Here is a 72,089-nt window from a genome sequence, read left to right as displayed (position 1 = left end):
ATGGACTGAATTGGATAAGCTTTGACTACTGCTGGATTTCAGAATTATACCATTGCTGCATCTGTTCAGCAGGTGTGGTGTAGTTCATCCATATGCTGCATATGCCCACACTGTTACTCATTACAGACCTCCCTCCCTTCACAAGGTACTGATTGATTTGGTCAAAATGCTATTTAAATGAAAGCAACATCTGCTTTGTTCTCAGATTCAGAATTTTTGTTTGTTTGTTTGTTTAGGTTTTCTTTTTTATTATTTGTTTTCTTCAGTCTTATGGAAATAGTTCAAAATTGTAAGATGATCAATATATTAGTTTTGAAAACCAGAACTGTTTCATCTTAAAAGGCAGCTTAAATCCAAAACCTTCCTCCAAATACTTTTCAGCAAATGAACAAAGTAGCTGTTAAAGTATTTTCCCTATATGTACAAAATGAAACCAGAAACTCTTTGTCTGCCTCATCCATTCCTGTGTCTCTTTTAATTTCCATCTGTGTTTTTTGTGGCTGAGCAATGATGACCAGTTTCACAATAATATCATCTTTTACTGCTTGAAATTTTCCTACAATAAACAATATGTATTATTTGTAAGTTGGCCATTGTTTAAGAGACTGTACAGTATATTGGTAGTAAAACTAAATTGCATTTTACTATTGAAACAACTTGTAGAATGTACAGCATAATAAAATGTCTTGTTCTTAATAGAAAATGAATTAAAGACAGTCTTCTGTGTGTGGTTTCTGTTTGTTTTAAGAATAAAATATGTCGTAGGTTCTTTGTTTCTGATTGTCTCTGTTTGCTTTTTTTCCTCCCCTCCACCTGTAATATGTTTATTTATTTTTTATTTATTTATTTATTTTATTTTGCAGTCATGAGTGAGCAATACTGTCAAACAGGTGCAAGTGCTGAAGTGTTGTACCTCTCATTTTTGATCTTTTGTTCCCCTTGTAGAGCCATTCTTTTTAGTGATGGTTTGGAACCTATATTTGGATATCTTCTACTAATCAGGATTAATGCCTGTAAGAGAAAAGTTGTAAAAAAGATCATCAAAGATGCTTGAACTACCTTTCCTTATATTTGCTTTGCACTTTACACTTTTAGAATCTTAAAAACTTTTGGAATAAATGTAGTCTTGTTCTTCAACAAACCTAAGTTATTGTCTTTTAAAGGCATTATAAACAATAATAATCCAGACTGTGGAGTTTCACATATAGTTTGTGCTTCTATCTTGCCTGGACCACATTCTACATCAGAAATTCAGCTGTTGTTACACATCAGCATCTACCTTGTTCCCACAATAAAATATCTGCATTTTTCCCCAAAATTTGAATGGATGGCGTATTAAGTCATAAAGGAGTGACTTCTTTCCCTATCTTGTCTATCTCAGTCCAGCAAGAGTCTTGTTCTTGATGATTACTTTGCTTTTCAACTTAAAATCCATTCCCCACAGTTTGAATTCTCCCAAGCTGGTCTCTGGAGGAACATGAGTAAATTATAAGAGAAAATTGAATATATGAAGTAGTTTGTATCAGACAGTTTCAGTTGAATGTAAACCAGTCTTCCTTTTGTATTGGAATCTGGATTGTGTATTTCTCATTGTCCTCCCTCAGGTAGGGGATAAATCCATAGAGCTTTTAATTCTAAAGGCCTTTGAATAGGCACTTCTGAGGGACTACTTAATTCATACTTGGTATTGCAAATAGTGATATTTCATTTGATACTGGTTTAAAAATCAATATTATCCCCATGCAAACAAGTCTATACTTTATATAAAAATTCTGCTTCTATCAGGCTTTGTATTGTTGTCTTTGAATGATTTTGACAGCTCCCACAGTGGTTAGAACAAACTGCAAGTGGGATTTCAATATTTTGTTAAACTTTGTAGTGAAGTAAATTATTTGTGTTAGTTATTATTTTAGTCACCTAGAATATTTAATAGTGAGTAACATCTGAGGCCAGAATGGATGACTAGAATAATTAATATGGCTTATAATATGTAACAGGTCACTGTTTTAAATCTATTTACCAATTTACTGAGCTTAAAAAATCTGACTTAGAGTAAAGAACATGGTCTTAAAAAATCTGAATTTATTCTAGGGACAGAAACTAGGAGGTACCAATGTACCACTGAATCATGAGGTCTTATAGTGTGTTTTGTAAGCAATTTTGTAGCTGATCATACTTTATGTTGTAGAGGAAAAAATTAAAATAAGATGTAAGAGAGACTGTAAGGTAATTTCAGCACTGTGGAATGACAATGTAATTTCCCAGTCTCTATACAATATTCTCTTTTTACACATTCAGGGATCATATATGACCTCTTTTTATAATGGAAGTATCTAATTTGCTTTTGTTGTGGTGTATCTGTGACAACTTAGTGCTTTGCACAGACTAAGTTGTATGTTTCTGTGTCCTGGTTTCAGCTGGGATAAAGTTAATTTTCTTTCTAGTAGCTGCTGTAGTGTTAAGTTTGGGGTTCAGTATGAGAAGAACATTGATAACACACTGATGTTTTCAGTTGTTGCCAAGTAGTGTTTAGACTAAAACAAGGGTTTTTCAGCTTCTGATGCCCAGCCAGCAAGAAGGCTGGAGGGGCACAAGAAGTTGGGAGGGGACACAGCCAGGACAGCTGACCCAAACTGGCCAAAGGGGTATTCCATACCATGTCACGTCCAGTATATAAACTAGGGGGGAGTGGGGTTCGGGGGATCACCACTCAGGGACTAACTGGGCATCGATCGGTGAGTGGTGAGCAATTGCATTGTGCATCACTTGTATATTCCAATCCTTTTATTATTACTGTTGTCATTTTATTATTAATATCATTATCATTATTAGTTTCTTCTTTTCTGTTCTATTAAATTTTTCTTATCTCAACCCACAAGTTTTACTTCTTTGCCCGATTTTCTCCTTCAACCCACTGGGTGGGGGGGGAGTGAGTGAGCAGCTGTGTGGTGCTTAGTTGCTGTCTGGGGTTAAACTATGACATTCTGTTATCTTTTAACATGTCTTAACACAAGCCTGTAAGTGGTTGCCTTCCAAAAGAATCAGACAAATCATCTGTCTCTGGTCTGAACCCTTCATTGATCTACCATAGTTCATGAAAAAAATTCTCATCCTTTAAACCGGTCATGAAAGCATTCAGTAGTATTGCAACATGAGCCAATCTCTGTAGAAATGTATTAGAACCGGTTTTGCTCACAGATGATGTTTCCCTAGTGACACTTATATTCACTAATACAGGTTCTTAAACCATTTAATGAACTCCTTTTTTGTTGTTGTTGTTCAATTTAAATGAAAACTTAGAGAAACATATCATGAAGAACTGAACTAACTGCCTTGAAAAAATGCAGATTTACTTTATCAACACTCCCCTCTACCTGTTGAGTTAATTCTTTCAAAAAGAAATGAAAACCAAAATTTGTTGGACAAATAACCAGATTCATTTACATTTCTTGTACTTTTAGTCTTTTCATGTCTTTGAGGTCATAGGATTTTCTTAAATAAGGTCTTTTTTTTAGCTCGAGATCAATTATCTTAGGCTCTAATTTTCTGGAATACTTTAATCCCCACTCTGATTCTTCAAAACTTGTTGTAGCTGATTACTTTCCAAAGTCAGAGATACAAAATGCATATAGTCCCCTTCTTCATTTCACAGACAAAAGGAGATATTAGATATTCTTGGCTATACATTTTTGTTTTATTTTCATTATTAATATGCTTATAAAACACCCTAATGGTGTTTGTCCATATTTGATGTTGATATTTTTGGCCTTTTAAACTTTATTGTTGCTAAAATATATTAAATTCTAGCTTAGATGAATTGTTAATAAATGGATATTGCTTTCTCATTTTATATGTAATTTCTTTTTATTGTGCTTTCACATGTCCCTTTTCAGCCCAAATTGCTTTGAATTTAAGTCTGTAAAATGTTTTTTGAAGCAAGGAGTATGATGTCTCTGAGTTTATCCCAGCTGTTATTAGCACCTTTGTCCTACCCTGCTCTTGTCCCTTACTTTTAAAAGCCTGTTCCCAAGCAGTTATGGGAGATTTTTTTTTTCTTCAATTTCTGATAAATATATTATTAGTTGGTGCCATATTCTGTTTGCAGAAAGTAAATGTCTCATTACCAGTGTTCAGGCAATAGCTTATTTTAAGTGAACATTTACTGTTTCTTTATTGTTTAGAAAGAGTTATTATAGCCTATAATGCAGTGTTAAATATTATCCTCACTAAATAAGTACCCAAAATAAAACAGTCTCATTTTAATAAGGACCTATGATTTAGATTTCACTTCTTTTGTGAGTAATCCAAGCAGAAATATCAGTCTCATGCTAATGTCTGCAGCTTTGGTATGGGCATGTGTTACGTAGCCTTGATGGCATCCTACCTCACTACTCTATTTCAAGAGAAATGAGAAAAAAAAGAATAAGCTTTTTTTTCTCTCTCCTTATTCAAAGTATTGTAAAGAAATAGCAAATTCTACTATTAGTGTATGCCTGAAGTCTATTATCTAAAGAGGAAAAAAGAAGCAAATGTAGAGTATGTAAAATGTGTTTTCACAATAGTAGTACATCCCACAGTTTTCTGTGACAGAGATGCTGAAGCACATCACACTTATTATGTATCTTGCTTTGTGTTGTGTAGCAAGTCAATGACCAGACTCTTATTTCACCCTTTCTGAATGCAATGTTTGTTTTCCTTTTTGACCCCTGTAGAAATTGTTTAGAGAACACAACTACCAATGGGGGAGACTGATGGAAAGTATTCCAAAGAATATTAAATAATGGATATAAAAATAAATGATATTAGAGAAAAGCAGATCTGTCCTTTGTAAAAAAAAATTCCTCATAGACCTGTTGAAATTCTTTAAATGAGTCAGTATACATGGGAGATCCCACAGGCATAGTCACAGATAAAATAACTGTTTAAAAGACAGGAAACAAGACCAGTTTTCATACTGGAGAGGAGCTAATTGCAGAGATCTAAAGAAGACTGTGAGGTGGGAAAGCAACCTTAATCTTTTGGATAAAATTATACATGTAAACTAAATATTGTTATTCAAGAATGAGCTCTTGGCTTTGTAATAGGCAGATCTATGAGAATATCAGGTCATCAGCATTTAAGAAAAGAAATAAAATGGTAAGAACTGTTGTAAAAACATAGAGAACATCAGGATGCTCCTAGCTAGAACTGCAGCAAACTTGTATGTTGAGTAAGGCAAGCAATACTGTATCCTATGCCAGGTTTTAAAAAAAGAAGATAGCAGAATTGAAACAGGTTGAAAAGCAACAAGAATACATGTCTTGGATATGGTAAACTATTAAATAACCTAAACTCTTCAGTGTGGAGATAAATATTTTAGGACCTGTTAAAAGTCTATAAAATTTTAAGTGGCATGGGAGAGGATGAAAAAGGACCAGGAAATAGCAAGTGGCAGGTTCAAAGGAAGAAAAAGCAATGCTGCTTCAGGCAGTGCAGGCTGGCATACTATTTCATATGGTACAGTGGAAAGTAGAAGTTTATATGAGCTCAAAACCATTTAATTAACAATATAGTTCAGGAGGGTGATATCACCTCTGATTCAAAAGCCGATGATCTGGAAACCATTGGTGTGCAGAGTACCACCAATTTTGCTCTGTATGCCTTCTTATGTGCTTTCACAAACATCTGTTATTGGAAATGATACATCCAAAGTGCGATACTGGTCTATGTAAACATTTGCTTTAATCTAGCCAGTTTGTTCTTATGTCATTCTGGTTTTCTGATTTCTAAAATATTCAATTTATAGGTCTTGATGTTTTATGGCAGAAGTTCCTTTTTGTTGCCATAACTAGAAAGGACAAATCTGTCTAAATAGATGTGGTTCTGATCTGAAGACAGACCAGTTTAGGCATTCTAGAAATTATTATAATTCCCCTCTTAATTAATATAGCTAAATCTACAAGCTAAATCTAAAAGTCTTTCTAAAAGCCATAATAAGTTTTTGCTTTGGGGAAACTGAAATGAAGGTTATTTAAGTAAAAATAATTCAGCTGCTTTGTGTCCTCACTGACTTTTAGACATACTTGGCTGATTCACATAGAAAGCTATGTTAAGCGATAGAGGTAGGGACAGAGGTTGGAAAAGTTGCTTTTTCCTTTCAGGGATTTTTTCTTTCAGTTCTCACTGAGCATGAACATCTACTGGTGTTTATACAGTGCTAGATGTATTGACATTATTATGATTGTACCATTGCTGGAAGATAAAACATTTTCTAAATTATACATTTTCAGGGAATTTTTTTTTTTACAATTTTCACCTGTCTAAGGTGATAGATAAAGCATTTATTCTTCCTCAGGCTCCCTTCTGTATGGCTCAAGATTTGGATAAAATTCAGTTAATAAATATGTTCAGAGTCAAAAATGTGTTCACAGACCACATTAAATATATAGAAATATTCTATATATTTCTAGTGTAAATATTCTACTGCATTTCTGTTGTAAATTTAAATAATTTGAAAATTGGTGTGCACACAAAGATCACTGGAGGATAGTTAAGGATGGAGGAAACCAGAGAGTTGTACAAGAAATGTTGTACAACTATACAAACCAAGAAAGACTGAGTGAAACCTAAGCTTACTCTTAATGCAAATGAAGAAATATTTTTAACACAATATTGGGATTATTTTGAAAGAGGGTTTGGCTTTATTTTCAAATGTCCTCTTCTGCAGTAAGCTACAAAACACATTTTGTTGCAAACTGAAACCCCTTCAAAGATTTAGAAAGGAAATTGTAACAGTGAAAGCAATCTTCCACATTATTGTTATGCGTAGAACTTTTCCACAATACTGAAGTTTTCAGCTACAGGCTTAGTGCAAGTTTGAGCCAGTAAAGACTGGCAACTATGCTTAATAAAAGGAGCTCACAAAATTATATTGATGTGTGGCTGTGTCATGGCTTATTAACTCTATCCCAGCCAAAACCAGCACAGGCTGGAAACTGGAGATAAAAAGGCAGACAGTTGACTGAGCTTGATGTGCCGTCTGTTGAAGTTTATATGTGTAGTTTCATAAATTTTTTTAAGTCTTCCTCCAAAATAAGAGCTGAAATATCTTAAAAAAGCACTGCTTCTCAGTGAGCTGTCTGGACTTTTGTACTATTAGTATGTATAGGTTTTGTGGTTTTGGTTTGTTGGAGGTTTTTTTAACAAATATAGTGTCAAGATATTTGTGCTTCTAGAAGTAACAGTATTTGCATCAGGACAACTGTTCATGAAGTACTCAAAGTCCTTTTGAGGTAAATGAGTATCTACATGTTGCAGAACAGGAAAACAAAATGCTGAGATAAAAAATGTGCTTGTAAGTCTCTGATACTACTAAACAGATGTGCTTTTGCACTGCTTACCGGTATCACCTCTGACTATGTGTTTACTTCAATTGGTTCAAAGGGTTCTTTTGTCATAAATTAATTTTGAAGCCCACTAATGAGCTTTTTTTGTTGCTTATTTGCTGTAAGAGTATCTCTAGTGTACAGCCTTGACATTTTTTGACCTTGACAGATCCTGAGAGGCTGTAGGAAAACACAAATTCCTCACTTGTATAAGCTGATTACTATTAGTAAAGTCAGCATTTAAGGATCATTTATAATCACATTTGGAGGTGATTCTCATATAGCTATTGGCAGAATCTACTTTTAATTCGGTACTGATGTGCTTAAAATTGAGATGTTGTTGCACTCTAAGGAAAAAAAAATCCACTTCAGCTGAGCAGGTATTGGTAATTCATGGTGAAGCTAGCATTTTGAAGTGCAGGAAAGACATAGTGCTTCACAGGAGCAATTCTTCAGGAGAGTTCAGATGTTGTGAACTCTGAATAAATAAATTAGTCAGAAAATGGCTTAGAGTAAGCTCAGTTCATCTTTAAATAATAATTCATGCTTTGTGTGAAATTCTATTTCCACTTGAAATTAGGATAGTGTTCCTTCCAGAGATTTTGTTTATTTGAGTTGGTTGTACTGTGATAGAATAGAATGCAAGTACAGAGATTTAGAACTTTACAGCTGTTCAACTTTGTAAAAAACTCAACCAAACAAAACCCAAAGAAAAAGTAGTGACATACTGGCATCCCTTACAGGTTATGTGAAATGTCATTTAACTCCAGAAAGCAGTAGTGAGACAAACCTGAAGGCAATTATGTCTTATGTCTTATTATGTCTTATTAAGGCAATTATGTACTTACGTCTGAGTTACCAAATACTTCATTTTATTAGTGTAAATAATGCAAACAGTAAGGCAGCTTTTGCTGTGCTGTGATAACAGAGCATCCTAAAATACATCTCAGATACTCACAAGTCATTTGAATTTTTGCCCTGTAAGCATACGTGACTTTTTTCTTGATACCTTTAAGGTCTCCAGAAAGATAGTTCTGTTTCAAAAACTAGTAAAACTGGTTATATCACCTAGTTTTCTGAGTGACTTAGCTTAAATCAGTCTAAACACCCCCCCAAAAGGACATATTGGATTCAGAGTTACTTAACCTCTTTAATTGTGATTGATGTATTCCTCTGAAATGGAACACCAATTCTTAGGCGTAATGTAAAATAACTCCATTAATAAACTATTAATAAACTATTTTAATCTCTAATAATAGACATATATGTGAATGGTAGTCAAGTAGACAGACAAATCTACTGTCTACTCAAATGTTTGAGATGTCTTTTAGTTAATTTGATAAGTTAAAAATTAATTCGTAGTCTTATTGTGCTTTAAATGCAGCTATTTAAGTTTATATGGTTTAGATTAAATATACTTTTGGCATTCATCTGCATATTTTTGTTTCAGAAATTGTATTATGAACCCTGAAGAAATAATATTGTTATCAGTTTAGACCCTGGTTTGTATTTCCTTCAGTGTGTTAATATCAGCATTTTGTGATGTCTCTCTCTGTTAGTTGTTCTTTGCAAGTTACATCAACAGAGATTAGTAAACATAGTATTTTTTATTATTTTTTTCCTCAATTCCCTTTAGCATCAGGTGTCTTTTGCGTGATTGTTTGGGGTTTTAGGGGGTTTTTTTTAGTTGTTTTTTTTTTAGGAATGTAATTATGTGTTATGAACTTGTACAAGGTAACAACTGGTCAAAATCAATGGTTCTTTTAATTCCTCCCTTTTCTTTTAGCAATGTTTTTACCCACTAGATAATCTCTTTTTTAATCTCTTTGTTGAATAATCTCTGATTTTAGGATCTAGGATTTGAGGGTATGGGTGGGGATTTTTAAGAAATGTTTTCACTTAATTTTGGAGAATTTTTGATGCAATAGATCTTGGTGGGGCATGAGAACTTCAGAAAAAATAGCTAAAATATTTTGATGACTTTGATTTGAGTATTAGTCCCAAATGTTCTTTGTTACTACTTGGGCAGGCTTTAAAAATCTGGCCAAAAAGGTTCCTTCAGAAAATAATTAATGCTGGTGTTTCTGAAAGGGAATGTATAATCTGTTCCATAAAACCTGATAGATCTTTATTATAATCAGAATAAGTCTTCCTCACTCTTTAAAAATTCCCAGCAAAATGATAGCTTTGGGAACTTTGTTGTGGGCTTCACACAATGTGGTGTTTTGAAGCTAGAAGTGTACTACTAGCTTACATTCAGCGATTATTTATTTATTTATTTATTTATTTTATTTCTGGATTAGGTAAAATGGATGAATTAAGCAGCTAAATTAATATTTTCTCAAGATGGCAAGTTCTTATTTTCTGTATTTATTCAGTTGGCAGTCTGTTTCCTCACCAGACTGAAATTTCAAACAACTAAGGAAAAGGAAATTTCTGAAAGTACTGGAGAAATAATCATAAAGAATTTATTGTTTAGTATGGCAAAGAGTTGTTCCCTCTTTTTTGACTCATTTGTCACATTATGAGGGGGAAGGCTGTGGTGTTCAAAAACTGCTCACATTAACAGATTGGAGGTGGGAGAGGGGATTGGTCGACGGTAACTGAGAACAGGTCTTTACCATATGGTAATGGTTATAAAATGAATTATGATCTATGCTGGATGTGCTATTGCTGGATTATTCCTTAACATAAGTTAATAAATCTGTAGTCCAGTCAGATATTTCTGGTATATCATGTTTCTTCTCCTGGTGCCCAGGACAAGATGACCAGCACTTAATATCAAAAAGAAGACAAGTAAACTGAACTAAAAAAATTTCAAAAATTTGATTTCATTGTATTCATTGAGTTTTGAAAGAGATGTAGAAATAATGTCAAGTGATCTGCCTATAAAGAAGGTATGAGAAAAACAAGGATGTGATTTGAAGGAACATGTTTCAGTATGTTTTTCAAATTTTATTTGGCCTTGAGATGAATTTTTATTTCTGCTTTAGCATTTACGTAGACAGAAAGTTAATGTATTCAACTGAAATTACTACTGTTCTATCTCTAAATGGTGATTTTGCGCAAGAACTGGGAACGTTTATGTCCTTTCAATTATTGTGGAGTCTCATACTACTTTATAAACACATAGGTTTAGGGTTTATTAGTAATGTCCTTTATTACTTAAAAGGGAATAAGTAAATTTTGCTCCACCTAATCTACAAAACCTTATTCTGCTAGGTAGATATTTGTGCCTTGGAAATCACCTTCAATTTTCCCTTCTGCTGAAAAACATAGCTACTTGTCAAACACACATGACTATCTTACTTTCCAGGAAATTTTGCAAATTCTTAAATTTTTAAGCTTTAAAACAAAGGAATGCATCTGAATTTTAAAACAAAACATAACAATAGAGCAATAAAACTTCCCTCGTCCAATCACCTACACACTTAGTGATTCCAGTTCCTCTGCTTTTACACACTTGGATGAGAAAATGCATTTGGAACCATGTAGAAAGTAGACAAAAAAGGTTGTCATGTGCCTCTCTCTGCTTGAAGGTCTTGGGCTTAATGCACTACAGTACCAATTCACAAGAAGAAATCCAAGGCAATAAGCCCTGAAGGAGAAAAATATATCAAAAGCTTTTTCACTTATGATGTGTATATCAGGAAATAAGTATTATGGGAATGTTAACTTCCAGTAATTGTGTCTTATCTGTTTGATACCTGAATGTTTGAATCTAGAGTTTGCTTAGGGTATCACTCAAGCAACTTGTTCTCATCCTTCACAAGGAAGACAGTAATGATGATTTATACGTATAAACAGATTTTTTTATCAAGATGGTCCTAAAGTGTCTTATGAACTGACTTGATAACTGTTCACATTATTCTCCAGGGAAATTCTGTTTTCCCTTACAGCTCATTCATTGAGATACATATATTTTTTTAGAAATATAACACATGAAAAACCTTTGTGTCATTTGCTCCTCGGCTCAGTAGTAAACAATACTAACCTGCTTTAAATTTATGGTTAAAACGCTGTAAGAAGCACCAATACATGAGGCTAGTTCTGTCAAAATCTCACAAACTGGAAAGCCATCATGAAAATGCAAGAAATAATGAGGACCCCAGACAAAAATATTAGGGTTTTCCTCCCCAGTCTGTTAAAATTTGCTTACTTTTTTTCTTGCACAGCAATTATAGGAGCATAAAAGGGGCTCTTTTCAGAAACCATTCTCAGAATAAAGGAAGATCAGTAATAAGTATCATGTATTCTTCTTTAAAGTTTTTATTGATTAGTAGAACAACAATCTATAGATCTGAGGAACGTTCTTGTTACCTACCTAAATATTTTAAACCTGAAAAGAATCCTTCACTTGGGAAAATGCAATTTTGTTTCATATCATGCAAAACCGGAGACTTTAAAGCTGAAACTTTCCCCTCTCTTTCTCTTTTGGACATATATGAACATGCATTAATATATTTGGAGGAAATATGGCTGCAGTAGCAGAAAGAGGTTTGCATTACCAAATAGTTACACAATAAGAGAGGATCTGTAGGTAGAAATGGTTGGTGCTGAGGCGCTGCTGACTACCACGTATGTGCTGAGACGGTTTACTTCAGAGTAGCTCCAACTGTTCCCGTGGACTGAATACCCATTAGTGACTGGAAAAGATATTCTAGCACAGTTTCATTCAAAAGGAATTCAAGTTATCTGTTCTGAGATCACCCCGTGATATTAACTAAAGCATAGGAAATAGATATGCTAAAAATCTTGCCCCTGAACCAGCCTAAACTGTTAAAGGCTACATAATCATTAGCTGACATCACCAAAGTCAGCAAGTTCATCTTCCTTTTTTGAAAAAGTTACAGAATGTTATATTCAGGTAGGTTATTTATACACAGCTATGAAATCTGTCAAAGGAAAAATGCATAAAAAGCTCCTTTCAAATTTTGCTCTTTTCTTTTCTTTCTTTTTTTTCTTTGTCTAAGGTAATCTGGAAGTTCATTATTGGAACGGGTGATTTTTCAGTTTTGATTGTCTTCCTATATTCTTTCACTGAACCCCAGTAAAAAAAATAAATTAGTGTTTAAAGATTATGTTTGAGACTGGAATTTTGTAGTGTTCCAGGCAGGTTAAAAAAAGTCAAGTAGAATATTATTTTACAATACAGCAATTATGTTATTACTCCATTAGAATCCACAAACTGAGATATAACGTACAGTAAATACAAGATTCAGAAGAAATTAAAACTCCCAAAGCAGTCATTCTGAGAAGCAATCATGTCATGCCTTTGCAAAATACACCTGATTAACAAAAGCAGTGAGAGAGTCTAAATAATAGGCAATTGCTATTTGAAAAGCTTTTGCATTTCTCAGAGTGATATAGATTAATATTTGAGTATAAGAAGCACATTAAGTTGAGCAGGTTTTGAGAATCTGTCTCTAAATAATGTATAAGTAGCATGGGTGAGTCAAAAAGTTAGAAACCTGGCCTGCAGAGAAATAAGAAATTTGAGAAGAACAGTAGTTCTGTGAAATCTTTGGAACCAAGAAATTTTTGTATCTTACAGAACTGTGCCTTGTGGGAGAGGTCCAGTATGTATGCACTTATATGTATAAAAAGAATACTAATCAGGGTTAAATTCATGTTGCAGTTCTTCACTCAGTGGAACAAAAAGCTTCTATTTAAAAGAAAACCCAACAACTTTTGTCAAAACATAGACTACCTATCTGACAATTGTAGTTAAATTTGGCTACACAGTATTTACCTGGAAAACCCTGCCAAGCAAGCTCTGAGGTCCCTGTTTTGCCTCCACGACCTGAATTCTACCTTACAAGTGCTGGAAACTGTGTGACCTTTGGGTCTATGGAAACCTGAATTTTAAGATTTCCCCGTTAAAATGGAGCAAGTTCTGTTGAAAGTCTGCCTTGCATCATTGTAACTGACACTATACCACAAAATATTTTGCTTTTAATGATCGTCTTTCACAGAAAAATTCTGCCCTCTTCTGTGACAGGCATGTCATCTATGGTAGCAAATTTACTTGTTCTCCTCACTGGTGATTCACTTCTAGAAAAAAATGCAGATTAAACTTGAAAAATATCTATTTTGTCAATTAAAAATACAGGAGTTTGTCTTCTACCTCTTCATTCTTTCAGTTAAGCATACATTGGGAGTACTCCAACATCAACACAACTCATGATCTTGCCCAAAGATTTCATTTTGATTGAATGTTTATGGGATGTTTCTTAGTGTCTCAAAGACAACAAGTTTTCTTCAGGTTACAACCTCTTCTAAATTGCTGTCTTTGAGCTCTTAACTGGCTCTGACATTTGTGGTAGCGGATAGTATTTGCCAAAGGAAAGATGCAGATGTTTTCTTTTCTGCAGAGTTTAATTTTGCTATATGCTGTACAAAACAAATTCTAATCTTGTTAATATATGTTGCATAAGAAAAATTCTCAGCTTCATGTTATGCCAGTATTTTATCATTGTGTATATAGTAGGAAACAGGAAAAAAAAATCTTTACATTCAAGCACAAGATTCTACATGTAAAGGTAATAATTTGCAAAAGCTAGTTTGCACTATGATCACAGGACGTACTAATAAATTAATGATGGAAGGGTTTATTCTGAAGAAAGCATGTTAAGCAGAGATTACTAACCTCCTTCTCTCCACCAGATAAAAGGAGCAGCTTAAACTTAATTTCAGAGATTTCCTTCACTAGAAAAAGAGTTATTTTCAGAAGCTGATCTTTTCAGAACATGTTCAAACTATAAGTTGCTACGATTCACCAGCTGAAATGAATGGTAGCTGTTTATCCACTTGACTATTAAAGTTATACTAGTGTTTTTCCAACAGGAGAAAACAGGAAAACATCTTGGTTAAGATGGATCTCAGTCATAACAGGTTTCATCTTGGAACTATCACATTATTAACAGCTAAAGAATAGAGAGCTCCACTTCACTGGCATTCACTCTTTCACTACTACCAGTGTTTTCCTATACTGTCCTTCCTGTGTGAGATAGGTCTTAATTAGTGGGGCACAGACTTCAACAATCTACCATTTCTAATGGGGTTGGGTGATAATGTCACTTTTCTTGCAAACTATTTTGGAATCCATATGAACAGCTCTGTAGTAGAAATAGAAACATTTTCTTTTTTCTTTTCTTCCCATAGAATATTCTCATTTCCCTTTTTATTAGTACAAATAATTGTTACCATACCATCAGTTGAAAATATAGATGGCTGACTGAAGGTACAAAGAAAATGTGGCTATTAAATACTGTTAAGCATATGAAATACATGCGCAGCTTAGGACTACAGGAGAAAATTCTTTAAAACTTGTCAACAAATTAGAATATATTATTGGGTAGTGCTTGTGTGAGAGTACAATGATATGCATATGCTGCTTTACCTTTAATATTTCATCATTTTAAATTCAGATTATTCACTTGAAGGGCAATAACTGATAAATTGGAAGTGTCAGAGGATGTATAAAATTCATAAAGCAAGAAAATAATCAGATGTTGTATGGCATGATGATGGTTACAGAAGATAATCATTCTCAGCTTCATCAATCTCATATAACGATCTGCTTTTAAAGGTCAGACATAGATTGAGGCCTGCACTGAATATGTATTATTCCATGGTCAAGGTGGCTACTTGCCAACCGAGGATCTGAACTCAAGTTGTATATGATCCATGAGGTTTGGGGTTTAAATTGTTGGACACCATGAAAACATTAAGCAAATTAATGTTCACTGACTTTTCCATGAGCTCATTTAAACTATACCTGGATTAATCTATTTTTTTACAGAGATAAAATGTTGAAACTTTTAAATACTGTTTAGTTTGACAGATTTTTATATACTTTTCCCCTTGTCTGGCAAGCCAGATGATGTAGTTTGAGTGTGAAAGCTTTCCTGTACTTCTTTAAGCTCTTTATTCTAGACATACTTATGTTAGACTTCTTAAATAGGATTTTTTTGGTAGGTTCAAGTGTCTTTTAGGTTCACTTTTTACACCTTCACTTTTGAGCGGAAAAAATTAAGATTTACCAGTCCCCCTCTAGATCAATGTAAGCTATTAATTTACATGAAATTTCACACTTTTCTTTAGCATTGTCACTTTAGACAGCTTTGTGAATCTGGAAGCATTGCTTTTTTTTTTTAATTCTCCAAACACAGTTTTCTTGGAAATACTGCTTTTGTTAAAATCTTCAAACTTAGTTGTATCAATAGATTTTTGTATAGAATTTTTTGAAATTAATGCTTGGGTTTAATGTATATTTTCCAGGTTTCTTCTGTGTAGTCTGTTGTCAATAGCACTTTGATGACACCAAATACAAGTAATTATTTCATGTTTATGCAAGACCACCATTAGTTTTGTCTTGCACATAAAACGATGACTCTCCATTAAACTCTCTTCCATGTCAACAGAAGTAAGAAAGTAGCAAAACTTCTGCATTTTCTCCATGAAATATCATTTTTTGTCATCTTTTTCCCTAATCTGAATTTAATCTTATTCTCATACAAAGTCTCCATTTAAATCTAAAGTGGAATCTCCCATTCTGGAGGGAGAGTAATGCAGACTATGATTTGAATTTCATCAAATGAGACTTATTTACAATGGATTTATAAATCCTAAATTGACCTGAATTATTTCACTCTCTACATTGACAGCATGAATTGAGGCAGTAAATCTCAATTAGCTCCACCGAAGATGGGTGATTTAACTGAGATTAACATTCATTACATGTAAATCTATTCTACATTTATTTATTCATTTAGTGCAAAACTAAAACTTTTGTCAACAAATAAAAACCTGTGAGAGCTTCGAAACAAAACTTGTTCAAGCTTGTTCATCTAATATTGAATCATTTTCATTTCAAAGACCTATTTAAAGAAGATAATGTCTATGAGAAAAAAAAACAACAAACCAAACAAATAACAAAACCAAACCCAACAAACCCCCAAACTTAATGAACACCTTGCATTTGCACTGAAACTGTAGGGAATCTTGGAGAGGATCCCATGATGAAATTTTCCCTCACAGGGTGATAGGCTGTCTAGAATGCAACTATGTTTTCAATAAGATTCTGAAGCGTCAGGGTAAACTACATAAAGAATAAACAAAATGAACACTAACAACTTGTCAGTGCCCTATCCTATTTATCTAGGTGTTCTAAAAGAAAGAAAGGATAAAATTGTTGAATGACAGAATATAGTGTGTAACCTCTTGTTTAACTACTGGTTACAGGGGTATTCTGAAAAAAAAAAAAAAAAAGCTATTTTTTTCCACTGATGTGTCTCACAAACCTCATGGAGTTCCTTGAGGTAATCAGTGAGTATCTGAACAAGGAGAATATCCAGCTAATCCAAATCTACTTAGATTTTTCAAAAGTTCATTCAGCTATGCTCTATCAAAACATCTTGAAAAACCTGATCCATCATGGGATAAAAGGGAAAGATTCTCATAGGGATAAACAATATCTGCTTTAAAAAAAGGGAAACAGATTTGAATTTTGAAGTAGATAGGTCAACACTGGAGACCCTTATTAATAAGAGATAGTACTTATGCTGTTCTACCTAGTCATGTCAATACTCAAGCCTTTTATGAACAAGTAAAATGTTTGGTTCAGTAAAAGAAAAAGCCAACTGCAGAGAGTTTCAGAAGGTCTTTGGTACTGAATAACTGAGAAGTATAATGACAGATTAAATAAAATACAGATAAATGTAAAATGCTAGAAATGTGAAAATCTCAGTTCAGTAGAGTTAAATCAGTGATAAAACTAAAAGAATGATAGGTGTTATGAGGAAATAACAGAGAAAAAGACAAAACATACTCTTGTACAATGCATTTTGAACATTCAGCAAAACCCTCACAGAGTGCACAATTAGCTTACAAGGTGTTAGAGATTATAGACACATTATTCAGAAAGCAACAAACTGCTTTGTGGAAGAAAAAAACAGGAATGGAGATATTGATGAGAAGGGACCTCTGGAGGGCAGTTAGTTAAGCCTCCCATTCAAACCAAGGACTATTGCTAAGTTTACATTAGTGGTTGTCTATCTAAGTCTTGAAAAGCTCCAAGGATGGACATTTCACAATCTCTCCAGCTAAGCTGTTATATTAGTGCACTACCCTCATACCTAAAGGCTTTTATGTTGTCCTTTTTGAATCTCCTAAAGTACCATTTGTGGTTACTGCCCCTTGTTTTATCAGCTGGCATGACTCAGAAAAGTGTATCTTCACAGTATTTATAACTTTCCAATATCTAGTTGTAGGTTGCTAGTAGTACCAGTCTGCACTCTCCCAGAATAAACAAGCTGTTTAACAGCTCCTTTAACTTGTCATAGGACATATGCTTTTGCCCTAACAGGCATGGTAACCCACTACTAGATGAATCCAACATTGCTCTGAAAATGGTATACCAAAAACTGAACAGAGTGTTCCAGTTATGGCCCGATGAGTGCTGATCAGAGGTGGAGAATAAGGTCCCCTGACCTGCTGGCTATGCAGTTTTCTTTATTCGACATGAGAACATGATTTTCACTCATTTTCAACCTGATGCCCACCCAGCCTCCTAGTCCTTTTGGTCAGAGCTGCCACCCAACCAGTCAGTTCCTGGCCTGTACCTTCCTCTACCCCTCTAATCCCCACCATGAGGTTAGTCCACCCCAGACACAAAACTTTACACTTGTGTTTGTTGAAATTCATGAGGTTTCTGTAAGACTGGTAGTAGAGTTTTCAAAATTCCTCTGGATTGAAGTTCTACCATTTAACACATTAACCTGTCCTGATTTAAGCCCAGCTGGTAACAAAGCACCACGAAGCTGCTCGCTCACTCTTCCCCACCCTGGCCCCAGTGGGATGGGAAGGAGAAAATGGAAAGAAACGGTTGTGGGTCAAGACAAAGACAGGGAGGAATCACTCACCAATTATGGTTACAGGCAAAAAACATACTCAACTTGGGGAAAACACAATATCAATTTAATTTGTTACCAATCAAGTCAGAGTAGGGTAATGAGAAATAAAACCAAATCTTAAAACACTTTCCACCCCACCCCTCCCTCCTTCCCGGGCTCAGCTCCACTCCCGATTTTCTCTACCTCCTCCCCTCAGGAGGAATGGGGGTTGGGGTCAGGTCCCCACACCTTGTCTCTGCCGCTCCTTCCTCCTTGGGGGGAGGACTCCTCACTCGTCCCCTGCTCCACCGTGGGGTCCCTCCCATGGGGTCAATTCTTTCACTAACTTCCTTGGTGTGTGTCCTTTCTGCGGTCCGATCTTCGGGCACAGACTGCTTCAGCATGGGCTTTCCCGTGGAGTCATGGCCATCTTCAGGGACATCCACCTCCTCCAGCGTGGGCTTCTCTCTCCCCGGGCTGCAGGTGGGCATCTGCTGTCCCGCTCCCCTCCATGGGCTGGGGGGGGACAGCCTGCCGCCTCACCACGGGCTGCGGGGGCATCAACCTCCTCCCCCGCTCCTCCTCCTCCGCTCCTTCCTCACTGACCTTGCTGCCTGCGCAGGGGTTTCTCTCACATCCTGCTCTCCTCCCCCACTGCGGGTTCCCCTTCTTAAACCTGTTCTCCCAGAGGGCTACCGCCGTCACTGACAGGGTCAGCCTTGGCCAGCGGTGGGTCCGACTTGGAGCCGGGGAAGCTTCTAGCAGCTTCTCACAGGAGCCGGCCCTGCAGCCTCTCCTCCACTACCAAAATCCCACCACAGAAACCCAAAACATAACCATTGCACTGAAATTTATTATCAGCTAATTTGAAGTACAGAAAATTTGTTAAAAGTAATTTCTTCTTCATTGTCTAGGTTGATGATTAAAGTATTAAGCCATCCTGGCCTCAGCAGCAGCTCCTGGGTTAATTTGCTTGTTAGGGGCCCACTGCTGGATGTCAAGGCATTGATTTGAGCCTGCAGGTCCAGCCAGTTTTCATTCCACCTGATGGTTTGTTCTTTCAGTCCACATCTCCTCAGCTTCCAAATGAGAATGCTATGGGAGAGTGTTAAAGGCTTTCTTGATCGTGGTATATTGCATCACCACTCTTCATCATCACAAACTTTTGTAATCAGTGTGGTCATGAATGATTTGTTACTGGCAAATGTGTATTGACTGTTCTGATTATTTTATTGTCCTAATGTGCTTGGAAATGGATTTAAAAAAACATGGTTGGGATCTTTCAAGGACTGAGATTAACCAGACCACAGTTCCCCAAACACTTGTCCTTGCTCCTCTTAAAGATGCCATCTTCAGCCAGCATGGACCCTTCCCTAGTTTCATGATATTTCACAGGTCATAATGGCCTTGCTCTTTCAGTATGCTCTGGTGAAAACCATTTGGCCCTTTGAATCTGAACACACTTAGCTTCTGTACATAGTTTCTAATCTAGTCAATCACACATGTCAATGCTGATATGGTTGTTTCTTACCTAAGTCTTCTGAGCTTCTCCCCTGTTATAATTTTTATATATACGTATGCTCACATTATAAAGCTTTCTCACTTTTGGTTAAAACACTCTCTTTTTTCTTTTTTTTCTTTTTTTTTTTTTTAAAGAGCTTTTTACCATTTAACAAGAAATTTCCAATTGCTGCTAAATTATTAGGACCCTTAAAAATAAGCCTTAAGCAAAAATTGTCATATGTGTCAAACACACATTTTGTTAACATTGCTGTTATCAGGCCAGAAGAGCACTTCACAATAGTAGCAGAGACTGTGAAGCTTTCAGAGCTTTCATTCAGTTAATAGAAGCCAAAAGTTTGCATTGAAGAAAATACTGAGCAGGCAACTATCTTTGAAAGTATAACTGCTTGGCACAGAGGAGAAAGCACTATTTAAACAAGATTTTTAGATATTCACACACACAAAAGAAAACATATTACTGTTCTCTCACTATGGAAATTCTGTTCCTAGCAGTCACATTTGTATTAACTGAAGTTAGTGTGAAATTGCAAAATCTATTATTACAGTCTGGATGAACAACCCACTCTCACAATTATCACAAGGAGACTACATAAGAGATGCTGTCAATTCTTTGATGGGTTTGGATAATAAAAAGAAATAAGGGCCATGCCTGGCTGAACCGAGTACCTCCATGTCATCTTTTTTCTCCATAATGTTTGGGAGACTGTATTTCTGAGAGTAACTGAGAGAGAGGAAGTCAGACAACACATATCCTGTGAAACAGGAGGTATCTCTGCTCTGATGTGAGATAAAGGCATTATGGAAAGTGTTCCAAAAATGCAATAAATATGACATCCTTCAGTTTAAGGGAGATCATTTCTTCATAATTTAAGTCTCAGATGTCAATCCGCTGCAGGTGGGAGAGAAAGGGCAGGGGAGAGAGAGAGAGAGAGAAAGAATTTTTATTCCCCATTTTACTGTTTTTTTCACTGATATGTCATTTTCAGAAAAGCAGAACTTGCTTCTTAGACAAAAATCTGGGCATTAGCCATCTATGTCCAAATTCCTAAGTCTAAACCCAGAAATAGTTTTAACTTGTTACTATTTTAATTATGTTATAGAAATCAAGCTTCCTTGCTGAAGGACAAAAGACTTATCCACATTGTCAGTTTCTTTGGATGTCTCCTCCTCACTCAGTCAGACCTCTTTCTTCCATTCATTAAAAAAACCCACCCTGAAACAGAACAATAATTTATTAATCCATGGAATTTGGCTGGAGTCAGGGAGCCAAGAGAGCCTGTTCCATGTTTCTGAATCACAGACTGATATAGGACATTCAGAGTACATCATGTTTATGTAATATCTTCCTGTGTTTATGCTCTTGACGTAGGATCTCAAGGGTCCTTCTCTATAGGACAACTGCCCTCTCATCCCTGAGGTTTTGAGGTGGATTAGTGTTACATTTCCTACACATCTCCTATACAGTTCCATTTAAATTCAGGGCTTAAACTCTCCTGGAAGTTTAATGACATCTTTCATTAGTCCTTTATTTTTGCTTCATCTCTCACTTGGCAATAAATGACATAAATGTCAGTTCCATAGTAAAATGTAGAAATGTGATGTCAGCACATATTTCTTATGAGTCTCACTGCTTGAGAATTGTGGTCACAATTTATGCCACCGAGGGCATCAGTCTTTCAACTGAAGCTTTGCAAATGGCAAACCTGTGTTATATATGATCTTCAACAGCTAGCTGATTATGAGGTTGATGAGAGATGTGAAGCTTAGTTGACAGTAACGCTTGAGTAACTTTGCAGGGACATCATTTATTAAAGATGTAGTTCAGCAACTACCTGATTCTTCTTCTGTGCCCAAATTATATTTGATGGAACGTTTACAGGACCATCATGAAGATCATTAGGGATAGTTAATTGTCTGGGATGCTACAGAACTAGTTCAGAGGCTTTAAAAAATAAAATAATTCCTCTTTCTGCTATGAATGAGAGCAGTTGTTCATTTTTCTGTGCATGAAATGAAGGGGAACCCTCAGATGAAACCATATATCTTAAGAATCTGAGCAGAAAGCAAAAAGCCTTCCTTTGGTTCAGCCTTTCAATGTCTTTCAGCCTATACAGGTAGTTTTAGATATTACAATTTTGAATTTAAGGAAAAAAAAAATTTAACTTGAAAGGTTTCGGGCATTTTAATGATCACAGAATCCCATCAATTCTAGGTGCGTAACTGGAGGATTGCTAGATATAGTAGATAACCTAATGTGCAGTGGAAAAAAAAAATTGCCTTTTTCTTAACTCTTGGGCTTCAGCTTCTTGCCTGAATATGATTTCTGAGTACTTTGAGCCCAGAGAATCTAAACAAAATGATGTATAATACAAAAACCAAGTCACGGATGAAAAATTGTTACTATGCATGTAGACACAATTGCAGTAGTGGACTTTTAAAGATATGCAATCATATATGTGTGGCATTTTAGGTTAGACTCTCACCCTTTACACTGAAGAAGTATTGCTAAATAAACACTTCTTCCTAGAACATGATGGCAGTCACAGCACTACAGGTGACAGGTTGAATGAGATGTCCCAAAAGAGTACATTTTAGTGTTAGAACAGTGGAATGAAAGAAACCTAGATCTTTGCGTGGGTGGAATAGAAAGTCAGCAGAGGCTTGTGATAAAGCTAAAGCACATGTGCGAATAGCTTCTGCAAGCTCACAGCTATGTGACTTTGTCTTATTAACAAACAAGGTACTGTCTTATACCTTTCCTGCTATTTTTTTTAATAAAGTTATGAAACATTAATTTTATCACCTGCAGCTCTAGGCTACAATATTTTGAAGACCTTAAAAGCATTATGTGCAAAAAATACAACAAACTCCTCTGATGGTTGGGTGTGTAACTTCCTAGACTTTCTGAGAATCATAGCCTCAGGTTAAAGCACAACCCCCCCCCAGAAACTAGATTTCATTAAGCTCAAAACAGTAGTCAAAACCCTTAGTCACGTTAGTCTTGATAATTGTTCCACGTTTGAGTCCCTCATGGTATGAAAATGATTCTCCTATGCATTGTAGGAAAATTTTTGTCCCTTGTCCTTTTGCCCTTTCAATAGCTAGCAAATGTGTGTTCGCTGACAGCAGCCATTTTCTTGACATCATATCTCTGAAAGTTGAAATCCTGAGCTGATAAATAGGATGTAGCCTTTTGCTAACCCTCTTTTCTTAACTGTTGCATTAGATGTGATTAATGAAGGCTGCAGCCTATTGCTTTCTTTCTTCTAATAGCTAGAGCTAATAGCAATTTCATGCCCTTAGTGTTTTGACCTGAAGAGCATACCACAAATAGAAAGACTTCAAGAAATAAGGTGATTCCCCGCCACCACTTAAGTAGAAGGAAAAATGTTCTGTTACAGCTTAGAGCTCTGAAATTCTAGTCTAAGAAACAAGATCTCCTGTTCCATCTCACTAAGAATGTTAAGACACCCCCCCCCCCGCTTTCATACAATAGGTAAATGTGAAAGGAAAGAACACTGCATAGAGGACTGCAGTCTCAGAGTTCTGTTCTGCACTGCTCAAGTAACTTTCACTGAAGGCACTAATTTTTACATTAGTTACTCTTAGACCATTATAAAAACTTTATGTTACTTTATGGTAAACCTTATGTAGTTCATCTGAAAAAAAAAAAGTCAAATGTAATTAAGGATACTTTTTATAACATATCCTTTTTCTTTCGGAAATTAATTACCCTCTTAAAAGTCTTCATAGAAAAGGTATCATTGTTGTTTTACGTTTAGGGTGTTTGGCAATTGCCTAGCATAGAGTGGAGAGTTCACGGAAGAGAGAGAAAATGAAGACTACTCACTTTAAATTATGAAGTCATGTTCAGTGTAATGCTCTCCTCTGCAGTGCAAAGTTGAAAGAATTATTTGATTTGCTTCAAATCAAACAACTGGATCAAAACTTGGATACAAATCTAATTATTTGTGGGTTTATGCACTAACATTTTTTTTTTTATTGGTCTAGGTTTTGTTTGAATTATAAATCTACCCCATTTCTACACTTTTTTAACTTGATAAACTGAAGTGGGAACTGAAGGCTTGATCATTAGACTCAAGAATGTTGCTGTGAATATGTTTAGTTCAATGAATCCGTTACTGTTTATATTTATAGGTATTTGTATATAGCAACATCAGTATATATATGTTAATCAGTCCCGCAACTCTTAAAACTAGAACAATCTGGATTTTTCTTGCAAATTGCTTACATACAAATCCCAGCAGACAAGCCTGACAGATTTCTTCATTATATTAAACAAATGGGTATGTAAAATAATTAACTAAATGTGAAAACTTTATTAAATAGCATTTTAGAATTCAAGCTTCCTGTTTTATAGCATATTAAATGTGATCATGCTGAGGATGACAAATAATCAGGAAAAATTAGACAAACTCATCCACAGAAAGTGAAATTACATCTCCTTCCAAGCTCGCAATCCTGGGTTTGTCAAGCAGCAATTTTTCCACAATAATCATATGAACAACAGTGTTAATATACTCAACAAATTATAAATGATATCAACAACAAAATTAAACCTACTGAAAGAAAGCAACTGTAACTTACATCTTCACTAAATTTAAAATATTCGTATGCTATTACATTTTAACAAACTATATGAACTCTCACTTTAAAGATGGAAAATATTACATACAGCTTGTGGCAATAGTTCATGGCCTGTTTTAAAAAGATGCTACTAAATTCATTCTAGTCTTTCATTTATTTGAATGCCTAATTTATTTCTTCATTATTTTTGTATCATAGCTTTATAATAAAACTGTCACAGTGTTTGTGAAATTTACAAATATATGCAAATAAGAGCAGATACTGCAAACTGCCTGAAAATGTTAAGGTTTACATTCACAGAGAAATCAATTCAGTGTAGCCAGCACGGATTTCACTCTCTGGTTTATTGTGCATATTTTTTTCTGTGTAAGGAGGAAGCCTGTAATCTTTCTCAATTTAATTAACAGGCCACAGAAAGATTTTTGATGGAGAGGTGTGTGTTACATATACGCTCAAAGTATGGTTCTCTATATGCATTTATGATACTGTATCAGCCTCTGTAATCATTCAATTTTATTGGTGTGTTTCTGCAGTCACAATATCATATGTATATCAATAATTTACAGATTATATAAAACATCATCTGTGTTTGCACACTGGCAATGAGTTCCGTTAAAAGCAAAAGAACATTTAAAAGGATTGGGTTTTTGCTTAGAGAGAAGGGGATACCGATCGTTTTGCAAGAAGAAATTACCAGGAAGCCCCAAGGCACCTCCTCACTTTCCTCCTCTGCTCCCACACACTCAGGAACAGCAGGTGGTAGATCTTATTTTCCAGACTTTCACCAGCTTCAGCGGATGGTTTATCAGTCCCTGAACACCCAGACATACCCAGAAGTTCAATGGGAAAGTCAAAGCAAGACCCTTCATCACAGAGTGAAGCTCTTACAAGTCCTGGCTACCAGGCTGAAGTCTCTTTCCTTGCCTCATTCATAATCAACTGAGAGCGTAACTGTGAACTTAAATTACTCTGCAGCTCGGGTTCAAGCAGTGATGATCTGTTATTCAATCTGTTGTCAGCTTTAACTAACCTCAGATGTGAAAAAGGAAAAGAGTGCTCTGTTGTTTGCACCACGGTCATCAGACCATGGTGCCAGCTGCCGACTGGTCTCTGGCAAAGGTATGACTGACATGATCTCTACCTGATGGCCCTTCAGCGCAACCCTGATGTCTCCATGCCCAGGTGCACAGGCAAGAGCATGGACGTCATAAACAGACTGATGCAGCACCTCACTCTGTCACGCTTCTTCTGTGCCATCACCTTAGTTTTCTTTCTAGGGTGTTTTGTTGTTGTTGCTATTTTCCATTTTGATGTACCGTGAAAAAAAAATTTGAAATATAATTTCTCTTTTCTAAGCATTCCTGCAGATACTTATAGCTATATTAATATATAATATTTTGTATTAAGGACACAGGGATAAAGCTTTGTTGAAACCAGAGCTGATAAAAATTTCTTGGTGTCTTAGTGGAAAAACAAAAATTATTTTCACTAAAACATTCCTTAGATCTGGGGGAGTTTCTTTCATAGCTTTCTTTCCACACCATCTCTTGTAAGACAGACTGCAAGCAGACATGGTGTCAATACACAGTTAAGAGGAGGAAGACATGGGAAGGTTATGTAGCTGCCCAGCTTTGAATATCAGTATAAAAAAGGAAGTTAGCTATTAGTGCAGTGTATTTGACAAAGCAGATTCCTCTTCTACTACCTGACTCTCACTAGATTAGCTTTCATACTTTTAAAATCATAACTTAGACTTCAAGTCTTTCCTTAATTTCTTAAACACTTTATTCTTTTATCAGCAGTGATGAGTTTGGCAGGTAAGTATGTAGTAAAAGCTGAGGTGTTAGCATAGGGTGACCCATTATTTTATTGCTTAGTACTGGAAATATCCTGAGGAATTCACTGCTTCAATAACATTTAAAAACTTCTAACTACCTTCTCTATAGTTCAGACTGTGGTCATCATAGCCATACTTCTGCTAGCTTTGGGTTGCCAGTTTACAGGTTTGAGACCTTATTTTCAATGTATCTAGGCATGCAGGACAATTTTTTTTTTTTTTGAAGAGTAAATATTGATATTGTAGCAGTGGAAAAACTCAAGATAAAACATATATAATTTAAGTGCAATTTTTCTCTCTCAAATGAGAAAATTTTTTTTTTTTTTAACTGGGCTTGGACAGAGCATATGTACCCCAGAAGCACAGGCAGAAGATTAGACCAGGCTGGCAGAAGAAACAGTCATATTGCTATAATGCTGAATGTTATGAGAATTACCTGACAAGGGTTGTCATAGATTTTACTGAGCTGCATTTTTCAAAGTCAAGATTGAACATTACCAGAAGATGTGCTGCAGTTCAAACAAAATATTTCAGACATCTATGATATAGCCTAGGTACCAGATTGGACAAGATATTCCTAATGCTCTCTCCCAGCCCTGAAAGTTCTGAATAAGAGCTAAATGGCCTTATGGACTGAGATAAGATCATCTCAGTGTGCATCTGGGATGCACAAGCTTGATAGGGACACAGAGGAAAAAATATTAAGCACTCTACTGCTTTAAGATCTGTAAATGTAATGTTGTTTGAGACATTTTTGGTAGTTAAGAAATAGTTTTTGCTCATTATCCTTCTTTTAAGGCTTTTTCATTTGTTTGCTTCACCGAAATGTCTCCTGAAGAAGTTGACTAGAAAACCAGAGATTGCATAGCTAGTTGGATCCTGAGTGCCTTTCCAAAAAGATTATGAATTGGGATGGGGTAAAATGTACAGGTACAACAAGGGTAACGTTTGCATAGAATTTATGGAGAATTCAACAAGTCTTTTAGACTTAAAACTCCCCATTAACAGTATAAATTACAAAAACTTTGTCACAGCAACTCTATAGACACAGTGATCTAGTTTGATTACTTGTTCAACCATGTTCTAAATTTTTAAAAATGTTAGTCAGAAAAAAAAATGGATGGTAGCCATTTTAAAGCATGCGCTGAACAGAAAGGAAAATCCTGCACCTTTTTGAGTCAAAGGAAATACGGTTCTCCTACACGATGTAACTTCTCTGTTAGTTGTGTCTGTTTGGAAACCTCATTATTCAATTTGGAACCTATTACATATGACCATCATAAATGCGTTCAGTTAAAACCAGAAGAAAAATGCCATTTAATGATAACAGATTTCTTTGAGTAGAGTTTGGATCCTTCAACGTTTCTGATATGGAATTCATTTTTTTATTTTTCGTAGCAAATTGATAATCAGAGGTACACATTATTGTTAAAAACGTGTTTGCATTTTAAAATAAAATAATAATTTCTAGGAGAACAGCAAAATATTGTGCATTGTTGATTCAAGTGACACACCTAGGTGCACGAAGATATGGCAATTACAGTGGAACATAATATATTATTCAAGCTATAGTGACAACACACTATAAAATTTTATTCTAAAGTTACAAATATTCTATGTATTCTTCATTACTTCATTACTTCTGGACAAAAGTTTTATGCATAAAGAATTTAAATATACCATTTACACTGATGGTTTCATTTATTCTGTATTTTACATAGAGGAAATGTGCCAGTTCATTTTAAATTCTTCAATCTTACCACAAATTTTAGTGGTGCTTCTCACTACTCCATAAAGCAATGCAGTCGTTTCACTGTGGTTCACTGGATCAACCTATCAATATCATAGTAGCTGCAAAAAAATAGAATTATTATAGAGACCAATTTATACAAAAGACATTCTAAATAGTTCTGTGCTGCCACTATATGAACTAAGCAGCAGACAATCTTTTTGATATGCACTGCTGACAGTTAAAAAAAGAGATGAAAATGAATGAATTGGGTCAACAGCAACAGGGATTGCAGTGGAGAAGAGAAGCACAGAATCCTCTCTGTACATACATATTTCCATGGCAGGTTCCAGCTGCAATCAGCTTATGTCAAGAACTGAAGTTCGTTTGAGTTTTTTTTAACTTTTGTGATGGTTTCCAAAATTGCTTTTCTTCATCATTTCAATTTAAATTCCAGTTTCAGGCTATTGCAACATAAGTGTCTGAATTTTGCTGTAAGTTTACATTGATGTAAAAGTAATCTTTACATAATCATACACAGGATATCAATATTACACCAGAGATATGAGTGACATCTATGATATTAAAATAAAAGTATGTTTGAGAGCCACTTAGCTTTATCAGTATTTTAACTATGCTTAACATTTTCTCAGAACAAGTAAGAGAAAATAAAGGGAGTTTCTGAGCACTTGAGTGAAGCCTGAAATAGCTTTATCCCATAGGGTACTTTCAATTTTTAGGACAATATTAATAGCACTATATTAATACTAATATGACTATATTAATTTCTCTAAGGTACAGTAGAGGCTTATGCTTCACCTTACAACAAAAGCTTTATTTTATAGTTCAGATTAAAACAAATTCCCTAGCTATGTATATTGAAAACAGCAAAATTCTCCCAGTAAATAGTATTTTACTCCAAAAATAGTTCTATTGACCCAGGATGACCAAGAACTGATGTATTATTCAGCATGTTTGAGTGGTGTAGGACTCAGCCCTTAGTTGCACAAGAACATGAAAAAAATTTCCTCATGTAAGATATTTAACACTGAGGGTAAAGTTGAGAAAAGAATTTTTGCTTGCTAATTGCCCATTTTTCTTGTAGTAAATAGGTCATTCCTCATTTGCCTTTCAGTAGCATTAACAATTCTTCTAACCTCAGTTATGCTCCACTTTAGTCAACTATTATATAAGCTAAATTACCTTGTTATCCTGCTGGTACTGCAGGTATGCACAATATAGTGTATACTGCTGTTTGTAAGGAAGTTGGAACCTTAATTTCTGTTTGCTTTTAAAACTGATCACCTGTAATCATAATTCTTGCTCTTCCCCAGATATTACTTTTTTTTTCTCTTTTTTTTTCTTTTTTTAAAGGTAGTTTGAAAACTAAAGGTGGTTTGAAAACTAGAGATGGTTTGAAAACAACTTTTGGAAGTGCCATGAATTTGATGAAATGTATTTGTGTTTGAGATTTATACTGTGAGTGTGTGTATGTGGTTACTCTGGCTTTTATTCATGTTAACAATTGTGCATGTTAAACTTAACCTGGCATTTTATGACCTTTTTTTTTTAATTTATATTTTTTAATCCATATTTTTTACTATCTTTATTAAATTATCCTGACAAAATTTCACCTTCCTAATCATCCTATTCCTAATTATCCTTTTTCTAAGCATCAGCTTTCTTCAAAATACTCTACAGTGAATGCAATAGAATTGTTATTTACTAGATTGCCAGTTGTTGGTGGGACAAATTGCATGTTGTATTTTGTATTTTGGATGTTGGGTTCTGAAAAGTGGTAGAGGTTTACTCATAATATGAAAGGTGAATTTTTATGTCTAACAGACAAGAAAATATTAGTGAGGTAAGATGAAAATAGAAACTATAAAGTGCATATATGGAAAGATATGTGAGAGAAGGGTATGATTACATGAGCCTTGACAGGGAGAGATAAGAACATAAAAGTTGATAAAACACAGGATTAAAGAGGGTTTAGAAACTATCCACAGTTACAAGAGATGCTGAAGATTTCAGCAGTGATTATTCAGTATTTGCATTCTGGGATGTCAGAATAAGGGAGAAAAAGTAGAACAGGAAACTCAGTGGGTATAGTGAGTTGGAGTGTACAAATGCGAAAGAGTTAGAGACATCAACATTGCATAAATAGAAAAATAATTCTGAAATTTAGAAGCACAAATTGTTAGGAAGTTAATACAATTAAAACTCTATATAACTTTGGCAAATATGTTTTTGATGCATAATAGTTTTGCAAGGGATTCTCATTTCTCTACAAGGAACAAAATATCATAATACTCAGTGTGGGATGCATAGTGACTTTTATATTTCGTATTTCCAAGGCATAATATTCATTTGGATGAATCACTCTGTCAGATTTTTGTGTTGATGTCCTTGTTTCACACAACTTGGGAATTGCTACTCCTCACCAATCTGGCCAGTTAAGGAAATACTTCTAGTACAGTTACCACCTAGAAGAGATGAGCATAGGCAACTCACAGGGTGGGCAAATAAAAAAAAGTATGATTAAGTGAGATTTATTAGAGTCCTATGTGTCACTGAACAGCAGTCCAAGATCTGGTGTTTCTTCGCTCAAGGTGCATTTCTTTCATGATGTTAGGTGAAGGCTTTATTCCCCATTGTTTTCTTCCTTCTGCTTCCCTGCCTCATCATTCATTCTGTATAAATCCATAATTAATTCATTCTGTCCAGTCACAATCATGACAGTTTATTCTCATTTTGTCACTTCTTTTATTTTTTTGCACTCTTTAGAACTTGTCACATTGTCATGAGATTAGATTAACACTAGGTTAGGCTGAGAACAAGCAATACCGTCTTTGTTCCCAGGTCAGCTTTTCATCAATTCCTTGCTCACTAATTTTTTGTTCAAGTGGTCATTATTCATGTGGCTTCTGATATTATCTATGTAAAAATGCCTCTCACTGATTCTGTAAAGTGTGTTTCTAAATGATGTGCTGCAAAATGTCTAGTAATCTTCACCTACATAGTTATCTGTAGAAAAAACAAATATAGCACAAACATTCCAGATGCAGAGAACTGTCAGTTGTAAATAGTGACAAAAGAGAAAGACACCTCAATAATATATTACTGGAAATAATCAGTTTAAGATTTTTCTAGAGGAGACAATCTAACATTGACAGAAAAGAATGAAGTCTCAATACCTAACAGCTCACTGATTCTTTTTAACTATATCATTTTAGGCCAACAAAACTCATTATTCTACAACCCTTAGACACTTTTCTAGCCTGTGTGCATAAGACAGCTGGTATTTATACTATCTTTCTCTTTGAAATCAGCTACTTATTGCAGCAACTGTGTTTACAAAAAGAATTAGGTAGTTCATTGCACTCAACTGCTTTTCACACTGAATTTAGTTTAGGCCTTCAGATACATGGAGTTTACTGATGACTTCACTAAAAGTTGAGCATATTTACAAAGCCAAACTCAAACCCAACAGGTTTATACAAATGTAAGCAAGTTTATACACATACATATGCTTAGATATATTTCTGTTTCTTTTTCAGGCAAACCTTTTCTAAGCTCTTCAGAAAAGGATTATATTAACACAGAGGAAAAGAGTTATTATTAAAAAAGCAGCAAATCAAAATCACATTTGACTACTCAAATTCATTGTGACAGCCGTGTACTAAGTAGTAATAAAAAAAACCCCAAACAAAATAAAACAAGACACCTTCCTCAAATTAACAAATAAACAAAAAAAAACCCCAAAAACGAGGCAATTTAGTTGCACCTGGAATTTCTTCAATCTTATCCTGGTGGCAGTTCTTGGGACAGTTAGTAGAAAACAGGTTAAGGAGCCAAGGCACAGTATATTTGTATTAATTAAATTACTACAGTTTGTTCTAGATCAGCACATGCAGGTTATGAAAGAGATAAAGCCCTGATGAACATGACACAGTTATACCATGCTGATAATATCTGGTTGTTGAATGCTGCTAAATTGTTGTCCTTATGACTATCGCTTTAGTTAATTTAAAAGCATGCAAGTGAATTGGAACGCTTTTTAACATGATAAAGGCAACAGATGTGCTCGGAAAACCAAAGGGCTCATTTACAGTCTGTCAGGTTTTGGGATTGCTGGCAAAGGGCAAGGATTTTAGGTTGGTTTTTTTTTTAATTATGCGAAATGGCAGCTCAGCTGACCAAGATGATAGTGAGCTATTGTTATCAAGTGGATTTGCAGCACAACAAGAAAAACTGATACATACATCAGTGCAATCTGAAAATATTTTTCACAGTTAGAAATGTTAAGGTTATTTGGTTGTCCCAACTAAACTATGTCCTTAGAGACATCATAAACCAGCCATGGAAATCATCATGTGAAAATCTTCAATGTTTTTTGACAGTAGTGTGTAGGGGACAAATAAGGAAAGGACAGATGAGGAAAGGAGCTGTAACTCTTTTACGTGCTCTGTCAAGCTGGTAGGCAGCTGAATGTCTGAATGCAGTTACAAAAGCATGACTTTGCACAAAGTTTTCTGTAAGCACACAGAGAGGGCTAGTTTGCTGCTTCCCCCACCTCCTCCTTTTACCTCTCATTAATATATAATTTCTTCTTTTTCACAGGACCTTTTGTACAAATTGAGTCATAATTTCTCTTTTTCCTTTTTTGCTCTGTCTTTGATGATAGTTATTTAGGTGTCAAGAAGTCATAACATCTTTGTATCTCCTGATAGCTTTAACAAACACCTCTCTATAAAATGCCTGCAAAATTCTTTCTACATTCTTTATATTAACTCATGAATTTGTGTCATATGACACTGTTGTGGTTTAATCCCAGCCAGCATCTAAGAACCATGCAGCCACTCACTCACTCCCCTCCACCCAGTGGCTTGGGGGAGAGAATCGGGAAAAAAAAAGTAAAACTCGTGGGTTGAGATAAGAACAGTTTAATAGAACAGAAAGGAAGAAACTAATAATGATAATAGTAATACTAATAAAATGACAATAATAACAAAAGGGTTGGAATATACAAAACAAGCGATACACAATGCAATTGCTCACCACTCGCTGACCAATGCCCAGTTAGTCCCCGAGCAGCGATCCCCCCAGCCCCACTCCCCCCAGTTTATATACTGGACATGATGTCACACAGTATAGAATACCCCTTTGGCCGCTTGGGGTCAGCTGTCCTGGCTGTGTCCCCTCCCAGCTTCTTGTGCCCCTCCAGCCTTCTTGCTGGCTGGGCATCAGAAGCTGAAAAATCCCTGACTTCGTGTAAACATTACTTAGCAATGACTGAAAGCATCAGTGCATTATCCACATTCTTCTCATACTGAACCCAAAACATAGCACTATACCAGCTACTAGAAAGAAAATTAACTCTATCCCAGCTAAAAACCAGGACAGATACCCATATGACATCCCCCAAAAATCTGTGGAATAATGCAGAAGAAAAAATTTCTCATGACTTGCACTGGTATTAAGAAATATTCGTAATTCTTATTTGATTTGATTTGATTTTATATGGTCAAATATTTTTCTGAGCTGAGACATAGAAAGACTTTTTTAAGAAAATCATTTCTGGGTGAGCATGAGACAGCCAGCCACAGAAGACAATACCATGCAGGGGGAAATATTCCTTCCAAATCCTTTTATCTTTACATGTATAAGTGGCTTTGTGTTTTCAAATATGACAAAGTAATTAAATAACAACAGTCATATTAATGATAAAAAGGTCCATGGGGGAAAGGGTATTATTTGTGTCAATAGCTACAAATTTAGAACAAGTGACTTCAGTTCTCTCCTTGGACACAATTTTCCATATGTCTTTAGTTGTCACCAACAATGACATTTCATAAGTACCTGGGCAACCTAGGCCTAGCAATCCATTTTCAGAAGTCATGTAGATAATCAAACTGAACTTTCAAAAGGGAATAAGCTCTTTTTCACAATGGTACTCTGCAGACTATAGAGTAGCTGTAGCTAAAACTCACATTACTAGCTGACTGACAGCCCCCCCCCAAACCAACAACAATAAAACCCTAGGAGCTTAGATGTCATCTTGAAAATGGACTTTGGAATCCTTTATCACATAACGCTGCCTGATTATTTTTTTTTAATATAAATTTCTGAATGTCTGTTTTCACCATGTTTACAGAGAGAGAACAATACCCCCCAGATTTGTGGGTTAGGATATATTCATTAGTGGCTGTGAGGTTATCACAAATTTTGATAAGGAAGATTTCAAACAGATAAATGTTCAGTGACTACATGTCTTTCTTTTACGTTTGGCTAGCATTAAAAAAAAAAAAATCACCCATTTGCCTTGGAAACTTGTAGTTCTAGAAGGATGCCACTTCTTGAAAGACGAGGGGTTATGCCTCAGGAAAGCAATGCCTCCTAAGAACTCACATTAAGCATGTTTTATCAATTAGTTTTATGTATAAGAATGCAGATACAAACCAAATACAACAAACTAAACAGTGGATGATTACTCTGTTTTTCCAGTGTAATGTTACAGAAGTGGTATTCATACTCAGATCTAAAGCACTTGAGTATCTTCCTGCTGAAGTTGTGCTCCAGCAACTGCTTCTTAACCACCCCCTTGCAGTAAGTACTCTCCTCTGCTTTATAGCATGCTATCCAGATATGTGGTATTTTGAAAGGACATTGTTCAGAACAGCACACCTGTATTGCATCCTCTCCCCAGTTTCATAAATGTGTTGTAATTCAAATAATCTAACCAGAAAATTTGATGGCTCACTGGTCTTGGTATAATTTACACCTTTTTGATAAGAACAATGCTTTTACTTTAATTTATTGTTTTCACTGAAGATCAAACCTTTTTGTCTAAAATGTAACTTCCTCCACAGTACATTTAAGCTTTTTTTTTCCATGTTTCAATCTCAGTTTACAGTCCTGAGATTAGTGTTTTTAAATATATTGCCAATGCCAGGTAATAGGATATTACTGAGCCAAAGTTTTATTTGCATTAAGAAGATATTGTGCATAATCTCTAGCAAAAGGTAGATATCTCATCTCTAGCCACTAGATCTGATTTCTTGTATACCCTTTAACATATAGACATATACGTTAAAGAAAAATGTACAAATTCAATTCCATGGGAGTGGGTAGATTTAGACAGTACATATAACTTGAGAAGAAGTGTGTAGGTCTGGGGAGGCGTTTTCTTCAGCAACGACATATTAGATTTTCTACTTTAAAGACTGTGTGTTTCCATATCTCAAAGAAAAATAAAAAGCCCCCCAAAAAGCTTGTTATTATTGTGTAACTGGTAACATAATGAAAATGTTCTTCATTTATCTTCACAGCACAGGAATGTTAACTAATATGCTGTGTTTTTCTGGACTTAGCTATCACTCTCTGGGTGTGTCTGTTATGATGAATATTATGAAGATTTTATCCCCAGCCCTGGCATTTGTCCATATGTCCTGGTTTCAGCTGGGATAAAGTTAATTTTCTTTCTAGTAGCTGGTATAGTGCTATGTTTTGGGTTCAGTATGAGAAGAATGTGGATAATGCACTGATGCTTTCAGTCGTTGCTAAGTAATGTTTACACGAAGTCAGGGATTTTTCAGCTTCTGATGCCCAGCCAGCAAGAAGGCTGGAGGGGCACAAGAAGCTGGGAGGGGACACAGCCAGGACAGCTGACCCCAAGCGGCCAAAGGGGTATTCTATACTGTGTGACATCATGTCCAGTATATAAACTGGGGGGAGTGGGGCTGGGGGGATCGCTGCTCGGGGACTAACTGGGCATTGGTCAGCGAGTGGTGAGCAATTGCATTGTGTATCGCTTGTTTTGTATATTCCAACCCTTTTGTTATTATTGTCATTTTATTAGTATTACTATTATCATTATTAGTTTCTTCCTTTCTGTTCTATTAAACTGTTCTTATCTCAACCCACAAGTTTTACTTTTTTTTTCCCGATTCTCTCCCCCAAGCCACGGGGTGGAGGGGAGTGAGTGAGTGGCTGCGTGGTTCTTAGGTGCTGGCGGAATTAAACCATGACACCATATTTACTTTATGACTTAAGGGTCTCTATGTGTCTATGCAACAGCTCTATTTTTTTTCTTTTTTTGACCACTGAGCAGTGCCCTTCCATTGTTTCTCCACTTTTCTACACATATGCAGTGGCACTGATATAACAAGAAGCTTTGTTTAATTATTACTAGGACTTGCCAAGAAATATGTATTATTTGGTACTCCTTTCTTAACTTTTTATTGTGCAAGTTTCTCGAGTTTTTACCTCTTAACATAAATCTTCTTGCTCTCATTGGCTGTTAAATATTCATAATGGCAATCCATTTCTTCCAATATTCATTGCAAAGTTTCATGATTTTAGGCATTTCAAACACAGGTTTGGTTTCGTTATTGTTTTTATCCTTCTGCCAAGCATCTACATTTAACTTTACCTTTCCCTAGTAGGTGCATAAAGTAATCTATTAGCACGTTGTCCAACCTAGCAGAGTATGGTGTCATAGTGTGAGCTAGGTTTTCCTTTTATTCTCTCTAGTGTATATGTAGGTTACTTCTGTATTTGTTACTTGTGAGATACCAATATCAACATCAATATGAATATCGATCAAAATCATGCATTTTTCTTTACCATTGTATGTCTCATGACTATCCTTTTCCTTGTACTCTCTTGCAAGAAAAAAATACTGGAGCAGTACTGATGAATTCATATTTAAAAATAATTCACTCTTGGCACTTAGAATCATAGAATAGTTTGGGTTGGAAGGGAACTTTTAAGCTCATCTAGTCCAACCTCCCTGCAATGAGCAGGGACATCTTCAACTAGACCAGGTTGCTCAGAGCCCTGTCCGACCTGGCCTTGAATGTTTGCAGGGATGGGGCATCTACAGCCTCTGTGGGCAACCTGTTCCAGTGTTTCACCACCCACATTGTAAAAAATTTTCATCCTTATGTCCAATCTAAATCTACCCTCCTTCAGTTCAAAACCATTACTCCTTGTCTTACTGCAACAGGCCCTGCTAAAAAGTCTGTTCCCATCTTCCCTCTAATACCGCTTTAAGTACTGAAAGGCAGCAATAAGGTCTTCCCAGAGCCTTCTCTTCTCCAGGCTGAACAACCCCAACTCTCTCAGCCTGTCCTCACAGGAGAGGTGCTCCAACCCCCTGATCATTTTTGTGGCCCTCCTCTGGACCCACTCCAATAGGTCCATGTCTTTCCTGAACTGAGGACCCCAGAGCTGGATGCAGTACTGCAGGTGGGGTCTCACCAGAGCAAAGTAGAGGGGCAGAATCACCTCCCTTGACCTGCTGGGCAGACCTCTTTCAATGCAGCTCAGGATACAGTTGGCCTTTTGGGCTGCAAGTGCATATTGCTGGCTCATGTCCAGCTTTTTGTCCATCAATACCCCCAAGTCCTTCTCAGCAGGGCTGCTCTCAATCCCTTCATGTCCCAGCCTGTACTGATACCCCCAATGCATGTGCAGGACCTTGCACTTGGCCTTGTTGAACCTCATGAAGTTCACATGGGACCATTTCTCAAGCTTGTCCAGGTCCCTCTAGACGGCATCCCATACCTCAGACCTGCCTGCCTCACCACTCAGCTTGGTGTCATCTGTAGACTTGCTGAGGGTGCACTCAATCCCAATCTCTATGTCACTGATGAAGATATTAAACAGTACTGGTGCCAGTACAGACCCCTGAGGGATGCCACTTATCACTGATCTCCATTCGGCCATTGAGCCGTTGACCACCACTCTGGACATTACCATCCAACCAATTCCTCATCCACCGAATAGTCAATCCATTAATCTATATCTCTCCAATTTAGGGAGAAGGATGTAGGAGACAGTGTCAAAGGCCTTACAGAAGTCCAGGTAGATGACATCTGTAGCTCTTCCCTTGTCCACTGATGTAGTCACTCCATTGTAGACCACTAGGTTGCACAAGACTTGCCCTTGGTGAAGACATGCTGGGTCTCTTGAATCACCTTGCTGTCCTCCATGTGCCTTAGTATAGCTTCTGGGAGGATCTGTTCCATAATCTACCCAGGCACAGAGGTGAGGCTGACAGGTTGGTAGTTCCCAGGGTCTTCCTTTCTACCCTTTTAAAAAATGGATGCAATGTTCCCCTTTTTCCCATCACTGGGGACTTCACCTGACTGCTGTGACTTTTCAAATATCATGGAGGGTGTCTTGGCAACTACATCAGACAATTCCCTCAGGACTCTGGGATGTATCTTGTCAGGTCCCATAGACTTATGTATATCCAGGTTCCTCACGTGGTCTCAAACCTGATCTTCTCTTACAATGGGAGGGATTTTGCTCCCCCATTCCCTGCATTGAGGTCTATCCACTCAAGAGGTGTGGATAGACCAGGTCAGAAAAAAAAAAAAAGTTTTCCAGATATTAACAGGACAAAATTTGGGGACTACCTCAACCCATTTGGAGAGTCTGAAATTTGCTGTGTTCCAGAATCTGCCGTCCAGACAGTTTGGTGCCCCCAGGAAAATAAAATTTAAATATTTAAATTATTTCCACTGGCCAGGTGCCTACACTGTGATTCAAATACTTTATCTGAGACCACAGCCCAGGAAAGGGGCTGTGGTAGTGCTTACTTTCTGTAAGAAGAGTTAGAGCACTTTTCCAACACCTTCCACTGGAAATCTGTGTGTGAACCTTTTGATCCCAAGGTTTGAAATCGGCATTGGGCTGCTATACAAACCTGAATATAAGAGTCTTTTTGTGTGAATGGGAATGTGTGTTTAAGTATGCTGTAGCGTTATATTTCAGATTTTTATAAGGAAGTGGAGCAAGGACAGGTGGCCCACCCTTATTTTGCAGTTCTTGTATGTTGCAAAAGATGATTAGCCTATTTTTCTTTTTATTAAAAAAAAAATCCCCAAAGAAAAGTGATAACAAGGTAATTTCTTTCTAACATATGGAAGAATAACACACAAAAAGTACTATGATTAACTTGATCACAGTTCATTTCAGCCTAAGACACCAAGAGTGTTACTTCCATCTTCATTCTGGCAAGAAACCAGCATGCTTGTACACTGGCAAGGGAGACAGATGTACTGGATATAGACAACTATACAAGTAGCGCTGCCAAGGAAATTCCAATAACAAAGAATTATCCGGGTGACTAAGAACATCAGCCAGATGAAGATGGCGACATAGATTAGGCAATTCTCCCAGAGAAATTGTAGCAAATTATATTATTTAGATGCTACTGATATTAAGGTAGGAAGATGAAGTAATTTAAGTCATTAATAGAAAAAATCAAGGGAGAGACACCAAGATGGACTTTTTTTAGTCCAACTCTCAGTCAGTTTCCTGATAAATAGTTTAATTTTGGGTTGGGTTTTTTTTGTTTTAGTCAGAACAATCTAGAACAAAGGAAGGAGTTAAACAAGAAAATCACACTGTCTTCAGTAAAGAACATTTCCTCTCATATTTCTAGGGAGTTTTATTCAATGTTTGATTTGACTGTAGTAGAGAGAAGGAAATGCTTCCAAGGGAGATTGCTGTCTGAAATTCCTATCAGTGAGATCTTCTGTTTTCCTTTTATGCATCTATTTTGTCACTCCTGGAGAGAGGATTCAGAGGTAGATGGAAAAGCATTCTCATTTGATGTTGTTCCTGGAGACTGAAAGAGTTAATGTCTCAAACACTGTGATGGGGCAAGTTCTGCTTAAAGACAAACCCCGCACAGCAAGGAACCAAGGTGAAAAGCCCATCAGCTCAGACATCAGCAACAGGAGGGGGAAGGCGTGCTGGAGGATGCACAGCTCCCTGTTCTGATACAAAGATCAAACAATGGCCATGTCTGCAGGCAAGAAGTTACTCCACAAACGACCCCCAAGCCCAAAGGCTCACAAACTGCTCATTAACCTGAGGAGTTCGGGTGCCCACCCGAAGGAGGGGCAAGGATGATAAAAGCACACAAACTGAAGCCCCGGGTGTGCAAGCCCACCGGGACTGGACCCCTCGGCTGACTGAACCAATGCTGGACCCAGGACCAGTGAAATCTTTCTCTCTTCCTTTTTCTCTCTGTGTCTTCTCTCTTTCCTTTTCCTTTTCCACAATCCCTACACCTCATCTGTTTCAAGATATAAACCGTTGACCAAGTCTGAGACTAAGAGTAGATCCAGCCACCCCTAGACCCTTCTCTGAGGAGGAGTCTGAAAAGCAAGGGGGTCTGCTCTGAACCTCGTGACTCAGCGGGAGGGATCTCCTTATTCCCTGAATTGATGTATATGGTTACACAGTTTACACAAGTAGTCTTATGCCAATTCCTGTTGTGAGAAACCCTGCCACCTACTACCACGCCTCCCCCAGTTCAGTTTGGTTCTGTCATGAATAGAATCTTTAACTGATCATTTGGTGTCGTTTCACCTTAATTTAGCCCGAGGGAATTTCGAATTAAACACAACTCCCTGGTCTGTCCAGTCTGGGTCGTGACAGAGACCCGGGTTTGGACACTGTCAGTGAAGGTTTGCTATGTGATCTCTTGGTAAGAATAAACTGATGCAAAGAAAATATTCAACAGGCACTCTAAAATGCTTTGCTGGGGTATAGATATTTGGAAATATTTTTCTGAAAGAGTGCTTGCCCTGGCAGATCAACCCTGAAATGACACAGAGACTCCACTTTCCATTAACAGATATTAGAGACATACAGTACTGAACTGTGGTTTTAAGCCCTAAGTGAGTCTCACAGGACCAAACCTGAAGGTCTCAATAGGATGTCCAGTCTGATTTAGTGAATACTGACTAGAGCTGGAGGGGGAGTAAAAAGTCAAAGGAATAAAAAGTGATATTACTGTTCTGAAGCAGGAAGATAGTATTTGAGAGTGTTATTTTTGGTATTAATTATGCCTTACTGATCAAAAATATTCTTTCTTTATATCTTGATCTTATAAAATCACTGCACATGTATGTATGAGGCATTAATTTTCACTCACCGGTCTTCTCAGATGACATTCTCCATACTCGACACATAGCCATCTACAGAGTTAAGAATGATTCTTATAAGATCCACCTCATCCAGTGCCTTCTTGTAGGATTTCTCACCACCCTCATTCTTTTTATGTTTCTCCATTTTCCATCAACTCAAGCAGGCTTGAGGTCATGAACTTGGCAAACTTTGAAGCAGTTTGTTTTGAAGTAAGTTTACCTAAAGCCTGCCTTCTTTCAATTGGTGAGATCTTTGCAGATATTACTAGGGGACAAAAGCTCTCTGTGAAGCTGCGGTCATTTTATTTGTGATTTGCATTTAAGTCACTATTTATCAGAAAGTTAAATCTGTGCTTACTTGTCACTCACCCTTACCTTTTAGGGTTGTATTTCTTTTGAATGCTTAAAAAAAAAGTTATTTAAACTTCTGAATTATAAAGCAACTTAGAAACAAATACGTGTGTGTGTGTTTATGTGTGCATAATCTATATTTAAAAATTTATTTGATATACAGTTAAAGAGGCATTTATAATTCTATATCTTCATTGACATGTTAAAAATCAACTCTGACATTGCTTTGACCTTAAAATTTCATGACAGGCAAATGAATATCGAAGTGCAAGATTAGATTTGTGCACTTTTCCCTATGTTTCACAAGCACCTGACTATTTTGGGCACTCCTGCAATCTACATTGTGAGGCAGAAAGAACTTTCAAAAGGTTAAAAATTAGCAAGCAACTAAGGAAAGGAACGGGAAGGGAAAAGAGAGTCTGACTTGTAATTCGTGAGTAACCAAGAATCCCAGAGAGACTGTTCCAACAGTATCTAATACTGAATGACAAAGATACATTTAAGGGGCATGGCACAAAAAAAAAAGACATAGAGGATGCTTTATTTGCCTTTCTTTGGACTTTGTACAACAGTGCTGGTGCCATAAGAAGTTATGAAAGTCTGACTTCACAGAAACATGGAGAAAAATTATCAGTAATACTGAGGAAGAAATACTGGGACCCTCCCCAAATAAACAGCCTCTTTAATGGAAGGAAGTGCAGTATGTTTTGACACAGCAGTTTGAACAAATTCCTCCCTTTGTGACAATCTGTGTTTTTATAGATATTATGAATAGATAAATTAACCCTGAATTTTTGAACAATTAAAGTTTTTCTGTTCTTTCAACTAAAAGAAAATGAGAAGCAAACCAGGATGTGTCCTTTGTATAAAGAAGTCTAAAAAATATAGCAAACTTCAGGACTCTTGTAGACAAGGGAAAGGCAGAAGATATAAAGATAAACCTGGAATAGTGGTGACTGGTGCACTATTCCCCATTGCTATCTCTTCAACAACAAAGCAGAACACCATTTAATCCTAATCCAAACCAGGTGACTTCCTCCTCAAAATCCTGACTGTGTTCATTTCTCATGCTGTAAATTGAGTTTACAAAGTCAAAAATACTAAATGTGCACAGTTCATATATATGTGTTTGATTCATCTGGGCTATCACATCCTGCTACCTTCCTAGCTAGTAAAAAGAGAAAGGTTAATGTTGCTAGTGGAAAGACTGACTTTTCCACAAAATTACCACAACTACTTACATTTCCCCAGTTCCACCATGAGGTAGGTGAAGATTCGCAGTTTGTAAAGGCAGGCCCTACACAGGACTGACATTACATTGCTATCACAATCAATATTTCAGAATCTATGCAATTTATTTCAGTATCTTGTTGCCAAAGATAAAAGCGTATCCTGAAGCCTGTATAATTATGACTGTGGCAGTAACTTAAACTGAAATTAAAAAAACAGGAGTAAAAAGTAGATAGAGAGTAGTAGTTAGGTAGACATAAAAATAAAAGAAGAATACAGGAACTTCATATTTTTTTTGGAAAAGCCTAAGGTTTCTTTTCTTTTCTTTATAATTTGTTTGTTCTATTCTGAATTGTCTCTCATTGTCTGCATGAAGACCTGCATAGATACCATTATTAATTTAAAAAAAAAAAGGAAATATTAGTATAATTCTAGTTTCAGCACCCAGTTGAGTTCTACTTTTACTGTATAGCAAACTTTTCCATACACAGCTTCATGTAAAGAAATCAAGGTTCCTCCTTGACTCCTTCTTTCTGCCTCTCATCTCAAGAACTCAAGAGAAGCAGTAAAGACCACTGTTCCTCTAAAGAGTATAGTTTGTTATTTCTACTTCATTCAATTCCACACAGATTTATCTCCACAGAAAAGACAGTAAATAATCAGAATTTATTTCTGAGACCTTACAGACCTTAACAAGATTTGCAGCAATTACTCTCCTCAGCCTTTCTTTTTGTCCATATATTGCTGTTTCTATATTTTCTGCATTCCAGAACAATTCGAGTCCTGAAGCGGTCGTTTTGTAACAACCTTCACTCACATGTAAAACAAGCGATTCACTACATGAAGTTTAAACTAAACCACTGTGGATTTTTCCTAAGCTGAGCATGCAAGCTAAAAACCTATATTCTGAAAACTGGGAATTCATTTTTGCATCCATCTCTTTGTAGATGCAAGCTTGACAGTAAGCTTTTTCTTTTTTCCCCTCTTCTTTCAGCTATGAGAATTCTCCCTTTTAAGCTGGCTAGTCATATCTAGATTTGGCAGTGAAAAAAAGCATGACATGTATCATAAGCTTCAACTCAGTTGCAAAGGTTTATGCCAGAGGCAAAGCTGCAGGCACAAATAAATAAATAAATTCAAGAGGCCCAAAATTATATTGGTGTGTAATGTCATAGTTGCTGTGGAAACCATGTTACAACTTTTTTAGTGCCTCAAAGACAAACTCCTTCTTTACTACTTTCTCTACAGCACAATATTTTAGCTGATTGTAAACTAGCAATGAACTGCTTGAAAGGCTCAGAGAGTTGGGGGTTGTTCAGCCTGGAGAAGAGAAGGCTCCGGGGAGACCTTATTGCTGCCTCTCAGTACTTAAAGCTGTGTTACAAGGAAAATGGGGACAGACTTTTTACAAGGGCGTGTAGTGATAGGACAAGGAGTAATGGTTTTAAACTGAAAGAGCGTAGATTCAGACTAGATAGGGGAGAAATTTTTCACGATGCAGGTGGTAAGACAGTGGAACAGGTTGCCCAGAGAGGTGGTAGATGCCCCATCCCTGGAAACATTCAAGGTCAGGTTGGACAGGGCTCTGAGCAACATGATCTAGTTGAAGATGTCCCTGCTCATTGCAGGGGGATTGGACTAGATGAGCTTTAAAGGTCCCTTCCAACCCAAACTATTCTATGATTCTATGATTCTACTTATGGCACATAAACAGGTTGAAAAACAACATAACGATCCTACACATTTTTCTAGGAATTAGATCAATTTAATTCTAGTTTAATGCTTTATTTTTTAGAAATTAACACATTTTTATTTTAATAGTCAGTCCATGTTCAACCTTCTTGATAAAGTGATTTTGACAACAGGTGCGTGTAAGTCTAGTTTCATAGCACTCGTGTAGGTTTATTTTTATAACATTTGTTCAGGTTCCTGATCCTTACTAACAAAAAGTAGTACAATTAATTTAAATTGCACTGTTCATGCAAGATAGGTTTTCTTGAATGAGTAAATTAGCAGAACCATGCCTCATTGCTCAGCTATGGACTGCCCTTCTGTCATTCTGCTTTGAAGCAGTTAACTTTAAATAGTTTTAAGAAGACTGAAAGGCTGCTAACACGTAAAACATGATAACTGAGTTATACAACCACAGATAAATCTTTCTATTGCTGCATAAGGAGAATAAGCTAGTATTCTAACTTAATGTGATAAATTAATAAAAAAGCATATTACAGTGCATATATTACACATGTACACCCTAGTGTATATATATCCATATATACAATGCATATATCCTAGTAACTACATTAAAATTATAATATAGTATATTACATATTATTTTATTTTACAATCTTTTAAAAAAAGCCAAAAATAACAATGTGAGAAGAAGTTTTCTGAAAGAGTCCCTAAAACATGAGGCAAATACCCAGAACAATCTTAGATTTTTCAGAAAGAATAAAAATTGATTAATTCACTAAAAACTGAGCCACACAAGACTGTTTTTCATTGGGTTTTATACTACAGAACTATTAGATATCCTTGCCAATAAAGTGTGGTACTGTAATGGGCTCTGTGTGTCTTCTGTTTTCGCATTTAAGCAATAGACCTGTGTCTTGACAATGATGCTGTCATGTGCCAGACCAGAGATAGGATGGACAGAAAGGAGTCTGAATCGCTTCTCCTTCAGTCAGACTAAGCACTCATCTTTGTAACTTCTTAAATACATTCAGCAATTGACCACGTGCTTTCTGTAGAGTGGGATAACATTGAATCTTCAGCTAGTTTTGAAGTGTATTTTCACTGAACTATACTAATGCCAAACTTCTGAGATGAACAATGTAAAAAGTAGTTTACTATTGCAATGAATATGACCACAGTTAGCGTATTTTTAATGAAGTCTTGTAATACCAAAATAATTGCATTGAAACAAAATGGTGATAATAGCAAAAGGATTACAGTCATCAAAATAACTCTTGGCTTTCTTGAAACAACTGAAGAATAGCCATACTGATTTATTTCTTCTTCTGATAGACATAACTTTAAAGAAACCAGGCAGTTAATCTTAGATCACTGCAGTGAATCAGGATGTTATTCTTCCTTGTTTTGAGTAATGAGGGTTACTTAAAATAGGGGTGACCTACCTTTTAACAACTTCAGTCTGAGACTAACATATCATTTTACAACTGCTTTGTTACGTTAAGACATTGAAGATAGTGCTTAAAGTGACTTTTTGAATATTTTAATACAATCTTGCACGGACTTTCTCTGAAGTCTGAACTTATGTATGAAATTGCAATAGTGAAATAAAATTTAAAAAGGATTTCAGAAAAATTATTGAGTTGTTTTCAGAACTTAGAATTCAAGTATGCAAAATGTAAATTATCATCAAGGTTAACAAGATCAGAAGAAAATGTCTAAAACCAGACCAGGTTTGTTTTATTCCGATTTTTTTTAAAGTAAGGTTTCCTGCATGATTATCAAATATACAAAATATTCTCTTAACATCCCACAGATTTAAGGAATATAAATCTCTGCTGAAAAGCCATTTTAATATAATGAGTCTGTCATATCATAGTGTAATTTTTAGAATAGTCCCATAGAATTTCACCTTTGAGCAGGGTAGTATGACAACAGTTGGAATCTTAAACAAGATAATGCAGTTGGAAACCTGTTGCTTCTTGCAGAAATATATTATTTCATGGTTAAATTTAAGATGATGTAGACTTATGAAAAAAATAATTTTCACCCATTTAAGAAGGACAAGACTCATCCTGCAGTTTTACTGCTGATTCTGTATCTAAGCCATAAATATCATACAGGATCTAATGGTTTACCTCTGAAACTAAACTTATAAATACTTAGCTGTGGGATAACCAAATGTCACTAAATCTGAGGATTTGTCTGCATTTTTTTTGCAGCAAGCAAAGTAATTGGTAGTTCAGGCAGCATTTGGTCAAGGGTCTTGCTTCTTTTCAGAAGTGAAACAAATTACATTCCTTTCAAAAATGTTATTGTCATTCTATACCACACTACCTAAGAATATTACTGTCACTGAGATCTTTCTGGGTTGATGAGTGAAAGGCTGGACCATCAAACAAGTTACATGAGATATGGTAGCTATCCACAGCATTGGTATGTCTTCTTGGAGTCCTTGAGCTTGTTCCTTAGTTATGTTGGTGTCTTGAAAGGTTGTGCTCAGTAGTCATGACAGGAAAACCCCTCTTATCCCTCTTCATTCAGGCAAAATTGTTCTATGTCTGTAGCACACAGGAACATCTGGAGCAGCTGTTAATGACAGACTAGCTCCAACTTTTTCAGCTAATGCCAAAATGTTTTTTACTGTAAGGTATCTTTTATCCTCTGGACATTTGAAGTTAAACATGTGAAAAATATTTTCTCAGACTATGAAATATTCACTAGGGACTATTTTTCTGTTTCCCACACCAAAATCTGTTAGTCCAGCCAGTTACTATGCTCATTGTCTCATTTTGCACAGCCCATTTTCTTTCAGTCTGTGCTATTTTTCTTTCATTTCTGCCATGAAAGCTTAGTGCTTTCTCAGGAATAAGAAAATACCAGACAAAACCTTAGGGAAATCTTTCAAAGTCGTGTGTGGAGACTGAGACAAGGGAATGCTGTGCGCTGATAGACTTGCACATTGCTTTGAAAGTGTCCTCCCACCTCTCACGTCTGTTAAGGTTTGGCAGGGGTCGTTCAATTTAACTTTTTATTACTTTATATCTTGTTTTAAAAATGAACGTACATATATTTATTCACATTCTTGAGCAAGCCAGAAGAAAGAGTCTAGTCTCCAGAAACCCATGCCTGCCTGTATTTCCCTTGGTGATTAAAAGCACTTTGGAACCCACGCTTTTCTAGTTGTTTATCTTTTCTTACTGCAGCTTGAATATGTAAGTGCTTAGAACTATGTAGTTTTATGTACAGAATGTAAAGCTGGTCACATATAGCTGTGCCGGTATTTGGACAAACCAACACCCTAAACTCAAGGTCCTCCTACTGCTTCAAATAAAAGAATCATGTGTCAGTGTGTGGGTGTTTGTGTGTGTGTGATGGTGTGCAAGTCTGTACCTAAAGGTGCAATTTCAGTATTTTGGAATATAGATTATATTTGGAAACATATATATTTTTATATATATACAAGTATTCTTGATATATCTAAGGAGAACAAAAGCAAGCATTCAGTACAGCTCCATGTTTAAACAGGTAAATCTTACAAATTTCCTTATACATGTGTGCATTTTCATTGTCAATGAAAGAGCAAAAACATTCATTTGCAGCAGTATTTAGGCTTGCTGCAGTGTGATTTAGCTGGTAAATAAAGGCACTTCTCTCAAACATGTGGTAAGTGGTAGAGGATGCAGCAGCTGTTCCAGGTTTTTATGAAGAGGAATACTGCTATTGCTAAAGCATCTCTAAAGGTGAAATATGGGAACAGAAAAGGAGTGACTAAGCTCAGGATCCTTTAGTAAAGGCGATAATCTACTGCAGAAGCAGCTTCTTTTGAATGAAGTTTTGGCTAGTGCTGGTGTGGGTTATACACAAAGGAAGAAAACATGAAGAGCTCACTGCTGCAAATTGCTCTTCAACAGGCGTTGGACACTGCAATGGCGTATCTGCAACAGAGAACAATGAAAAAATTAAATGAGGAAGAGATTGACTAAGTGACTTATGTTTTCTATTTATAACTTCTGCAATTTGTTGTCATGAAATGAAATTCATATTTTCATACACTATTTACATAAAAATGATTGCTAATGGTACAAAGTAATGTTGGTCTGTGAGTGTTTAAACATTTCAGGATGACAACTTAGGGACCCGTGTCATAGCAAATGCCATTCACTGCTTTCTTAACTAATGCTTATATCAGATTTACATGAATGCATAAACTAACAGTGTACATAATATAATCTAGACTATAAACTGCTACATAGTCTTACATATTTAAAGTGTTTAGAAGACAATGTGCATCATCAGCTGCATACAATATTTACAAAAGGTTTAGTAAAACAACTGTTTTGCAGTTCATTATATTAAGAGCATAGTGGTATTTGCTGTGCTATCTTAGGTAAATTTCTAAAAATGACTTGGAATAGTTTGATAGACCATTAGGAAAATCCTATTGTGAATAACTATGTATAATGTACAGCCTCATAGCATACGTGCATAATAGGACTTATGTGGTATGGATATAGAACATCTATTTCAGCAGAGGTGATGTTAGTAAACTTACCATCAGTATGTTTGCTGGCCTGAGAGGAAAGGCTAAGACTGACTTAGCCCCCACATTAGCAAGGCCTGTAATGCATTTGTTACTAACCTTGGCTGTGTAGCTTTTCCCTTCTCCATTCACACAGGCAGTATGTGGCAGCAGACTTTCAATTTTTGGATAGGTTGATGTAGCAATCTAAAATGTTTATTTAAAAATTTAATTAAAAATGTCCAAAAGTCTAAGAGTCTTGATTGTATTTCATTTTTAATGAAATATTAATGAAATGAGTTCAATTTCTGATTGTACTAAATGTCATTTAAAATTTGAAACAAGTCTGTAAATTAACAAAGCTGTTCATCATTCATCACAAGTCCAATGGATCAAGAACCTTATTTTAATAATATTAACTGCTTTCATCCATTTTTTTCCTCACATTTTATTTAAAAGTTCTTGTCAAGTATTTCTTCACCCTTCTCACAAACGTAACTAGCATTCAGGAATTTATAATTAGCAAAGTGAGAAAGTTATTAATTCTTCTGTAAAGTATTGAAATTTCTTGTGCTTGGGACAATGCTGTCACATAATTTACAATCAACTAAAAGTGACTATAGTAACTATGACTTGCCATTACAGTAGTACAGTAACTACGCTGCTATTACAATACTATGGTAACTGCAACACACTGCTGCTAGTGCAGCATACTGAATTGCTTGCTGAATAGTGAGCACAGTAACGTGAGAACAAGATTCTGATGTGAACAGACTCTGACCACTTTTTAATGTAACAACTCAACCTGAGTACAGTCAAGTTTTCTTCTGCCTGAGGGTCCAAAGTTGCGTGTTTCAATAATGGAAGTAAGAAAACAGAGATATGGTCAAGATATTGTGTCACTGGAGTTATTTTGTTTTCTCCATGAAACACCTAACAGTGCATCTTGTTTATTTTTTATTATGAAATGGATTAACAGTAACATATATATGAACACTTTCATGGAAAGAAAATTGACTAATATTCACTTTTATTAAAGCAAAAGTCTCAAATATTTAAATGCAGCTGAAGCTGTATGTTTCTCCAGACATGTTTGCTCATGCATACTACAACATATCCTTTAACACAAAACTACTCTGGCTAAAACAATGTAAACAAAAACACAAGGAGAAATGGTAGTGTACCATATGGGTCAAGAGATGGACCATGGAAAATCGTAGGAGAATTCCCAAAGTAGAGAATGAAATGACAAGTGGGGCTTCAAACCCAACAGAAGGGCATAGATTTGTACTGGTATTCAGAGTCGTAAGTCTATCAGCTGTAGTTGTTACAGATCACATCCACATGTTTAAATTCAAATGGAATTTTAAGTGAGCAGAGACTTAAGAATCCAGTTAAGTGTGGGAACTTGCACCATTGTTAAATGATATTCTTGGGCTGGTGCAGAGGAGATGGTAAAGAGCTGGAGCAATGTAATTTAATAATTTGTTAGTTTTTACTTTGAAACTGCTGTTAGAAAGTGAATACACAGTTTTCAGTAACTTTCTGGCAGTTAATAATAGAATATTTTTCCATAGTAAACTAATAATCTAAAAGATAATACAAAAGATAGTTTTCTGTAAGCTTTCAAAAGAATTTTCCTTTCTTTTCTTTATCATCCCCATTTTTCTTTTCTCTTCTAGACACTGTGCATGTTGAAAACAATACCTTGCTTTGAACTCAGTAAAATAGACTAGCATCTTTAACTTAATGATACTCACAAAATGAATGGCTTTATATGACAGATTCCTCAAAATCTATGCTGGAAAAAAAATTATTACCTCTGCTAGCTATATTTCTTGGCTTCACACAGACCCAAATAACTTTCTTTTAAATTTTTAATCTTTCGTCTTTTAGTTTCTGTATCTCCATACTTGTGCAATCAACTCAATATACATTTTACTTATTTTAATGTTTTGTGTTTTCTGATATATGTTTTACTTGTTCTGAAATCTTGCAATTTTTCTGTTCAGCGTTAAGTGAAGCTTGTGAGCATGACCAGCTATCACTAGCCAATAATTAGAATAATCCAAAGTTCATGGTGTTGATCAATTAGATGATTTATAAACCAATTAGACATCATGTCACAAAATCAAGACTGAATGTCTCCTTTGCACACAATATTCACATAGCTCCAAATGCCCTAGCATTCGAGAAATAGATATTGAAATTTATAATCTGCCCTGAGGAAAAACAAAATCAGTACAGACTTGGTGATGTTAAGCTAAACATATTCATAAAGCCAATATAAATAAGTTTTAAATGTATTCTGTGAGAATAAATGTCTTCCTGTAGTCTTCTGTGGTAGAAGTAAGTATAAAGAGTTATATGTGAACAAATACATCTGCAATTCTCATCACCACAGCTTCCAAACACCAATATCACAATATTTACCATATAAAACAGTGATACAGAAATACAATAGATTTCAGTTGAAAAAACTAATTTTTTTTTCTTATTGGTTTCATTTATTTATATATTGATCAGTAGTAAAATTTCCTACACAAAATTAAGATGGATACAATAAAAGAAAGTTTATTATTGTATTTAAAAATGAGACCCCACTCAAGAAAATAGGTTACTACAATACACTCAATGGGTATGCATGTGTGTTTCAGGATCTCAGTTTCAAAAATGGCTTAAACTGATCCCCAAATCTTTTCTTTAATATTTTCACCACAACTTATTATCATGGGCACATCTGATAGTATTTTTGTATTAGTCTTTCTAATATAAGACTTAGTTTTAAGCAATTTGCACTTTGTATTTGAAAGGCAAATAAATCTAGTTTACACAATAGAAATTTGTAGAAAATTTTTATCTGGTACGTACATGCATTCACACTGAATTTAGCCAAAACTATATATACTTGAACGAAATTAGCCTAGCTACTTGACAATAGTAGAAATCTTCTTTTGCATGCAAAATTATTAATGTTAATTAATTACAGCTCTATAATTCCTGATTGGTTTGTTTGCTGACTTAAAATTAATTTGAATTCATGAATTAGAATTGGAAGCACAAATAATTTATTTCTATTGGAATAATTTATTATTTTGTTATGGACCAACCCTTCCAATAATCTTGGGAGTATAGTCTCAAAAGTGACTGAATGATGGTTACGGATTTCATTCTGATAATGGTAGATAAGTATTTGCATGCATTTAAAACCTCAGAGATCATGTTATCTCACTAACCTATAGACAAATTATCAAAAAGCGAATATCATCTGGTGCAAAAACTTATATAAAATAGTGTTCATGTCAAATTATAATGGACCTTCATGTGTGTAAATGTATAAGTTTAAGGGGACAGAAGATGAGTTCATGGCCACACAGCATGATATCCACTAATAGTTGAACTGTTCTGATTCACTCTTCCTAAAGATTTGGTCCATTACTTGCAAATAAAGAAATCAACTTCCTTTTTCCCTTTTTCACAAGAAAAGACCAAAAACGTGTTTTTCTTTAGAGTGGCCAGAAGAAGACACTAGTGAAAATTCCTGTTGAAGATGCACTTGGAAAACAATTGCAATTCAGTGGAATTTTCCACATGTACTCTTAGACAAAATAATCTGAACACTAATCTGAAGACTATTTTGCTTTTGACTTCTGAAAAACCCCACTGAAATATTTTTAGAATCAGAAATATTTTGATATGGAATTGCTCCTTATATCTTCTGTGCTGTTGTCTATAGGCTAGGATCTCTTCATACAATGTCATGGCATGCTGCTTTATTAAACAATATGTAAATATTGAGTACATTAAGGTTAAATTATTAAAATAATAAATTCATTTATTAAACATATTAAATAGTACATTTTATTAAATCAGCAGTGGAATCTGGTCTTAAAGATTTTCAGACAGATTTCAGGTGATACAAAGCAACTAACTCCCCAAACCTGACATATTGGTGCCAATTTGTACCAGTTGAACAGCTGTGTACTTAGCATTTAAGTGTCATAGACTAACCTGAGGTAGGAATTTCATTGTAGAGGTGGTTGATATTACATCAGAAATCTGTTTTCAGAAGATCACATAACCAAAATGGAGAATGTGGGGTTTTTTAACTGAAAAAAAAAGACACCAATAAATCACAGAAAACCATATTGTGTTTCATAAGTTCCTTAGCAATTTCTTTTTTCATATTTCCAAACACAGATATTGCTGATGTCAGGAAGTTGTCTAAAAATATTTCTTCCTGAGTTGGATTAAAATAAAAATAAATCTGGCAGGAATTAAAATGATTCATACCTGGTAGACCAAATCTGAATATTATGAGCTTTGCACAACAGATATTTATTTACTAGCTTTCTTAAAAGCATTTATCAAAATTGTTAGAGGAAAATATATCATGCTGGATTCAACGGTCGAAGAGAGGCACACTCAATGACCCCAAGTCCAATCAGTAGCAAAGCTGAAGGTGCATCCCCAACATGGAGAATGGACAGAGCACACTTACACACCACATATGTGCATATACACATGGTAGGCCACGCAGATCACAGACTGACACTCATGGTGATGGGTTTCACATCTGGACACTGGGGCTGATGGTTCTGCTGGGACAACCCTGGCAGGGGCCTGGACAGGATTTTCAGTTCTCAAGAATCCTTAATTGGGTTCCCCTCTCCCATTGTGCTCATTCTACAGATGGACCTTTGATGGACTGATGGACCTTGTGATGGGTTTGGGGGTAGTGAGGTTATTATTTGGGCTTCTCCTCCTGCCACTGTTTCTCTGAGCTCCTTTGGGAGTATGCAGATGAGCTTTATCACATAACCTAAAAAAATCTTGGAAGTAAATATAAAAAATCTCTCAAGACATTCAAGATATATAGACAATTGTTTCTGCAGTCAAAGAAAATTGGAAGGCTGTGTTGGCTATGGAGAATGAAAGTGTTCTGCCTGTAGGAATGACTGTTAAAAAAAATCATATTGGACACTTTTCTTGAGTGGCTACAAACTGAAACAGTAATCAGAATGCACTGCAGTAACTTAATCTAATAAATACATTCATTTAAAAATTATATGACAAAATACAAGTAGGCATGCCTATGCTTCCACCAGCACACAGGGTAATCAGCAGACTCTCCCGTCAGATGGCAGGAATACTCCAAATATTACAGGTTGTAACTCTGACTGGAACCAGGTCAAAAAGTTAGTCCCTTAACCAGCCATTTTAGGCATCACATAGTCCTCCAGAACTATTTGTCCTTCATCATCATTATGATCATATTGCAGACACAAGCTAGCAACATCTCACTGTACAGTCTTCCTATGCTTATGTAAATCCCCAGAAACTGAGTCAGGGCCTGCAGAAAATAATAATAATAAAAAAAAAGCAAAAAGCTCTGAAACTCAGATTAGCTTTCTCTAATCTATGTTTTGTCAACTTCACTGTCTCACATAACTCTTGTGTGATTTATAATATAACAGACATGCTTTGAAGGTGGGAAGAACTCCATGACAGGAGATGGAAGAGGGAGGAGACACTGCAAAAAACATGTCCTTTCTAGGTCTCTTAAGAGCTATGTAAACAAATTCAAAGCATGAATGACTTATAATTAGCATTTAATTAATTATTTATAGTTATATTCAATGTAAAATATCCAAGAAAATTAGAAAGGATCAAGCTCTGTAGAAAGGAGAGGAAGAAAAAGGAGCTGTTGAATACAGCCCTTTTAGAGCAAAAGCTGCATATGTGCCAAGCAGAAGAGAGGGCTGTCATGCCAGACTGCAAGGTTCAGAGGGTCCCTGAAGACCTAACTACTAGGAAGACAGTGAAGGAAACTGAGAAAGTGGCAACAGAAGACAAGTGCTTGGGAGGAAATAGTGAAAGGGATTATTTGTTTATTTCTCTGTCTTAAAATTCTGGCAGCTGAATGAAATGCAATGGCTAATTAAAACAAAAACAACAACAAACATCACCACCTCCCAAACCAACAAAAAATCTGGGAAGAATTGCAATGGAATGAGGATAAATCTGGCTGACATCCACAATTAAAGCAAGTCAATCCATGGTACATGCCATGAAAACTAAAATGACCCTAGCAATGAATAAACAATTTTCTGCTGAAGTTGTGCGTGTCTCACTGTGATGGTGTAGCCTCAGATTTTCTGGTCACTACAACGAGGACCCTATGGTCCACATATAACTTATGGCTAAATGACGTAACTTGCACCTCATGCAGACAGCTCAGCAGAATGCAACTGAGGAGATTTGCTTGCAGCTAAGATCAATTCTATGATGAACTGACAGTCAGGGAAGAGATATTATAGTAGTTTGGGGGCTATTTAGTTTAGGTTTTGTCGATAGCTGAGCAGCCATACATTGAATGAACTGGTGCAGAACCAGAAAGATGTCTAATGTCTCCTCAAACAGCATTACTGTAGCCAGTAGCCTGTCAGGAAAGAGGCACACATCAAATGCATTTGTATCCTGAGAAATGAGATACCATCTTAGCAATGTTTTGTGTAAGTATAAATGAAATTTTAATAACATTGGCTCTCGAATACATGCTGACATTTAGATTCCCAGTACACAGCCAGAGCATTAATTATTAATTTTGTAGTCAGTAAGATGTAACTTGGTACGGAAACAAGAACTTAGAGCCATTCAGACTTCCAGTGTCTTCTCTGTTTTTAATGCATTTATTCTGAATAATTGTTTTTGTATATCTTAGTGCTATTACATATATGACCAGATCCCAGCTGAATCAGTATTAAGCTCTAACGACTGAGAAATCGGACCTTCAGCAGCCTATCAATGAAAGCTCATCAAATGTTTGTGAATGTCTTGCCCAGTAGCAACATGCAAATTGGAACTAGTAAATAGGCCAGAGGATGTGGAAAAATTTCCTGCTGACATAAAACGACATCTGTTAGCTAGGTAAGAGCAGAAGCAATGCAATCAGAGTACTGCCAGCATGACACTTACATTCAGCTCAATCTAGCATGATATGATGATCAGTTATATCACTCAGAGGTGGTTCTTAAAGCTTTGTTCTACCCTAAAGATGTAGCTCCATAAAAACGTCACGGTAGGGGTTCACATTTATTGTCTCTAAATGACTGCAGGTCAAAATTGCACATTTTACAGGATTTCTCCTCCCTCGTGCCCATAGCTATCCATTTTTATATATCAAACCTTAGGATCTGAAAGTCAAGCTGAGATTTTTTTTTTTTTTCTTTTTAATAATAGGTGTCTACTGCTTTGAGGTGAAAGATCTGTGGAACTGGTTATCTAGAAGATTTCAGTTCTGGTTACTGCTTTTATGATATGAGTGTTTGCCACAGCTATATAATTGCTGGACAATAAGTAAGAGAGTGCAAATTGCTTGAGAAAGAGCATAATCTGTGATTTGAAACAAGACAAAACAAGAACCTTTCCCTGCATAGCCCTTAGTACTGCTATGGCCATGTCTCTAAAAGAAACTGACTTCAAAATTACATGCTTCAGGTTAAAAAACCCCAAACAACAAAACAAACCCCAGAACACATGCTGGTCTGGTCTGAAATGAGAGTGTTGAACACTTAATGTGTTCAACATCCTTTTTTGGCTGTAATGAAAATAGTTCAAGACATATTTTGGCTGTGTGTTAGTTAACACTTCTTATGTTCTTCTGCACTTTGCTGTTTTTTTAATGCTTAGACTAGGCATTTGGATTGAAAGAGATTGGAGAGCTACTGCACAAGCAGCTAAAACTACATATATAGAGGAAATGGTTACTTTTGGAAAAGGACAGTGATGAGGACAAGTTAAGATACACAAATGCACACAGAGGGGGATGTGTGAACATACTCCTGTACATCTGCTACTGACATTCACTTACTCCTTTCTGAGGGCTGTGATGATCATGTAACTGATAATTATTAAAATTCCTTGCATCAGGTAGGGTAGAATGGGTTGGCATATCACACCTCTGCTTTTCTGTTTCAAGATTAGAAACTCTGCAATGTTTTGTAGGCAACAGCTCCTTTTGTGCGCTTTCAGGACACCAGTAGCGATGCAAAATCCCAGAAGACTTGATCCTGGCACCTGCAGAGGCTCAAAGGTCTTCACAACACCTACTGAGCCCTCCTAAGGCATGGTGGAAATGCAGCAGAAGCAGGGAATTATTTCCTGCAGAAGCAAAGCCAGCTGCTCCTTCCCCCCATGTAGCATAGCCCAGCAGAAGCCTGGCTCAACACAAATTCAGAACTATACTCCTGCATTTCCCTCTCTGCTCCCAGTCTTATTAAAAATGCCTCACGCCAGAGAATTCACAAAAGCTTTCAGCAGCATCTAAAATCCTAAGCAGTTGCCCAGTGAAGAGCTTTTGAGGGCCTTACCAGCTTTGCAGAAACTTCAGGGTCAGAAGCTGAAATTTTTCATTAGGGAATTGATAGTGATGCTATTATCTGCCTTCTTTTTATACTTTGTTGGCAACATATAGGTATGGCCTGAAAATGGATGTCAAGACCTTCCTCCCAAATATCCTTTCATATATAAGTGGAAACATTTGTTTTGTTGTATTTAAGGAAATTTTCAATTCTTCTCTTTTTCTGTGTATCTTCTGATAAAATACATTTTGAACCCCAAATCTTTTATTCTAGCCAGACAAATCTCTTATTTTAATCCCATTAGGACATTTGGAAAATTGTTTAGAAGGTTAATGAGTTCAACAGATGTGCATAAAAAAAAAAAAGTGTAATTGTCCTTCAGTGCCTTCAAACTGCAGGTAACTCACTAGTTTAACTATCAGCCTGTCTGCAGAATCTCTGCACTCGTTGCTAGGAATCAAATCTATTCTTGTATCAAAAGTAAGAATGAGCTACTGAGAGTAACAAACATAAATATTCAAGCCCAAGATACTGTGCTCACTAAGTCTTTTAATAGGTAAAAATTCATTATAAAGCTAAAGTAATGTAAATGTGAATGTAATGGAATAATCACTAGTAAAAATTGTCACACCTTTGCAGAGATGCAAATTTGCTTTTGAAGAGCACTTCAACAAACATATGAAGTGTATTAAATACTTTTACATAAGCAACAAATACAAAAACACTAGATTCTAACCAATTCAGCATAGAGGTGCTTCTCTGTGTTTTTTCAACTTGCCTGATTTTAATGTGCAAAGGAGGATGGGTGTCTACCTGCATACTGGATGGATGAGGGAAATTCTGTATTTAGAGAAAATAAATGTGTTTGTGGCAGATTTTGTTCTGAATCTTCTGTTTTGATCTGCTTAGAAATTTCAAATTTGAAATTGCTGTGGGTTTACTTTAAATTCATCTTTTAATGCTTGTTCTTGTTTGTGTTTCTGCATTATATTTCAAATTATGAAACGCTGATTTTTTTTATTGCCACATCTGTTTACTGATTCAACCTTTTTAAAAGAAAAGCTGTACAGCAGTCTTACAAAGCAAAGAAACCAGTATTTCACCCTGTTTTACTGTTCTGCTGGATATAAATCAGGTTGTTTTAGCTACTGAGAGGAAACAGGCTTTAAATATTAGTTATGAGAATCTGAGATATTTGACCTGATATCATGATGCAAAGGCTCCTGTGAAGACATGGTATTAAAAATTATTATTAGCATATTTATATTTACTTCTGATATGTGAAATTAATAGCATTCACACTAAAAAATAAAACAAAATATTCACTGTGTTTCCAGAATTTCTATAATCTGTCCGCAATACCCTTTAAAAAATGAAATTTCAGTATTAGAGGTGCAGATATGTTACTGTGTTACCTAATAACCTGGTGGTTTTGTTGGTTTTTTTTCTTCTCCCAAAAGAACACAGTACAAGTAATTCTGTGAGAAATCAAAGTTTACTCTATAAAGTTTCCTTTTTCTGTGTAATTTGAAAACAAATTATAGTGGTTCAAACAGTTGGTGCATATGGTTAGCTGTGTCTGATATCACTTAAGGATTTCACCCAACAACTAATCAAGAGAATTTTTTTTAATTTGAGTCTGCTAGGATAGAGCCTACTAAAACTGTCAGCAGACTGTAGGAAAACTAGAAAAATAAAAATCTCTGAATGTTTTCTTCAACAAGGTTTAAAAATTGCAGTATATTTTCAGTTTTAGCACAGTTCCCATTTCCTATCAATTTTTTACCATAATGTTAAACTGCTATTGATCATTATCCCCAGGTTATCAAAACTGAAATACAATAAAGAATTTTCTTTTTACTGACATTTCTTAATAATCCTCTTTACATAACGAAGAGTGTAGTGGAAACATCTATCCCATGTATCCCTTACTATGTAAACCACTTTTGTTGAGGAAAACAGTTTACTGGGAATCTTCTTCAGTGATGAAAAAGAAAATGACACTTTTTGAAAGCATTGTAAGCTTTGCAGGATAAATAAAATAAGTGTGATCTAATTTTAAGCAGTGCTGAGCACCCTTGATCCCCTCTGAATTCACAGGGAACTGTCAGTTCTCATTATTAGTAAATGTCTGTCATGCAGGGCTTATATACTTGTTAGTCTGGTGATAGTTATGTAGTGTGGCATTCTTACTCCTAGTTTAACCATCCTCTGCATCTTCTAATGACTTTTTCAGGAACTACACAACTGCAATACTTTTTTCCAATTCAGAGACTATCTTCTGATAAGAAAATGATTTAGAAGACTATAAAATGGATAATATTTTAAACTGCTACAATAAATAATCTTGGGAATGCTGGTGAGCCAGAGCCAAGGAATCCATTGAACTGAACACAATCGTTTATCTTAGCTGGATTACAAGTGTACCTCATAGTATAAAAAAAAAAAAAAAAAACAAACACCAAACCTTCTGCATTGCTTGATATGTTACAAATAGCCTGACATAAGTAATCTGCAGTCCCATATACTCTGCCATTTTAAAGCAAATTCAGCTTCAGGCAAATTTTGATTTCTGGTAGTGTATATCTGGTTTATAAAGAAAGGTTTTCTTTCAGGAAAGGGATTTTTAGTTGATTCGGAATTGGAGTCTAACTTTTCCCCTGAATATTGCCAGCTCAGCACCATGATCTCAGCCAGTGGTGCTGAACAGGACCAAAACCTGAGATGGTCTTTGAAATATCCTAATTCATCCAATTTGATATTATGAACATGAAAGAAAATATTTTGAAAAGGGAAAGTGTGAGTTTTCCGTGATAGCAAAACAGCAGTCTGACGAGAAATCCAGTTAAACATCCAGTCACTCATACATGTGTCCAAACACTTTGTATGAGACTACCATCATTATGTATCAAATTAATTACTTCTGTTGCAGCTACTTCTTGCTCTTTTCACTTCTTAACCTCACTAGCAAAATATATTTGTTAACAGGCTTGTGTTTTTTATGAAATTCCAAAACCGGAATAATTGAAGTAACTAGTCCACACAGGGATGTGCATGGCTATGCACTATGAGTCTAGAATTTGGCCTTTATGCATCTTAGAAATATGAGCAGATTTATAATGTTAACAAAAACATATATGATATGTGCCATTAAGATTGTTAGCTGAAAGAGTAAGTATAAGAACGTTGCTGAAAAAATATTTTTATGTATACTGTAGGAGCAGCTCTTCATAAAAAGTGGAGAAACAGTTACTTTCCCCAACTGTCTGTCACTAATGTTGGAGAGAATTTGTTATAAAATATGAATAAATAACAATAATTAAAAAGTACTACTATTCTAAATAGTTATTTTCACCTTTTGTAAGCTTTCTGAAAGAATTAAATGAATATTATGAAATGGATCGGGCAAAGAATGATAATACACTTCTGTATGATGTACTCTTAATTTAAAGTTAACATATCGATAACAAGTAATTTCTGTTCTTAGTACTTTGTATATCCAAATAAGGTTGACTGAGAAAAGGGAAAACTGAAATTATACCATCAACCAAAATGAGCGCAAAACTAATTATCTACAGAATTATCATTTTTCATGAGCAACTGCTGTTGCATGCAAAAATATATACAATAAATGTGAATTTGTGTACAAAATTCGATATTTTCACACATTAATTATAAACATAATCTTTAATAGCTTATAACCAAAACGAGCACAAAACTATTTATCTACAGAATTATCATTTTTCATGAGCAACTGCTTTTGCATGCAAAAATATATAAAATAAACATGAATTTGTGTACAAAATTTAATAATATTTTCACACATTAAATATAAACATAATCTTTAATAGCTTATTTAGCATAATGCAAATAGGTGATGTAATTTATTTTTCAATTGCCAATATTTTAATACACCACAAAGGTGTATTCAGTTTTGTACATTGATTTCCAATCATGCAGTTCAATCTCTTTGATATCTTTGTTGATGTAAAAGATCCCTTAAAAATATGAAAAGAATTGTTCACCATTTAACAGAGCATAAAGATTTAATCACACTCCAGTTAACGGCAGAAAAGTACTTACGGGTTCAGGAACCTCTTGGATGTAGTATTGAGGAAATTGGTTTTCAACTTCACCTGTTGTTGGGATAACAGTCAGGGACAGGGTCTCGCAGAGAATGAAGTATTCAAATAATTTCTAGAATTCAAAGATTAAACTCGTGATATGATAGTTCAAAATCCTGTTCTTTGCCATGGTTATATTGTATAGTATTGCTCATATATATTACAGAGTGAACCTGACTTTCAGTTTGCCATGCGCTGTGCTAGAGAAGAAAAGGAAAATATGAATTTTTGTCCCTTTATTTATTCTCTTCTTGAGGCTTCCCTTCTGTTAGTTTTTGTGAGACCTAGGAGGCTGCAGGTGAGTGTTCTGGGGCTGGAAGTGTGGTGTGCTTTGTCTTCATATAGCAAAGTGGTAGCAACATACTACTGTAGTAGGTGAGCACTGTATTCCCAGTGCACCATCTATCAGCCCAAGCTTTGACCTGTAAAGAGCTGGTTAACTCCCGGTCTCTTCAAGACCAGCTGTGTGGAAAGGCAGCTTCTCTGCCAAAACTGATTTTGAGTTACTTACAGATTATTCTGACTTTTGAAAGGGAGAGGATCTGCAACCTTTCTGAATAAATCTGTTAAGCTTATTTGACTAGTTTTGTGTTACTAGTTTTACATCTCTTGGGAGTCAGTTACCCAGAAATGTATATCTTAAAATCTTTCCGTTTTGTCAACAGTTGTCAAATTTATTGTTTCAAGAAATTAAATAATTTGATTCCTTTGAAGTGAAAACTGAGAGAAATAAGAGTTCCTCAGGAACACACAACCATGATTTGGAAGGACACTGTTGTAGAAGAGTGCAGAAGAATATGCTTCCATTTCTGAGTGTTGATTTTTCTGTTTTCATGCACTGTGGATGCAGAGTAGATGTTCATCTTTGAAAGTTTACCCAGAGGCACTGAGAAAATTAAACAGACTTCCTCTTTATAAAAACAATGACAACAACATAAACATAGTGAAAATATTAAATCTGATGGAACTTGATGACCAAAACCCTACTTGTAAGTCTAAGGTTTTTCTTGAAATGCCTCCCCACACACACAAACCCATGCACACCCATACTGTTTCCTGGAAAGACTGCCATTTAAGCACACTCATAAACCTTTTATAGGAATTGCAAACTGCTGCTCGAGGCAAGATTTGCAAAGTTCAGACTGCAAACAGCAACAGCAAGCAGCCTACAACCCGAAGACTTCATTTAGCCAACAACATTTTTGTTAGATTCTTCTTTGATGAAAACTTGGCATCTGAGACACGACTAAGCTCTCTAACTCATTAGGTGAGTTCTCTCTAAGAGGTTAACTATGAAAAAACCCAAACCCTGACAACCATTTCATTTCCTTCACTTCTTTCACACAGAGGACATTATTTGGCTGAGAACCTTTTAATTTTCCTATACTGGCTATACACATACAACAAAATAAAAAAGTAGTAAATATAAATTCAGTTCATTTGGCTGTCAATGTTAGTTTAATCCTATAATAGGACCAACTCATTCTTCACTTAAAACACTGCGGTTTGAAATTCAGTCATGGTATACATTTATAACAATAAACCTTCAATATGATACAATGTTTTTTCACACAGAATTAACTAGTGCTCTTATTACAGATTAAATATCTGTGATCATAAATTTGTTTTGTTTTTTTTTAATGTGTGCTTTTTAAATTTTTTTTTCCTCTTTTATACTTTATTCAGCCCAAGTGAATGAATGCACAACAGTGTGTATGTGTATGTATGTGTGAAATATTATTTGAAATATAAAATAGGCACTGAATGCAGATGTATTTTAAAGTGCAAAACATACAAAGCAGATTAAGCATACTTCTTCTGTTAATACATGCCAAGGGAGGGTCATGACAGTAGTCTACAAAAATGGGCACTGTATTAGGATCCTGCCTTGACAGAGGAAGTTAATGTATGCTTAGCTTTACATGTTGAGTTGTCTGTTTATTATATTGAAATTAATTGTTGAAGACAATGTGGATACTTGGGCTTCAGCACTTTTTTCAATGGGATCTTCATGAAGAAGATGGAATGTATGCTATACTTATATGTTATCATATCATATTGTGTACATGTACAAATATTTTAGTCATCTTCTCAAGATTGTATGTGTTTGTGGCCTATTTGGACAGAAATGGTGACATCACTGAAGTCTAGAAATATTTTCAAAAAAATGAATTAACAGAAAAAGTGACAAAAAGAGCCAAAGAAACAGAAGAAATAAAGGTTGAATGAATCTTCCCCGTCCACCCACTGACAATAAAAATGATGCTACCCATAGGTATGTGTGATATAGGGACATATTTACTAGCTCAGGTTAGCCACTGTGAGTATGTGGACATCTTAACTGATGCAGAATATGAACTCCAGCAAATTTATTGTAATGCTTAATTTTTTCCAAATTAGAATATGAGCATAGCAAAGAAGTTGCTTGAAATGGATGTTGAATTTTATTTACACATTTCTATCCATGACTGACAGGTATTTACTTTCCATATTTATTACACTTTTTTCTATTTTTTGCACTTCACACTAAGGTTTTTTGTTTTGGAACCCATACCCTATTCATGTCTCTAGGCTTTGCATCAGCATCAGCTAATACACTAGCAGTGCTACAGAAACATTATACTAGCTATTCTCTGCAAAAAATCACAGAAGTTGTAGATGTTTGAATAAAAAAGTAAAAATTGCTGCAGTTATTTCTCAAGAACCAGAGTTCAATACATTCTTTCATATTGCAGAGCCAGAGAATAGTTCATTCCTGAGCATGTAAATTATAACAATTTGGCTAAGAGACTCTGAACTGCATGTTCAAATGGATTTATCTTGGCCTTTAATTCTGGGGCATATCCAAGCAATATGGGTTTTACTATGGTTTAGTCATAGTAAACCCCATAGTCATTAGTTCCCTTGAGAAAAAGGAAATTATTTAGCCACTTGAAGCTTCTTTCTGCTGTCCTGGTTACTCCCTCACATACTGTAACAGTTGTTGTTCTTGATATTCTTCTTTCTCTTTTGTTGTTGGAGAAAGTAATCTCTTTAATGAGAAAAGCCTGAGATTCACCATAACTCCACAAACATGCATTTCTGTTTCTTGTATATTCTTCTAGATTTGCATATGCCAATGTCAGCTGGGCACTGGACAGAGTTGTGTAAACATAGGCACACAGGAATGACCTAAAATGGTCATTAAAATGTTTATTTAGTTAGTTCTGCTTTCATCCCAATGACTGGAATTTTGAAGCAGCCTTTGGGGCAAGAGAGGGACAAATAAGGAAAAGAACAACCTTAAACTGAGGAAAGCAAACTGAAGTAAAGGAACTGATGTCGAGTCAGTAGTCCCATGCAATGACAAAGAACTAATTATAAGTAATTTGATAAGATGATTCTAGCAGGCAAGCTCCAGCTCTACGGAAGGGCAAAAATTTCCCAAAGATCTTTTCAATTTAACTTAAGAAAAAAAAATATATGACATGCTTCAAATCTTGCCATCAGTATGACTCTGAGCATGGAAAAAAGACAGGATTTTTTTTCTTGTCCCCATTTTATCATTTTTTAAGCACTTTTTTGAGATTGAGAGAAATAACTTCTCACCAAAAAGCTCACTGACACATGGACAAGTTCCCACCACATGGGCACAATGCAGTGACTCAAATTAGAAATATCTTTGTCACAGTCAGGTTTTTCACAGTGATTGCAGATTAATTTAATTTAAAATACACAATGAAAAATAAGTATTTTGTTTATTTTGTAAACAAACTTTCTTTTAGTGGAGCATGGTCATATTCCTCATAGATAAATCAGTAAATAAGACTGTAAACTATGCTACCAAATGATGCTATCTGAAGAACACTGGTCCAATGACTATAGAGATATTTAAGATTTTGTGTATAAGGTGCTAGCTAATACTCAACACAGTGACAGCAATTCAGAGCAGTCTTCACACTGACTGTATCTGAATACCTAACTACATATTTGGGAAAAGTGTGCAAATATTTCTCAACTGTTGTGCTCAGAGGGCCTGTAATTGACTTTTTTCATCTCTTTTTTACATCAGCATGTGCTAACAAATTAAAAGCAAATATTTGCTTTCCAAATGGCACATTATTTGGCTGAATGCATTTAGAAGTCCCTCTTTTGTTAGCAGTAACTGAAAAAGTATGGGTGAAGAAATCATATATTTCAGAAGGGGTGTCTAACACCTTTGAATTCAGTGAGACTGTAGCTCTGAAATAGTTTAGATAAGACTTAGGGAAAGTGCTTGTGTGTCTGCACTATAGCAATATATCTCTAGAGTTGAGAACAATGCAATAAAAACAGTTCTGCAGTGGTATAAATGGTACTTCAAATTCTCTTGTACTCTCCTGGGTAACTAGGAGGCTTGACTGAAAGAAGCACAAATCAGTAGATCAAAAATATTCACATCATAATTTGGGGTTCATGATACCAAACTCAGATTTATGAAATATTTCATATATTGCAAAATAAAGAAATGAAATTCTAGAGAATCAAAGCAATGGAATATTAACAGTTCCATATTTTCTTGGTATTATAGAACTATTTTATTTATAAAATATAGAATGATTCCTCCTCACATTTTTTTGTCTCTAGCTATCTACAGAGGTCTTGTTTTCTTTGACATGAGAGACATAATTGTCTGCTAGTACACCTGCACATGGCCACTTTTGTGATGGTGTAATTACGTATTTTTATTATTATGCTAAAATAATAATTTCTAAATGGTTTCATTCTCTGTAATTATTAACATTGCCAGAGAATAAAGAAAATTTTTTAAAAACTCAGGTTCAAATAAAATGTCATGTTTCTCACTTTAAATATAAGTGGTCATTATTACTAATTAACTTGAAAGAAAATCCCATGCAAAAATACCCATCAACCTCGTAGCAATCAGATTTTAAAAATATTTTTAGAAGGTGCTACTTTTTGTGTTAAATTGCTTTAAAAATGGTTACTCCTTAAAGACTACCCTTTAACTTTTTAAATCCAATTTAAATAATTTAGAGATCAGCTTAAAATACATGAAGAAAGAGAACATTTTTTTTAATATAGTTTAATATCCAAATTTACAAAAGTAGTTAAGTATGCTTCTTTAGTTATTAACATTCTGAAGTATATTTAAAGAAGTATACCTTATATGAACTTGGAATATAGGCAATGTCATTGAGTGTTTTTCAGTCACAGAGCAGATTTAACCTGTAGTTCTGATGTCAGCTTTTGCTTCTACTTTGGGAAAGGGACTACATGCTTCTAGTATGTGATGGTCTTCATGGTGGGGGAAAAAGAAAAAAAAAAAAAAGATATGAATAGTCAATGTATTGGTCAACATATGATCTGTATATCACTACAACAGATTCAAAAGTAGCATCTATTATGGTAATAGTTTATCCTCACATTATCCTCTATTGAGGTGCAAAGCCACTCTATGAAATATTATTTTTCCTTCATACATTGCAGAACCTGAGAGGTAGACTTGGAAGAGTTAGAATCCAATCACCTTTAAGGCAGTCAGATTTTAACCTGACAGTGAGTGTTTTGGCTGGGGAGGTGTATAACTACCTCAGAGGCCCATGTGACTATGCAAAACTGGGGCAGCAGTCTAACTAGGCCACCTTGTTATCTGAAGATAGTGCTTCAGTCTACAACACTGAAGTTTGTGCTGTGAAGACTTTCTCACAGAAAGTGTTTCTGAGGCACTTTTTGATAAAATATTTTGTGTTGTAGTCCTGGAACTGTGTCATTGACAGTAATACTGTGTTCTGATCATAATTGTATGATAAATGTATTATGATCATACTGCAAAACAACAGCATGTGTATGACTTCAACAATCACATTTTATTAGTATTGAGAGTTTCTGATGACATTAAGACTGAAAGTACTTTGAAAATAAACTGAATTAACAGTTCAGATTCTGAAAACGAATTGATTTAACTAAATGAATCACACCTAGGTGAATTACCATGGGAAAGGAGTTGTAATAACTAAGAGCCATAAACCCAAAACACTCTGAACTACAAACCCATTACATTTTAGCCCATAATACACTCAAAATCACAGAATCGCAGAACAGTTGAGAATTGAAGGGCTCTCTGGAGGTCATTTCATCCAACTACCCTGCTCAAGCAGGGTGACCTGGAGCAGGCCAGGTCCTGCCCAGGACCATGTCCCAGCAGTTTTTTAGTAAGTCCAAGGATGGCAGCTCCACAACCTCTCTGGGCAAGATGTGCCAGTGCTCAGAACATTGATGTTCTTTGTCATTGGACCTCTCACCCCTGTGATGTAAAACATCTGTTCTCTGAGGAAAACTGTGTTTTAACAAAATTCTGCTGGAAAAGTAATTTGAAGAATAAACTAATGTAAATAGAATATTTCTGTCCTGTGTTTTCTTGTCCCTATAGTTGTAATTCTACCTCTACAGAGTCAATGAGAATTTTCCTGCTTAATGTTAACTTCAGGAAAGATCAGATTCTATCTCATTTTTACTCTCAAAAATGTACCTCTGATCTAGAAATCAATATATAACTTTTCAATATACTATATACCATTTTTCAATGTTTTGTCTGACTGTAAGCAGAGGAATAGCAGAATGAAAATGGAAACAGATTCTAAATCTACATTTTTATCCTAATAAGTATCCAAAAACCTTGTTGAAAGAAAGAGGGAGAGAAGTGAAGTTTTAAGGACTTCTTGTTTATTTTGGTTTTGACGTCAGGTACCCACCAAAGCCGTTCTATCAATTCCCCCTCCTCAGCTGGACAGGGGAGAGAAAATATAACAAAGAGCTTGTGGGTCAAGATAAGGACAGGAGAGATCACTCACCAATTACCGTCACGGGCAAAACAGACTCAGTTTGGGGAAAATTAACTCAATTTGTTACAAATCAACCGGAGTAGGGTAATGAGAAATAAAACCAAATCTCAGAACACCTTCCCTCCACCCCTCCCTTCTTCCCAGGCACAACTTCACTCCCGGATTCTCTACCAACCCCCCAGCGGCACAGGGGGATGGGGATGGGGTTTACGGTCAGTTCATCACACGTTATTTTCTGCCGCTTCATCCTCCTCAGGGGGAAGACTCATCACACTCTTCCCCTGCTCCAGCGTGGGGTCCCACCCATGGGAGACAGTCCTCCACGAAATTCTCCAATGCGGGTCCTTCCCACGGGCTGCAGTTCTTCACGGACTGCTCCAGCATGGGTCCTTTCCATGGGCTGCAGTCCTTCAGGCACAGACTGCTCCAGCGTGGGCCCCCCACGGGGTCACAAGTCCTGCCAGAAAACCTGCTCCAGCGTGGGCTCCTCTCTCCGCAAATCTGCAGGTCCTGCCAGGAGCCTGCTCCAGCGCTGGGTTCCCACGGGGTCACAGCCTCCTTCGGGAACCCACCTGCTCCAGCGTGGGGTTCCTCCCCGGGCTGCAGGTGGATATCTGCTCCCCTGTGGACCTCCATGGACTGCAGGGGGACAACCTGCCTCACCATGGTCTTCCCCACGGGCTGCAGGGGAATCTCTGCTCTGGCGCCTGGAGCATCTCCTCCCCTCCTTCTTCACTGACCTTGGTGTCCGCAGGGTTGTTTCTCTTACATGTTCTCACTCCTCTCTCCGGCTGTCGATTACTGTCTGTCCCAACTTTTTTCCTTAAAAATGTTATCCCAGAGGCGCTACCACTATCGCTGACTGGCTCGGCCTTGGCCGGCGGTGGGTCCGTCTTAGAGCCGGCTGGTATGGGCTCTCTCGAACACAGGGGAAGCTTCCAGCAGCTTCTTACAGAAGCCACCCCTGTAACCGCCCCCCTCTACCAAAACCTTGCCACACAAAGCCAATACACATTCTTTTCTTTTTTGGTCTATATGTCTCCGTGGGTATCAACCTGTATCATGGAACTAAAACAAACAAGAAAAGAAAGTCCAATTAAAAAAAAAAAAAAAGCTAGTAGCCATCCTCTCCAAAGGAATATTGTCAGTCACCTATTCCCCATCTTAATAATTTACAAGGTATAATAATGAAAAGAATTTCTGTAAATTTTTGTCGGAATCCACTTTAATCCCAGACAAGATGTTGTGGACAACTAAAATCAAACTGGAGGTGAAAACTGTGTCCACAGGGCCTGAGATCAACCTTCCAAACAAAAGCTGAAGTAACCAAAACCTACCAGGTTTACTATTTCACTGACAGTTCTCACTGAAAGAAAGATTTAATTTTAAAGTCTTCTTCACAAACATAAAAAGAGTGACACTAATTAACCCTTTTTACCAGATTTCTCTTCCTTAAATAACTTTTTTTTTTTTAATATACTATGTGACTAAGTGCTTTTTCAAAGAATTCTACCTCACAGTGTATGAGAACAACAAAGTGGATCCAATAAAATTCAATATTAGAGTTAGGCATCATTAATATGGTGATCATAATTCACTACATAGTCTTGAAAAGGAAAACGTGATAGAGATATGCAGACTTCATACTAAACCAAATTCATTAACATCATTATATTTACACAGGACGTCATTCTAAGGGATTCTTTTTGTGTTGTGAATTTTTAGGAGCACCAATTAAAACTGAATTATAAGGCCTTAATATTCAGAAACTGAAGCTGACATCATGACATTTATCAACCAGTAATCTCACTGAACAAATACAACATAAAAGAGAGGATGTTAATAGTTTTATAACCGTAATCAGCGTAAAGGTATGTTTCCTTAATGTGTGCTGTCGTGGTTTAACCCCAGCCAGCAACTAAACACCACGCAGCCGCTCACTCACTCCGCCCCACCCAGTGGGACGGGGGAGAAAATCGGGAAAAGAAGCAAAACCCGTGGGTTGAGATAAGAACGGTTTAATAGAACAGAAAAGAAGAAACTAATAATGATAATGATAACACTAATAAAATGACAACAGCAATAATGAAAGGATTGGAATGTACAAATGATGCGCAGTGCAATTGCTCACCACCCGCCGACCGACACCCAGTTAGTCCCTGAGCAGCGATTCCCTGCCCCCACTTCCCAGTTCCTATACTAGACGGGACGTCACACGGTATGGAATACCCTGTTGTCCAGTTTGGGTCAGGTGCCCTGGCTGTGTCCTGTGCCAACTTCTTGTGCCCCTCCAGCTTTCTCGCTGGCTGGGCATGAGAAGCTGAAAAGTCCTTGACTTTAGTCTAAACACTGCTGAGCAACAACTGAAAACATCAGTGTTATCAACATTCTTCGCATACTGAACTCAAAACATAGCACTGTACCAGCTACTAGGAAGACAGTTAACTATCCCAGCTGAAACCAGTACAGTGCATGTGTCTATCTGGCTGGAAAATAAATAAGACAGAATTTGTAGCATTGCATTGAAATGACTGCTGAACAAGGTAATAATTGAAAAGTGTATGACAAGGGATGTGTAATAAAAAACATGAGTAATATTCTTAGTAAAGAATTTTCCTCAGTTTTTTTATTGTCTTTACTAAGTCAGCTAATGTAATGTTGGTTTGTTGCCTTCACCTGCCTTATGGGATAGCATCTATAAATACAAGTATGATTAAAGATGTACAATTTGAAATAACTTTCCCACTAAAAGAAAAAAAGAAATCACATTTCTAGCACCCACAGAAAACCATGGAAATTTAAGCACCTTAAAGTCAGTGGAAATTTTGCCATAAAGAACAAAAAAAATTTATGAAATTAAAACTTTTACCAATACAATGTTTAAAATTAAGGAAGAAACAAAATACTACAAATATCTCTAAAAAGAAATTCTTTCTTTCCAACCCATTAAAAATTAAAGGCAATCCACTTTATTTATAATCTTTATGTGTGAAACAGTTTTAAAGAGAATTCATCTCTCCCTGAAATTTATAAACTGAAAATTTGCTGCATCAATCTTTTTGGAAATGTGAATTATGCAGTGCATATTCTGGGGTATTAAAAATATTACCAACATGATATAAAATTCAGACAAAAATTGCAAAGATCTGGTTTTCACCAGTTTTGGTCTTTTGTCTTTAGAACTTATTTTGGTTTTGTGTTTCGAACATGAAAGATATCTCTATTAATTTTGTTTTCTTGTAAAACTAAAAGTCCTCAATGCTTCAGCTTTGATATAGAAGATTTATAGCTCTAATTCTCTCTTTCAATTGGGAATAAACTGTAAACCAAATTATTTGGTATAACATTACATTCATGATATCACAGATTTGCAGTACAGTCTTAAATGAAGTTTACTTTAGCTGTAACATACAGTAACTCCTGAAATTCCTTTTGCAATAATAGCTAACTTTAGTTATGGATGTAAATCCTGGTTTTCATTGAAACAAATGAGAAGTAGCAGCATTTTTGTAAGTTTTACTCCAATACTCTCTTTTCAGTCAGGATTATTCCTTTTTAGCACAAAACCTAATACCTATATTACCTTGAACAATGAAAATCAGTGCCCATATTTTTCAAGTTTTATATGTAGTTCTGTCTACCTATTAACTATTCTAATCCTCCTGATCATCAGGAACTCTATGTCCATTCCATTTCAGGTGGAAATAAATAATACCAGACTAACCCTTAATAAATTGCTACCACTTTTACTAGTCCAAATGCCATGTATTTAGTTAGTTAAGGGTTGTTCTTTTTTTCTTTATTATTATTATTATTTTTATTACTATTATTTACTTTTTTCTTCCAACCAACTGAGGTTGAAATCTCACAAAGTATTAAAAAATAATATATTTTGTAATTCATTCAATTAAAAGTGACAATTTGTGAAGACAGACTATTTCTACCAATGCTATCCTCATTAACACTTCCTTTCACTGGAACTTGAAATATGCCTAGAAGCCAACAGGTAGGGGACCATTTTGGAAAACAGCATATGTTGGTTTACCATAGAAAGGAGGATATTGAACAGGAAA

Source organism: Harpia harpyja, chromosome Z (assembly GCF_026419915.1).
Source record: "Harpia harpyja isolate bHarHar1 chromosome Z, bHarHar1 primary haplotype, whole genome shotgun sequence".
Classification (NCBI taxonomy): Eukaryota; Metazoa; Chordata; class Aves; order Accipitriformes; family Accipitridae; genus Harpia; species Harpia harpyja.
Note: the sequence above shows the minus strand (reverse complement) of the source record.